General features: G+C 33.4%; 4 protein-coding genes, 1 long non-coding RNA gene and 1 other non-coding gene across 6 annotated transcripts; 2 read left to right on the forward strand and 4 right to left on the reverse strand.

The window, feature by feature from the left end:
- Positions 1-12,160: 12,160 nt before the first annotated feature.
- Positions 12,161-12,234, reverse strand: TRNAN-GUU (transfer RNA asparagine (anticodon GUU)). Its single transcript has one exon. It is a non-coding gene; the product is annotated as a tRNA-Asn (tRNA).
- Positions 12,235-20,582: 8,348 nt separating this feature from the next.
- On the forward strand, positions 20,583-22,944 carry LOC115700254 (uncharacterized). Its single transcript, XM_030627822.2, has 4 exons — positions 20,583-20,612; positions 20,710-20,821; positions 20,917-22,686; positions 22,922-22,944. The coding sequence occupies exons 1-4, from the start codon at positions 20,583-20,585 to the stop codon at positions 22,942-22,944; spliced, it is 1,935 nt and encodes a 644-aa protein (XP_030483682.2).
- Positions 22,945-24,572: 1,628 nt separating this feature from the next.
- On the reverse strand, positions 24,573-26,951 carry LOC115701562 (uncharacterized). The gene is made up of 2 exons (XR_009683971.1): positions 26,363-26,951; positions 24,573-24,804 (listed from the first exon to the last, which is right to left on the reverse strand). It is a non-coding gene; the product is annotated as an uncharacterized LOC115701562 (long non-coding RNA).
- Positions 26,952-43,792: 16,841 nt separating this feature from the next.
- On the reverse strand, positions 43,793-45,199 carry LOC115700578 (large ribosomal subunit protein eL31). Its single transcript, XM_030628165.2, has 3 exons — positions 45,021-45,199; positions 44,742-44,851; positions 43,793-44,210 (listed from the first exon to the last, which is right to left on the reverse strand). The coding sequence occupies exons 2-3, from the start codon at positions 44,822-44,824 to the stop codon at positions 43,931-43,933; spliced, it is 363 nt and encodes a 120-aa protein (XP_030484025.1). The 5' UTR covers positions 44,825-44,851; positions 45,021-45,199; the 3' UTR covers positions 43,793-43,930.
- A 7,367-nt stretch (positions 45,200-52,566) lies between these two features.
- LOC115701575 (uncharacterized) lies at positions 52,567-54,700 on the forward strand. The gene is made up of 7 exons (XM_030629394.2): positions 52,567-53,026; positions 53,133-53,218; positions 53,368-53,446; positions 53,527-53,586; positions 53,763-53,884; positions 53,969-54,040; positions 54,297-54,700. Exons 1-7 carry the CDS (start codon positions 52,673-52,675, stop codon positions 54,397-54,399), a joined length of 876 nt encoding a protein of 291 aa, XP_030485254.1. The 5' UTR covers positions 52,567-52,672; the 3' UTR covers positions 54,400-54,700.
- Positions 54,701-55,304: 604 nt separating this feature from the next.
- On the reverse strand, positions 55,305-58,370 carry LOC115700839 (histone acetyltransferase type B catalytic subunit). The gene is made up of 10 exons (XM_030628504.2): positions 58,098-58,370; positions 57,886-57,927; positions 57,498-57,607; positions 57,350-57,418; positions 57,167-57,205; positions 57,000-57,076; positions 56,787-56,883; positions 56,534-56,615; positions 56,291-56,451; positions 55,305-56,160 (listed from the first exon to the last, which is right to left on the reverse strand). The coding sequence occupies exons 1-10, from the start codon at positions 58,174-58,176 to the stop codon at positions 55,513-55,515; spliced, it is 1,404 nt and encodes a 467-aa protein (XP_030484364.1). The 5' UTR covers positions 58,177-58,370; the 3' UTR covers positions 55,305-55,512.
- Between the last annotated feature and the right edge of the window lie 13,719 nt (positions 58,371-72,089).

The following is a 72,089-nucleotide window of genomic DNA, read 5'->3' on the forward strand; positions in this document are numbered from 1 at the left end:
AAGATTTTTTGTAATGTTCTATTTCCTTTATACTCTATAAATATAAGAGTAAATAAAAATTTTACCCTGACCCATGATTCTTTATAGAATTTGGACCCTTAATATATATATTTATATATATTGTTGACGCTAAAAAATGGTCAACTCCGTGTTGTCTGATAAGTGATAGCGGCAAGCGGAAAAATATTAACTAAAGAACACCTCAATTTATAGTAATTTACTCTCCATATCACAATAGTAATAGAGTTACATCTATTTAGAGATTTTATTATTATTACAAAAAACTAACTGCCTTACAAAAAAAAATCAATATATATATATATAAAAAAAAAATAATAAGTTTAGCTTCACTTCATAAATTCTATATATATAAAAGAGAGATATGAGACGGTAACGTGACATTATAAAATTTGGTCTCTAATTAGTATTATTTATTCTCTCATTTTTTAATTTTTTATTAGCTTCACAAATATTAATTGATATAAAATATATAGCTCTATTTATTTTCTCCTTAATTCTTTCATTTCTTTTATTTTTAGTAAAATATATAAAATATATAAATATTTTATATATATAAATATAATAGAATGATTCATGTATAAAAGTGAATAGTTAACTCATTATTTAATTTATTTTACAAAATATGAGGTTGGACAGTAATGACAACCACAAGTGAAATACCATGGTAATATTGACTATGAATGTTGCGAGAACTATAAAAGAGATATAGTGAGGACAACGATAATAAAATCATATGATTATTTTTTTTTAAGTCTTTATTTTGTGTGAGATTCTTTGACTGCTTATCTTTTATTTACTATAACATTTAAAGATAATTCTTTGGTTGATTTTTTTTTAAATAAAAATTGTATGATGATTTCTTTGTCTAGATTTCTTTAGAGTTATCGGTACATTTATTTAATAAGACTTATAAATTAAATTTAATAAAGTTATAATTTTTTTATGAAAAAAAAAATTATTTACCTTTTATTTAGTCTCTAATTTTCTTTTTAGTTTTTCTCTTTTGTTTTTTCATTAATTTAATTATTATTTTTTGAATAAATTAATTAAATTATAATTAAACAAAATAAAACTATACATAAAAGGCCCGATTTATTTCTTAAATAATAATGAGCAAAATCAATAGAATGATCGTAGGCGTACGTAGCAAACTAAATCAACCCAATCAAAGACTAGAAAAGCCAAAATATATAATATATAAATTATGATAAGTTTTAAGTTATATGGACGTTTTGTCTTTGTTTTTTTTTTTTTTTTTTTGAAGGAGTCTTTATTTTTTAAATCAACATGTTATTAATTGTAGTACTAGAAAGAACATAAGAAAACTTAGATTTGATTTATTTTATAAACTCCTTCTTATTTTCTTTTTTTCTTTTTATATATATATATATATATATTTGTGTTTAGGAGGAGGCAATATATTTGTGTAGGGAATTACTTAATTGGTATATATAGTAGTGCAGGGGAAATAAAGATCGCATGAGTAAAAGAGTACATGCGGCATGCTCCAATTATTTCCCATATTCCACCCTTATTCAAGCCATTTTATCCTCCCTACAAATGTTGTGTGTCATTCTCATGCCATATAATAATAACTCTACATAGTTTAGAAAGTTATTGAGTTTATAATAATGATTATCATATTTTAACTAAATTGAATTAATAGAAAGACAAAGCTGGAATAAAATCATAAAGGTTACTAAGAGACTATTCATAATATACCCTAATTCTACATTTCACCTCACAAATAGGTCATTATAAATTCTATTCTCTTTATACTCTATGGGTTTGTTTGGTACACAGAATTTGATTGGATTGGACTAAAAAGTAGAAAGAATTGAACTGGACTGGACTAGACAAGATTAGATTATGCTGAAAGTAATCCTGTGTTTGGTTTAAGAATGGAGTACTAGACTATTTTATTTATTTTTTTTTTAAAAAAAAACTTAAATTAAAATAAAAATATATAATAATAAATTTAAATAAAAATATTTAATAATGAATAATTCACAGTTAAAAAATTTAAAATATTTGATAAAAATAATTAAATTATAAAATAATATATCCTGTATAATTAAGTATATATCATAAATATATAATAAAATAATTTATCATATTTTTATTTAATAAATAATTAAAATAGTAAAATAAAAATAATTTTTGAAACAGAGTAAAATAAAAATACTTGAATAATATAAAATTGTTTATGTTAAATACTAATTTAATATAAATATTAATTTTTTTATAATATTTATATAAAATTTTTAGTAATTTAAAAGTAATATACAATTTTATTGTCATATTATTTCTCTTAGAATCAATTTAATTAACTATTGTTTAATTAATAATATTTTAAATTTTGAAAGCTTATGTATGATAATTCAAAATTATACCTTTTCACTAATTTTAATGAATAATTTTTTGATAAAAAAAAATATATAAATAAATGTGTGATAATTCTTTCATTTAAATTCTTATTAAATTTAAAAAGTATTAATAAAATAAAAATTAAAAAAAACGATAAAAAAAAAATTCACCTGTATGAGATTATTTATCACACCCTTCTGGATAGGATACATTATCCCAACAGATGAGATTAGTTGGATTAGTTATCCAGACTTCCAATATGCCCAAACATTGAACTGGACAAATTAGCCTATCTAATTCAGTCCAATCTTGCATACCAAACGGGCCCTATAAGTATAAGAGTAAATAGAAATTTTACCCCAAACATGATTCTTTATAGAATTTTTACTTTTAATATATATTGTTGATGCTAAAAAATTGTTCTCTATACCATTTGATAAGTGATCGTGGCAAACGAAAAAATATAAACTAAAGAGAGAACACCTCAAATATTTATAGTAGTTTACTCTCCATACCGCGATGATAATGGAGATATTAAATTGTAGAAGGATCCAAATAATATTTTTGAGGTAAAATAAGATCGATGCTCGGAGCAAAATAACTGGATCGACGGAACCACCAACGGGGTGGTTATGTTTGTTTGTTTTTTGAAAGCTTTTGTATCTTAATTGTGGACGAAAATAAGGCTATAACGCTCTTACTTCTTTGGAATGATGTCCTGGAGTTCCCTAGGTTGAGATACGTGTGCGCCTATAGTGGCCTTGTGGCCTACACTGTGCGCCCAGGTGGGGGTCAACATCTCTGAAATTGGTCTCATTCATGTTCAATCTTCTTTTTTGGTGAAAAGTACTCCATGAATTTTAATTTCGTCAAATTTGCACGGGTGTTGCCCGATGAAACGAAATTGTGCCAAGGCTGGAATGTTAACCTAGGAGCCCATAGTTGTGAATGGACTCCTTCGAGATGTTGTTGATGAAATATCATGTTCTTGCATTATTCCTTGATGTATTTGAGGAATCAGGGTCCAAGTATGTCCCTAAAAACCTAAACCCTAGCCACGGTGCACCCAGATTGACTAGATGTCAACCTACGCGCCCATTAGGGCTTTATGGTGCTTGGGTGTCGTTTCTCGTAGATCTATCTCTAAAGTTTAAAACTTGGCTAAGGCATGCCTCTCATGTATCTTAAGACAATGATTGAACAAATTGCCCATAAGAAGCTGATAGGAACCCAAGCTGATGTGAGAAAGCGCACATGATTTTAACTTGGGTGCCCAACATTGATGTTGATCCCACATTGAGCCCTGGGACTTCCACGTAACATCCTTAGCTTCATGGTTCATGATTTTATGGTCATGGTAACCTATTTTTTGAATGATAACACTCAGAAATGGTTTCGCTGGATCTTGGTGTGTACATGAGTTCTCCTAGTGTGTATGTAACACTGACCTTGTAAGGACCACCTATATTGATATGTTGAATTATCAAGTAATTAGAGTTTATTTATGAGATTTAATTATCGCCTATGATTTATATATATTGTAGAGATTTATTTAATTTTAATAAATATTAATTATGCTATGTGAGTGAATATCTCGTTTTTTTATGTTTGTGCTCGGTAACAGTGGGAAGCGACGTTGGGCCATTAGAGAGTAACGTCTTGTATGGTATAGAATTTTATTAATAGCGGGGCGTCATTGTTAAGTTTTGGAGATTTTTTGGAAGTTTGGTTTGACTACTTTGCCCTTGATGAGCATGGTTGCTTTTGTTTTATGTTAAGGGTATATTAGTCTTTTACCTTGGGGATTTTGTCATTATGTGGGGATATTAGTTGCTATAGGTTATGTTAATATTAATTAAAATAAGAATAAAGGGTTTGAATTTTGAAGAATAACCTAGATACACATTTCCTCACCATTCTCTCTCTCTCTCTCTTTTTCGAAGCATCAAGAAACCAGCCTAGGGTTGGATTTTGTTAGCTCATTTCAGTGATTTCTTGCTGTATTGGAGAGCTTTGATTCAAGGTAGTACTTTCTAACTTCTTTCCTTTTAATTTCTTGAAGCTTAAGATAGAAATGGGTGTATAAATATTTGATTTTGGGTACTGTGGTACCAATTGATGTTTGGGTTAGGATTCTGATGTTTATTCTAGGTTGCTTAAGTTTTCGTCTTGTTTGCTAAATTCTACTGCTTGGATTTGATTCATTATAGTGTATACACGTATTCTGGAGTTTTTGGTTGAATTTGGGGTTGTTTTGAGGTCATGGGGACATTTTTCGGGTTCCCTGCACTTAACTGGCCGACTGGTTCAGGGGAGCCTGTAACAACCGGTCGACCGGTTGGTCCCTAGGAACCAGACTTCCGGTTGGGAACCGGTCTGGCAGTTGGGCTATTTTTTAGAACCCTAGTTTTATCTATTTTTGTGTTATTTGGGATATTACCATCCTATTTATCGATAGGGTTATTCTTAGATTTAATTTTAAGTCCCCGATAAGTGTTTTAGCGTGTCTCTCATCAAGTTTTAAATATTATGGTTTAGGGCCCTATAAAGCGTCGAGCTGCAATTCCACTCAGGCTGAACGGCACACTTGAGCACGGAAACGAGGTAAGATAGCATAAATAAAATATATGTGAATGTATGCTTATTACTAATTTTTTTACACTACTGGCACTAATAGAAATGTGATTTTAAGAGTGTTGGTACAGTGTAGAATTTTAGGGTAGTTACAGTGTTACCTGTTAGGCTATTTTTAGCCTAAGTTTTGGATCACATTTTATAGTTATTTTTCTTCTTTATTATTGTTTTTGGAATAGAATTACGCTTGTTTTATTTGGTTTCAGGTTTCAACACTTGGAATGTATAAATTGGACAAATTTCGGAAAACAGTGATCTATAAAATAGAGAAAATTTTGAAAGAGAATAAAGCTGAAACTTCAAGCCTAAATTCGACTATGTTCTGATCATATTTTGGAAAAAGTCAAAACATAAAAGTTTTAGATCTCTTTCTTATCTTTCCAACGCATCTTGAATCAGCCCATTTGGAGTTCGTATGAGAAAGTTATGCCCATTTTACTAAAAGATGTCGAAGCTGAAAATTCCATCTCGCCGCGGCGAGAATTCCATGGCCGCGGCTAGAAAGTCTGGGCAGAAACGTAGTTTTTTGATGCACTTTTGGCCGCGGCGAGACCACTTTTGGCCGCGGCGAGCGTCCGTACGGTCAGGGGTATTTTTGTCCGACGAACCCTAAAAGTTAGATATAAATAGAAAACTGCGATTGGAAGTCAGGGGAAGCGATTTGGAACCCTAAAACACAGCAGAAAGAGGCAAGAAGAGCAGAGGAAATCAAAGTGAAGATCCAGAGTCAATCCACCAACAGTTTCTTTCTCTATTCCTCTTTAATTTATTTATGTTGAATATTGTCATAGGAATGGTTATGGATTTATTTCTGAACTAAATTTCCCATTTAGGGAGGATGATGATTGTTGTTTAATGTTTTGCCTAGTTAATGTTTAATTGCCATTCCTCCATTCTTGTGTGTGAAATTATCTTAATTTGTTCTTCATTTCATGTTTAAGATTGATCACCTTGTGCATGCTTTATGATCTCAATTCAAAATCTGAAAAGTGAGAATTGAGAATGCTAAAATTGGATAATCGATGTTCTATGTGAAACGAGAGTATTCACATGACTTATGTGACAAGTAGATTATTACCTAATGCTGATTTCATGTTAGTTTAATTAAGGAATTAATTAGATAACATGTGATTTAGAACCTAGAAGATCTGAAAAGAGCTAGGTTACTTTATAATCTGTCATTCACTTCAAGAATAGGATAGCAATTAGGCATTAACGATTTGGATAAACAACAACAGGATTCTCCTCCCTATTATCTCATCTTGCTCAACTTTTAATTGTGTTATTTAAGTTTTCAGAATTACTTTCATTCTTTTTTTAAATCATAAATACTTTTGATTTGCCAAATAGAATTATAAGTATAGTTTAGTAGTAATTAATCCAATTCCCTGTGGTTCGACCTCACTTGCGTGAGTATACTACTTGATTGCGTGCACTTGCGTAGTAATTAATAATTTTCAGCAACAAGTTTTTGGCGCCGTTGCCGGGGAATTGTTTAAAGATTGATATTACATAAAATTATACTAACTTCTACTTTGGTTCTTTTTGCTTATTTCTAATGTTTCTTTTAGATTAAATTTTGTAATATTATTAAAAATTAAATTTTGTTCTAATTTGGTTTTTCTTTTTAGTTTTAGTATTAATTTTGTTATTTCAAATTTTTATCTTTTCAGTACTAATTTAGTTTTATTTTTATTTTTTATTTTACTAATGTTTTATTGATGAGTTTGACCTGCAAGGTAAAGCTAGATGCTATACCTTGAGGATTTTGCCCAACAACACAATGAACCATTCTATTCTGCTTGGAGGAGATTTAAAGAGCTTGGAGAGAGATGTTATCTCACTTTCTCAAGTGGGTGTTTTACGTGGCTCTTTTATAATGGGCTTAATGATGAAACAAGAAGTTGGGTTGATTATGGAGCGAGAGGCAACTGGAGCGCCTCTATTAATGAGAGGTTATGACGTAATAAATCTGTTGAATGATATGGAAGATTTTGATTACGACTGGCATTGGGATCCATCACTTCAGGGTTGGAGTCACCAATACCCACCTTATTGCCCAAATTCATCCCAACAAACTGAAAAAGAGGAGCAACTACTATCACTTCTACAATCACTTCCAGGAGAGATTAACCGCTTAACTGACATGGTGAGATCCTTATGTGATAATTCAATGACTCATGATTCAGAATGTAATAACTCCAATGATGAAAGTTATGAGAGTTGTTGGTACAATGAAGAAGGGTCATTATTTGAATACAAGGAAGATAATGAGCCTACAATTGAAGATCAAGATCCTTGTGAAGAGGAACTCATTGAATATGAAATTACAAGCAAGGGTATGGATAGCCAAGTGGAGAGTGAGCAACAAGAAGAAGTGTTGTTAGATGAAAGTGTAGAAACTGTGACATTGGAGGATGAAGAAGAACATGGCATCATTGATTCGACTTCATCAATGATATTGACTAATAAACCACCAATGAATTCATATATTTCATCAACACCATATTATATCCTCTACAAGCTACAAAAGGCATCTCCCCAAGCTCATCATTCAAAGTCTTATGTTGTTGGTGCTGATTTTGGTTCAAACTCATCACTTGCCAAGCTTGAAGGCAAGTACAACAACAATTTTCAAGTTGTCTTGCATGACGCTTATTACGGGCGTCAACCGCTTATTGATGTGACACTCAGGTAAGTTTCCTTTCCTTTTTCTTTAATGTCACATTGGGGACAATGTGCATCTTTAGTTTGGGGGGAGAGATTTAATTTCTTTTTCAGTTTTTCAGTTTATGTTTTCGTTTTTTTTAGTTTAGTTTTTGTTTTTGTTAGTGTCATGTGTTGATAACTGAGCTGGAATATTGATTGACTTACTGTTATTCACTTGTGCAATGGATTGAAATCTTAACTGTGTGCTTGAGTCATAACTTTTTGAATTGAATTAGATGTGTATTAGAAGGTTGTTCATTTAGACTTAAAACATTTGTTATTCTCGCATATCATTTCTGTTCTATTTGGTTTGTGGAATGATTGATTGTACATGAAATAGAATTTGTTTGACATACTCTCTTGAAGCGAAATCCTTGATTTTTTTTCTGTTTGGAAAGTGATTTAGGCAAATTTTCTTTGGATCGACTGAGCCTTCCAAGCCTACCTAAAAAAATTTTATCCTTAGTATACTCAAAGTTGAGCCTTAGCCTATTCTAAAAAAAATTTCACCACTTAACTAAGCTGAATTCGTTATCTTTAACTACTTTTACCCTCAACATACCTTATTATGCCATAAGCTTTTAAGCAAGTTTGGGGGGGATAAATTATTGTAAGTGGGGGAATAATTTTTGCAGTAAGAGATTAAAAAAAAAAATTAAACAGTTGTTATGTGTTGTGCCTCTATTGAAAAAAGAGAAAGAAGAAAAATAAAAGAAAAATGAAATGTGATAATTTCTTCTTGAGAATCAATTGTGAACAATGAGGTAGGCACATAGGAAAAAATATGCAATCTCTTACTATCTTCTTTGGGATGAAAGAATGGATAAGTGTGGGTACTTGTTTGGTATAATTGTGCTTATGGTATAATGTATAATGTAGCCTAAATGACTTCTCATCTACCCGTTTTACCTAAGCCATGCTATTATTACCGAAAAAAAGACCTTTTGATTCCGAGCAAGAATTGTCAACATTAGTGGAGAGAGGTATGTCATCCAAACTTATTGAACATGGGTTAGCGGAATGTTGGAAAGTGTAGAATGGTTGTGATATGAATGTCAAAAGCGATGTTTTGTGCCTGTATGAATTACTTACTTCTGAATTATGCATCCAAGTTAGTTCGTAGAGTTATTGAGTTGAAATTCTGGTTATTGATTTGCTTGAAGTTGTGCAGGTGGTAGTGGTAGTTCAATCATTGGAATGTTTAGTTATCTATTGCATTGTTTTTTTTTCTTTAGTTTAGTTGAGTTTTAGCTTTACTCGGGGGCGAGTAAAGATTCAGTTTGGGGGAATTTGTTAGGCTATTTTTAGCCTAAGTTTTGGATCACATTTTATAGTTATTTTTCTTCTTTATTATTGTTTTTGGAATAGAATTACGCTTGTTTTCTTTGGTTTCAGGTTTCAACACTTGGAATGTATAAATTGGACAAATTTCGGAAAACAGTGATCTATAAAATAGAGAAAATTTTGAAAGAGAATAAAGCTGAAACTTCAAGCCTAAATTCGACTATGTTCTGATCATATTTTGGAAAAAGTCAAAACATAAAAGTTTTAGATCTCTTTCTTATCTTTCCAACGCATCTTGAATCAGCCCATTTGGAGTTCGTATGAGAAAGTTATGCCCATTTTACTAAAAGATGTCGAAGCTGAAAATTCCATCTCGCCGCGGCGAGAATTCCATGGCCGCGGCTAGAAAGTCTGGGCAGAAACATAGTTTTTTGATGCACTTTTGGCCGCGGCGAGACCACTTTTGGCCGCGGCGAGCGTCCGTACGGTCAGGGGTATTTTTGTCCGACGAACCCTAAAAGTTAGATATAAATAGAAAACTGCGATTGGAAGTCAAGGGAAGCGATTTGGAACCCTAAAACACAGCAGAAAGAGGCAAGAAGAGCAGAGGAAATCAAAGTGAAGATCCAGAGTCAATCCACCAACAGTTTCTTTCTCTATTCCTCTTTAATTTATTTATGTTGAATATTGTCATAGGAATGGTTATGGATTTATTTCTGAACTAAATTTCCCATTTAGGGAGGATGATGATTGTTGTTTAATGTTTTGCCTAGTTAATGTTTAATTGCCATTCCTCCATTCTTGTGTGTGAAATTATCTTAATTTGTTCTTAATTTCATGTTTAAGATTGATCACCTTGTGCATGCTTTATGATCTCAATTCAAAATCTGAAAAGTGAGAATTGAGAATGCTAAAATTGGATAATCGATGTTCTATGTGAAACGAGAGTATTCACATGACTTATGTGACAAGTAGATTATTACCTAATGCTGATTTCATGTTAGTTTAATTAAGGAATTAATTAGATAACATGTGATTTAGAACCTAGAAGATCTGAAAAAGAGCTAGGTTACTTTATAATCTGTCATTCACTTCAAGAATAGGATAGCAATTAGGCATTAACGATTTGGATAAACAACAACAGGATTCTCCTCCCTATTATCTCATCTTGCTCAACTTTTAATTGTGTTATTTAAGTTTTCAGAATTACTTTCATTCTTTTTTTAAATCATAAATACTTTTGATTTGCCAAATAGAATTATAAGTATAGTTTAGTAGTAACTAATCTAATTCCCTGTGGTTCGACCTCACTTGCGTGAGTATACTACTTGATTGCGTGCACTTGCGTAGTAATTAATAATTTTCAGCAACATTACCAACACGAGTACTAGGGGTACGTCGTGCATGTGGTACAACACCTAGTAACTCCCGGGAGTACAATAATGGCTCTACCAACATGAGTACAGGGTTGGTACTTTAGTGCGTTTTGTACAGTGGTCGTACTTCTATTAAGAACATTTTTAACCATTTGGTGAGCTGGGTTGTTGAGCTCAGGTCAGCTTAAGCATAAAGTCTGTATAGCATTGTTTATATATATGTTATGCATATCTTGGTGAGTCTGTTGACTCATCAGTTTGCTACCTTGTGTAGGTAAAGGAAAAGCTAAGCTGGAGGAGCAGTGAGTTGGAGCTTAGCAGTGATTGTACATATCGCGGCAGTGCAGCCTGGAGGGTTTCGGTCTTTCAACATTTTGAGTTGTATTTTACGGTTACCTGTTGTTTAAAAAAAAATTTATATGAAACTTTATGTGTGGTAAATGTTCTTTTCAACTACCTTTTAAAACTCGAGATCCCAACCTATAAGGTTATATAATTATAATAAAATTAATTTTGGTTTAGCAAAGTTTTAAATACGGGCGTTACAGACCTCTCCTAGGATGTTAGGCCCCCGACGTTATTTCTTTCATGTCACGTGTTAAAAATAGTGTCCTCGTCATTAAGCCAACTTTTTGGGTAAAAAATTTCCCCCAAGTCAGTATTTTCTGCTGGTATACTGTTGAATTGCAGACGTTAACATTGCCTACTTGTTATCACGAAGTAACCTGATTGGCATTATTTTTTACACTAGCTGCCTCTAGCTTAGGCTCCTCTGCATCTTAACTCAATTCCATAACCTCAAATCGGGGGTCAAAATCTTCCCCATGTTAGATGTGTTGGGTTTTATGCCCTAAATAAAATTCTATTTCAATGTAATCTTTATCCTTTAAATATCACAAAAGAAACAGAAGTATTTTTCACTTATTTGTGTGTCATTTGGTTCATGTTATCATTTAATTGTTTATTTGATTTATAATGTAATTAGAGTACTTTTATTATCTTCTTTACTATATTTTTAAAATACTTCACAAAATACTACAAAAAAACAATTACATTTAGTGATAACTTTTTAGTTGCAGCATAAATTTTTTGTAACAAAATGTAACATTTAGTCACAACAAAAAGTTACTTGTGACCAAAACATAGTATTTAGATACAAGTTGTCACTAAATTAGTTTTAGTCACAACAAGTATTGTGAGTTAAAATAAATTTAGTCACAACAAATTGTGATTTTTGTGACTAATACTTTTAGCCACAGATCTTTTAGTCACAACATAATAATGATAATTTATAATTAGTCACAAGTTTTTACTTTTAGTTACAAATTTTGTTGTAACTAAAAGTAAGATTTTTTGCAGTGAAAATTTCATTTTTTTTATTTTACATCAAACTTTTACTTTATACCATATATAGCTTTCACCTTATGGTATAAACAGGGCTAAGCATATGCCTAGTATTTATATCAAACCTAGGGGCCAAAAAAAGAATTTTTCTCTTTTAAAATAATACATTTTCCTTACTAATTTTTTTAAACCATCACAATTTTTTTTTTCTAAACAATGGCTAAAAATAAAATTTTTTTGGCCCACTAAATTTCAATACCAACTTTATTTTTTTACTTAAAAAAAATTATTTTAGAACATTTATTGTGAGTGCTGGTAAAAGTGTACATAAATTTGGTGTTAATGATTGGGCTTGCTTTAATGATGATTGGATGTATGTGTCAAAATTCTAAATTAGGTTACTATTAAAAATATAATAAACAATACGCTAGAAGGAGGGGTCGAACCTCCGACCTTATGGTTAACAGCCATACGCTCTAACCAACTGAGCTATTCCAGCTACATATCATCCTGCAACACTAAATAAAATATTATAATTAGACATTCATTTCCACGTCAATGGCAAATTTTAATTTTACTGAAATATATTTTAAAATTTCAAAATAAGCACACATATTCTTGTTTTTTCCATTCAATATATTTCCAAATATATTCTATACATTATTGGGCCATATAATCCCTTTAAATAAATTACTTGTTTTTTTTTTTTTCAATTCATCCGAGTATACATGTACATTTATATTTATATATTTATCTTATTTTATAACATATTGTTAATTTGAAAAATTTTCATAGACATGAAAGTTTGACACCTAGTAAGAAAGATAATATCTCGGAGTTGAGTAGTCCCAACTTAGAAGGGATTCTTAGTCCTACGCCCAAGTTGACTTCCGGAACTCTGAAATGGAAATTCAAATTTCAATAACTCTTTTTCAACTCACTAACTTTTAGCATTATGTACCATGAAAACATGGAGAAATCAAATCCAGGCCCAAGGAGCTAAAATTACATGAACCTGTACCCCAGAATTCAACCTAGGCACCAAGGGCTTCACCCAGCGCCCAAGTTGACATCCTCAACTAAGGTTTCAGTTTACAGGACTGTCTTAACGTAAATGGGTCAAACTTTACATTGGAACACGAACTAGACATACCACATACATATTTGAGGCATCATAATTGGATTCAGAGAAAGTTTATTTTTGAGCACCCGGAGCACTCGGTGCCCTAAGTGCCCAGGTTGATAATTTGTCAATCTGGGCGACTTCCAAGTATTAGACCGATGATTCGAATTTTGCATCTTCTTTGTCTTCATTAAAAATAGGGAAACAACTACTTCCAAGGAAGAAATAGCACTTCTTGGGTGCCAGAAGCAAGGCCAATGCACAGGTTGACATTTTATCAACCTCGGCCAATTCCAAGGATGTTTTCTGAGAACTCTTTAATGATATTGTCCATTTTCAGCAAAGATTAAGATTCAACTATATCTAGGGACCAAACGAAACTTCCAAGGGGCCAAAACTGGGACCTAGCGCCCAAGTTGACACCTAACACTAGGCCCAGTACACAGGTTTACATATTGTCAACATGGGCTGCTTCCAATCAATTTCTCAAAAAAAGTGTTCCGAGAATTTTCTCCGTCATCAGAAATAACAATATTCAAGAAAACTCGGGGAGAAAACCACAAACCTAAGGGCCTCAAAACTGAGCCCAGCACCCAAGTTGACCTGGTGCTGGGCCGAGCACCCAGGTTGACAATCAACCTAGTGTGCTGGTTTCAAACATTCAAATGTCAAATATGATATGATCATCTCTCTAGAATGGCCAAAAATAGGGTAGGAGACCTCGTTCTCAAGTTCTAAGACCTTGAAAGTATCAAAACAACATCTCAGAAGCTCTGAATAAGCACCTAATGCCTAAGTTGACAAATGGCCTGATGCATTGGGTTCTGCTTATCTGATTCAGATTCTGTGTCGACCGTCCATCTCACTTAGGCATCAAAAAATACATTCCCATGACATTCTCCCACTCACCCAGTGTCCAGGTTGACGTCATATGTCAACCTGGGCGTTAAGCCCAGAATAACTTTCAGTACAATGGTCATAACTCACTCAATATTAATCTAATTCACACGATTCAACTTGTGTTTTAAAGCTATTTCAATGCTCTATTAAGCCATGGCTCACACTTCAATCACAATTCTAAAGTTATCAACTCCAAATTTTACCCCAAGGGAGTTATGAAAATAAGCCACAGCTTACCTGGAGCAGGTCCCGCCGTCGCGACCTGGGCTCCAAAAATTGAATATCAACCTCAGAAGTTAATTTTAACCAATAGATCATCATATACGGTCAAAAATAGACAATTATTAGTTTTTTCATATTTTTGGATTATTTTATTCCTATTTTTAAGGACCTCCTTCACCTATAAACGAAGAGCTTCTCTAGCTCATTTTTCACATTCAGAAAAGTAGCCATAAGGTTAGAGCATCTCTCTCTAGACATTCAAGCTTAAATACTTAGCCATTTTTTCGTTATACCATCTCATAAGAATAAAAACCCAAAGTAAATGTAGTTCTATTACTGTCGCGATATAGGGAGTGAAGTACTATAAATTGTCATGTCTCTCTATTTATACTTAACAAATATTTTATTCTCGCCAATCTAGCGAGAGAGTGTGGCTTGGAAATCTTTATCCAGATTTTGAGTCAATATTTTGGTACTTTCATTGAGAGCCACAACTCAAGAAAGTTACTTTCAAAGATGGTTGCAACACACTCTTTATGTGTTGACAAAGGAGCCCCAACATCTGGCCAAACAACTTGAGGCACGCCAGTTGCTAAGGTTGGGACTGGGACTACTTTTACGCCCTAGGTTCCAGGAAGAGGTCTTGGAACTAGCTCCACAACTCGTCCTCCAAGGCCACACACTTTTGGGACTGACACTGACGAATAGATCCACCTGGGGAGTCACGCGTGGACATAAAAGACCCTAAGGAGACTGATCCTCAAGTTTAACAGCCTAGCCAAACTATGATTGATCTACAAGAATTGTTATGATACTCTCTCGACAAGCAACACGAGAATTCGCAACACTGGTTTGTGGAAAGCTAACGAAACATTGAAAGCCAAAAATTTTAGCAATAATAGCAGAGAGCTTACTTGTCCCAATGGATCAGAGAATCTTATCACTCTGGTCGTGGAACTACCCCGACAGGGGTCTTTCTGAGTTGGTGAGAGAGACTCCCTGTCGACCAACTAGTCATGTGGAAGCTAGTGCTCAAGGGGAAACCCATAATGCACAAAATGTTGCTACCACACTTAGTGACCGTGCAAGCACTAAGAAAACACCAGGTAATGAGGCTCCCCGGAGGGAAACTACCTTTGAGTAAGAGTCTAAAAGGACTCAAACTCGTGGGTGCTAACCAATGGACCCTCAACTTGATGTAGAACGACCTCAGAACATTGACAGAGACAACAAGACTCCTCCACCAAGTCATTATCAACACTCTCATGACACAAGGCCCCAAGACACAGGGGAAAGGGACCTGCCACTCAAGACAATGGAGGTAGTTGAAGGCTTTACTTCAAAATTGGAGGCTATGAAATCCAGCGAGTAAAATGAACTGTTTCATACTCAAAATTACTTCTAAGATGAAAAGGGTGAGTTGAGTTGTTACTTTTCCTGTGGCCCCGATGGCCAGCAGTATGAGTACTTCCCTCGAGTGCATTGGGGAGAGTTAAACTTGAGCAACTAATTAAACTCTCTCCGTACTTGTGATCTAGCTAAAGACTATATTTAATACTTTAAAAATATATATTAAAAAGTAATTAAATTTAATTTAGATAATACTTTTGCCAACAGTTATAAACAATCATTTAATGTGATTTTTTCCAACAGTTGTAAACCATCATTTAAATTGATTTTTCCCAACAATTATAAATTATCTTTTAAAGTTCTGTATTTTTATGACACCCACATAGCCAACGGTTTTAGGAATTGATGGAAAAAAGTATAAAAAGACAGTTATAAACTGTTGAGAAAAGCCAATTTTGTAGTAGTGTTGCTTCCATGACAGAATCTTGCTCTGCAGTGACAAGGTTCACATTGAGATCAACTTCTTTTCTTGATTTTTCAATTCTCGATTCAAAAACCAAGAGCATACCTCGGTTTCTTCGATTGTATAATTTTCGATCCGTGTGTTTGAAGAGATGATAAAGGTTGTTGGAATATATTTTACCAGGATCTAGATTTACTAACAAGTATATTTTTAACATTCCTAAACATGAACTTCTAAAACGATATAAAATAAACACATAAAAGGTAGTAGAAACCTTATATTGGTTGTAGCGGAATTAAATGACTCCTTCCGCTCAGATCTCTAACTCTTGTATCCTTTCTGTAGCAGAGTATCACCAAGATTTGAGCCCGAAACTCCTTCTTGTTGTTTGGATTCTTCACAATTTTACACACTATGATTGAGGACTTACTTGATATGTGTGGGCATACACTCAATCACTAAGGCTTGAATTTGGTTTGTGAAGATGGCTATAATATTTCGAAATTAGAAGAAAAAGAAGGAAGAAGTCTCATAAACCTAGAGAGAAAACTAGGTTTTTAGCTTTAGAAGCATTAGTTGGATAATGATACCATAGCTTTCCTTTTATACTAATTTCTACTAGGGTTAGGGTTGATTTATTTGGAATAAAAAATTGATAAAAAATAGAGTAAAATAACCACCTAGTGGCCGGTACACTAGTTTGGTTTTTGCCATTTTTCTCAACTACTTTAGGCTAATTAGTAATTTTCCCCCCGAACTTTGACATGTACTAAATCGTGCCCCCTGAACTTTTTCGGCCGTTAGAAATTCCCCCCGAACTATTGAGATTGTTAAATTTAAGGACTTTTGTCTAATTTCATTCAATTTTACTGTTTCAGTTATTGTTTATGTACTAAACCATGCTCCTCATACTTTGATATCTCAAACTTTGATATGTACTAAATCGTGCCCCTTGAACTTTCATCCATGTTAGAATTTTTTTTACTAAAATTAGACAAAAGTCCTTAAATTTAACAATCTCAATAGTTCGGGGAGAATTTTTAACGGCCAAAAAGTTTCAAGGGGCACGATTTAGTACATGTCAAAGTTCAGGGGGAAAATTACTAATTAGCTTATTTTTCACAAATACCACTTTTGCACTTTCAACCCTATAAATGTCAAAACTATTTATTTAATAATTAAAATAATTATCAAATAAAATTATCATTCATAATATTTATTAATTAGACTCCATAAAGTCTCTTAATTAACAAATTAACCCTAAAATCTTATTTCTTCACAATCAAGCCATATCTTAGTGAAAATTCATAAACTAGACATAGTCTAATTTTAGAATTATACTTGATTAACTAAAATCAATTAACTGAGTCTTACAAGCAGTTTGTCTCAACTAGTATGGGGACCATGGGCCTATATAACCGAGCTTCCAATAGCAGATCTAGAATTTACCAAGTAAATCCTCTAACTTATTAATTCCTCATTAAACCACTATAGAACTTTTAATTGCATTCTTAGTTATATAGAACGCTCTATATGTTCCACGATATAGATATGCTATTAGTTATCCATTGTTATAATCCCAATAATCAATGATCCTCTATAGATGATTTACATTGCATAGGGATTAATTTACCGTTACACCCTTCAATGTATTTTATCCTTAAAACACTTAGCTACTTATAAATGATATTTTAGTGAACTAATATAATCACTAAAATGAGTACTCAACCATTTATCTCTGTTTAGCCAAGCTCGAAGGAAATCATCGTTTCACTTCTATGTCCGGATAGAAGCTATAGATTCCGTATCTATGATTAGTGCTCCCACTCAATTAAACTATCATGTTCCCAAAATGTACGTATTACCAAGAACCAAAAGGTAGGCTTACCTAACAAATCAAAGAACACAAATAACACTCTTGAGATCGAACCTAACCATGTCAGGATTAAGATCATTTAATCTAGGATCAACTAGGTGATATTGAATTGAATAGATATTATGCTAAATTTATCATATCTAATCCAAATTCAATATCGGTCCCTTCCAATGCATAGTCCATGCATCCAACCCAAGCTTTACTTTAACCAATGCCTTGGAAAGGACATAGCACTTATCCAAGGTGCAAGTAAACTACGTTGTAGATTATCATATCAGTTAAACCATGTGTAGTGATAAATCTAGGAATGCATTTAATCACATAATCTTGATTACTTTCTACTGTGCTGACGACAAAATAAATAAGAATATCAATGTGATAAGAATTTGGATGAATTTATGAATCAAATAAATATATAAATGATCACGTGAACTAAATGACATACTAAATAAGTAATGAAAATAAATCTGTTTCTTTATTGATAACTGAATAGAAAAGATTACATTGAAATATAGTTTTATTTAAGGCACAAAACTCAACAAAAGGTGTTGTATTCACTTGGAAGACCCTTAAAGATGGTTGCTACATGATCTCGATCACTGTGAACTTCTCCAACTAAAGCAAATAGATCAACTATTTGTTTCACTTTCAAGAGATAATTATTGAGCATTAGAGAACCTTTCTTTAAGTTCTGTAACTTCGTGCGAAAATTTTTGAGCAGTGTTGCAACTTACTATTCTTGTGAGCAAGCTCTCTATCATGGAAGATAGTAACCACGACAAAAGTAACTGATCTTGGACTTCCCATTCAATGTGAGCTAGGTTGACTCTGTTTTCTGTTCGATCTTCATTGGTCAAGAACTCAGCTGGAGGAGGCTCTTTGATATATTTGAGCAATCAATTTCCCTTGATAGCAACCAACGCCTACGACTTCCACAAATGAAAATTATAATCGTTTAAATGGATTGAAATGTTGTGATTGAAGAAGACAAGGTCTTGGAAGGTTTGATTGGCTCGTGGTCTGTTTGTAGCTTGAAGTCCATGCACAACTGGATCTGCAGTGTTGTTTCCAAGGGTTGTCATGTTTGCCATAAAAGGAGAGAATGCTCTGATACCATGTTGAACCTCCTTACCATGATAACCAATCAAGAAGTAAAACAGAGGAAATTAAACAGATAATGAAAGAGAAAGAGAAAGAGAAAGAAAGACATGAAAAATATAAACTGAAAAAAACAGTAATTGATTCATTACAACAGGAGCAAGAATTTATATATTACGTACAACAAATCAATAACAGAATAGTGAAACTATGCAACTAACTAGCTGTCATCACAATTAACTAAAGCCTAGAGACTAAGAGACTTACCTGTCTCTTCCAAGGTACTCTCTTTTTGTTGTTTCTTTACATGTGTTGTCCTAACTCTTTTTTCACTCTAGTTTTCTTTATTAAACCTCTCACATATATAATAATATATATTATTATTAATAAAGATGATATAATAATAACCAAGGTTGAGACCAAGATAGGTTCAATTAATGAATGGTTAGCAAAGGTTTTGGGAAATGTATATACTCCCATTACTAAATCACCTTTTTTCATACGGTCATATATTTCTTATTAAGAACAGGTTTGTAGGATTTGCCACTAGATTCCCATATCTTTAGTTTTTAATTCTTATATTCACACACAAAAATATGGCTTTAATAAATATATTTTTGTAGAATTTGGATCATTTGGTAAACCATATTAATATATATATAGTCATATATTACTCAATAAATATGAGGGCGGAAACTAGTGGAAGTTCCTGGCTTGATTAATAACATGATGAAATATAATCATGACGTACCTCACCTAGCTTGTCCTTTGAAATCAAGTACTTTTTGCTTTCTTTTTGTCCTTTTCTACATCTAAAAACTTTTTAAAAACGTGGCAGCTGCAACATTGCATAAATTTACTCTTCCCTTATTTTTCATTCAAGTCATTGTGGACCGTGGTTATATATGCAGTTTCCACTAAATTTGTTTTATGTTTTAACTCATGATTTCAACAATATCACTAACTAAAATTCCCAAATTTGATAAATGATAATCATGTAGCATAATATTTAAATTTTAAGATTTATAATTGCCATAATTAGAACTAAGATAATTTTGTCCTATACCAACATTTTCGTGTAATTTTTTCAGATAAGAAAAAAATCTTTTTCGTGTTAATATTTATTAAAAAATCCAATTCAAAAAAATATATAATATTCATTTCATTATAATTTAATAAGAATATTACAATGTAACTACAAATATTAAGAATAATAAAAAAAAAAAAAGTCAACTCACTTCCGAACAAAGAATTACACTGACGTTGGGATCGTTTCGTTGTTCGTCGTTTTGGGATTCCGGTACTATATTATAAATATTCAGCATATTTCTTTGTAATTATTCTGGTAGATTTTTTTGTATAATTTCTTTTTTATTTTTAAATTCGGGATTTGGTTTAATAATCTATTTTTAAAAATCGGACATTATATTTGAAGTATGAGCTGTAATAAAAAAAATAAAAAATCCAAATTAATTAATTTTAAAATAAAAAAATAATAATAAGAAGAAGAAGATAAACACGTTTTTTCTTTCCTTTTTTAATTCCTACTTAAACCTAATAATGGTTCCGCCGAAACCGAGACAAAACATTACTACTCCTTATCATTGAGTTTGAGTCAGGACCAAACACAATGGACTGAAGAGCTTGTACAACCATATGCGATGGTACTGAATCCTACTACTGGTCATCGAACGATTTTGGTGAGTGAATATATAGCGTCCCTGGTGAATTTAGGGTTTCCATAGTCCCGACAGATCTTACTAGTGGAAGTATTACAAGGTGTGTTGGGTTTTCGTTCCTGTTGCATTTGCTGAAATGATGAACGAGAAACTTACTAGGACTAAGGTATGTATACATATATTACGTATATAAACGATTTCATACCCACTAGATAGCTAGACTAATCATTTTGTTGGATCTTGTCCAATTTTTTATATTTCAGTCATGTCCCAGTCTTCTCGATCTACAACAATCGAACAACAGTAAGGGCAAAAGAGTAGTGAAACGCAAAGAACCGATTGTCGTGCCTAAGGAGAAGCCTCCTCGACAAAGAAGTAAGGATTAATTACACACAATTTCGATGGTTTCATTTTTGTTTTTGCTGGTTTAAACATAATGAAAATAAACAAATATTTTTGGTGTTTGGTAGGAAATTATAAAAAAGGGATCTTAGGAGTTGGAAGCAGTAGTAGTGGTACTACTTCTACATACGATGATGATCGGATGAGGATGATGAGTAATTTTCAAAACATGAATAACAATAATAATAATATGGTGGTGGCGATGAAGATGTTATGTAATAATGAAATGATGCTCCCTTTTCCTCCAAGCCAAACGGCGCCGTTTGAATCGAACTTTTCCTCTCCGTCAACTTGTACTGGCTTCTTATTGGATTCAGTAAGAGTTGAGTCAGAATCAAAGTTTCGAAGAAATGATCAAATCATCAATGGCAGTAGCAGTAGTACTAATCGTCATCATCAGTTTAGTACTACTCCTACTACCAATTCTTCAATGTCATCAGCTTCGCCATTTTCTTCAAGGTTCACGGCCAACAATGAAGTTTTCGATAGGCGCAAGAATATGCAGGTCTTCGGTAATAATAATAATATTCCAGTTCCAGATGATCAGCGTCGTCAACAGCTACTTTCGCATACTCATCCGCCCACCCAAACCACTACTACTCTACCTTTTCATCAAATGCCTCCTCCAGTGCTACCTTCTTCCACCCAAACAACACCCTTTTATCAATATTACAGTAAGACACCGTTTCATCAATATTCCAGTGAAACAATGCCTCCTTCAGTTCTCACTTCGACCCAAACCACACCATTTCATCAATCCATGCTTCCTAATAATTCCACCCAAAAAGTACCACCTTTTCATTCCATGCGGGCACCAATACCACCTCCTCCGCCCCAAACGGCCGACCCATCTGAGGAGATGTCATTATTGGACAGGTTACTGGCTGAGGCTGATCTCGAACTTAGAAGATGTAGTACTGATGATCGCAATAGAGATCAATTCGGTACTACTTCCTCACCAGCTGCTTTCTCATTTGCAACACCGCAGTCGACGTTGGTCAATAATGATGAGGCTTTCGATCATTATAAGAGCAACAGCAATATGGGTACTGTGCATAATCAACAACTGGGACTCCCTTCGACCCAAACGATGACCCAGTACTTTCGACCGACAGTACTGCCAACATCATCATCGTCGTCAGAATATAGTGGCCTCATTGATTCCGTAGTTGCTGAGTCCAAAGCTCGAGCGGAAAACAGGTTCATTCATAATAATAATAATAATAATAATAATGATGATGAAGATTTGTTTGCTAATAACAACACTTGTTATTCATTTCCTTCATCTTTTCCGTCTCTGTCTGATAATTCATCAATGTTTGAAAATGACCTGGATATGATCGTAGCTGAGTCCGGTGCCCGGTTTAAAAGAACTGAAAATAATAACAATAATAGTAATAACAATTCTTCACCTACCTTTGCGTCCCAAAACCAATCCTTTACTACTGATTATCACCAGCAGCTTCAGCAGCCAGCCAATCCTGAATACACTACTTTCAATCATAGTACTCGTTCCCAATTCTCATCGGAACCCTCATCCATTTTTAATGATCTGGCCCCCTTATCCGAAATGGAGTTCTGTAATCTTCCTTCCTTTGATACTAATAATAATATCAATAATGGTATTACTGATACCACAATCACTCAACCCAAGTTTGATGATACCTTTGCTTTTCATCATGGATCGAATACCTCATTCGGGACAAAAGTAGAAAATCCTTTTACTGAAAGGATATTGATGCCGGATTCCAATGTTACTGGTGGCTTGGAAGTGAAGAAGAAAAGGAAGCTGCGCTCGGCAAAGGCTTCCTCCAGCACCACCAATGACAAAGGCAAAAGTACGTTACCTTTTTTTAATTTTTATATATATAAATATATTTATATAATAATGTCATAATATGAATCTGTTATTATCTAATCTCTAACTATATGACAAAACCCTGGGACCAAAGTACAGATATTGGTTGGAAAAGATATAGAGTGGTACACCTTTTATTATAACCTCTTAGTTAATTTTTGTACTCGAAAATACATACCATAATTTTTTTTTAGTTTTTTTTTTTTATTTTATAGTTTCGAATAACTTACAATGTTGAAATTATAAAGTTTTTTTTTTAAGGTAAGTTAGAATATTAATTAAGAACTCTGTATTCGGTGAATTACTTAAATTTTTTTAAAAATATATAGAGATGATATTATAATTATAATGAATACCATTAAAAAAGAATTTTAAAAAATATATCCTAACATATAATTCAGGTGTTCATCCAATTAATCTATGTGATTCAATATGAGAAAGAGATATCTCATGAAAAAATATTAGATAATAAAAACTATAATATCATAATTCATAAAAGATGACTTGAGGTTCTTTTTTTGTCCATATAAGAGAACACCTACAACATATTAATATCAAAATATATACTTAATAAATTTATTAGAAAATTATATATTAGAAATATATTTTGTAAGATAATTTTATGAGGTAATAAAACTCAACGGTAAAATCCTGATCATGGTCAAAAAAATGTCACCATTATATATCCAATTTTTTTCATAGCCCAATAAAATACATATATGTATTATAAACACAATAAGATACATGTATAGTAGGATACTTTAGTAGTTTCTTATTAAGAAAATTTGTTAAAATAAATATTTACTAATTCATGATATGTAAAGGTTCATTAGAGAATAATTTTTTTGTGATAAAAGTAATGTAGTAAAATGAACTTGTTAAAGATCAAAGAAATGTGTTGCCATTTGTTGAGTATAGACATAAGAGTAGTCGAAATTAATGAGGAACACGATGACACAAACTGATCATGTAATCTTACAAACCAAAATGATCATGAAAAACTAGACTAAACCATGAATTAAGATTTTCTAATAAAAGATGGTATTCTATAATGTATTAAACTAATATAATTGTGACACATTAATTAATTTAAATATCTTAAAGAAGATAAAAACCGTTTATATGATTAATGGAATCTAAAAAAAATAGTTAGTTGAGTTATCACACTTAAATTAACACCTATTTTTAACATATCATCTTAATTCGACTCACCATACTTGTCTTGCAAATAAAAATAGGTTAAATAACCATACTGTACAAACCAAATTAACCATACTAGCCACACCCACCCAAGACAAACGGAGACCATAAAACGATACTTGAAGTACGTAATGTGTACACAACAATAATTTCTTAATAATCATTATATATTTAAAAAATATTTTATATTAATTTTTTTAAAATAATACTATTGCCATATTGTATTTTTGAACTTGCAATTATGTAATAATTCACTAACATAATGTAAAACTTCTTATTTTTTTGAAATTGAACATAGAAATATATATTAGTAAAACAATAAAATTACTTGACTATATATATACATATAACAAGGAAACAAATTGCATGTGCGACTGTATTTTGTTTAGTTTTAATTAAATCATAAAACTATATCATATTTCCAATTTTTATATTTTTGATGTATCTTTTTTTTTAGTACGAGTAACTATATTTTACTAATTTTTTTTTAATTGATTAGATATTAGAGAATTTTTTTAATTGATAAATCTATATATATATATATAAAAAAAAAAATTAAACACACTTTTGTGTACATTATTTTTTTATCTCCTGATTATTCAAAATCATTCCATCTGTAGTCACGTTGCTACTATCTCACACAGCCAATTAAAAAAGAATCACATATGACATAATTAAAAAATAAGACATATGACAAAACCGAATATAGTTGAAATTATGCTCTTTGGATAATAAACTTATATACATATAATCATATAGCTTCAGTGATCATAATAAGTATATGGCGATTAACTATGTTTGAGTGTTTGATTAACTCTGCTATTTGGAGTCTCTTGATTTTGAGTCAGCTTATAACACACCTCCTTCTCTTCAACAACAATCAGACTGCCTCTTGTAACTGGAAAGAGTGAGACATATATAAAAATAGTACTAATATTTGAGTGCTAATAATTAACACAACTCAAAACTTTTCTCACTTCTTGTAAACAATGAAACCAATTGTTTGATAAATCTAGAATTAAACAATGCTCTGCGTTTTAAAAAAAGAAAAGAAAAGCAGTGCTCACCACTTAATTATAGAGCTACTTAATATATATAATAAATAAATATAGCATTTATTTATTATCTTTTTATATTGATATTTTTTATTGATTAAGTGGTAATATATATAAATATAGCATTATGATGTTTGATTACCTATGAAAAAAAATTACAATTTTGAATTTAGAAATACAATTTGTTATTTTAAAATATGTAGAATAATGTGGTTATTTTTCATAAGTAAAGAAAACAATAAAATTTACATAGATTCTGTAAGTATTTAAAAAAAAAAAAAAAAAAAAAACAGAGAGAGAGAATACATTGAAACACAAAAATATATATGCTAGCACAATACAATATCATTAAAACTTCATAACAATATCATTAACTTCAAAAGTTTTTAAAACCATGAAGTAGAAAAAAGATTAGATCTTTAGCAATGCCTTAGTATATAAAGAAGTAAAGAACAAAGACACCACAAATTAAAAACGAAAAAGTACAATCAAACAAAATAATAAAACTCTAAGGAGATGACTACACATGGTGGATAGAAAGTTTTAGATTGTCCTTGACTCCTTCATGTAAACAGAAACAAAAATTACTTTCACCTCTACTAAATTCTAAAATTGTGATATTTCAAGGAATGCTTCATGATCTAGAACACACTCGCCCCCTATTGACTTAGCACAACTAAAATTTAGTTAAAGAATTAAAAGAAAATAAAGATCTAATTCTTATCACACTCTAGGCCAACACTAATTTACTTTCAAGTTTTTGCTAATATAATTAGCAGGACAATTTAAAAAATAAAAATAAAATAACATTTATACGACCCTTCATAAATCTCATTTTGCATCTCTTTGGCCAACAATTCTTATTGTGGCCAACAACCAATATTTCACTAATATTGTGATCAAGAAGTTGTTGTAGACTATAACACCTAAAAAATTCATTATGTATTTTTATGATTATAAATATATATATTATATATATATATTTTAATAGATTATAGATAAAATATCACAAAGATCTTTAGATGTTCATAAGAGGGATAAATAAGAGTAACGACAATCCAACTCTTTATAGATTGTTAGCATCAATTTTATTTATCAAGTAAAAGTCTCAGGCCTGCAGATATAGATTCCATATATAACCAAATATATATACCCTAAAATGTGTAGTAATTTATGTATATGTATATTACATAATATAGTAAAATATTGTTACATAACATGTTAATTTAAATTTTGTGAGCTAATTCTATCACATTTTAACATAATAATATACTTTCAAGTCTAAGGTACCATAATTAGCCGAACAATTTATTCAAAAAAACCCCTTACCATCATCCTTCATAATTCTCATTCTATGTATAGCATGAAAGAAAGAGATCATACTGTAATATATGCGCCTACCTTTTAGACTAACAACAGTGGCTGCCTCTACAGCTACTTCTTCTCTTCCTCTCTTTGAGAATTTTCCACTCCAAGACCAGTAATATTTTTTTCCCATAACAACTTTAGCAACCACTTCATAGACCACAAAGCTCAATGTTCCTTATTTATTTATAAGAGAGAGTTTAGGCTTGAGAAGGTCAAGAGCTTTGTGTCTCAACACCTAAATATAAAAAAGACAATTAATCAATATGGTTTTTTTCAAAAAAAAAATAAATAAATAATGATCTCTTGACTTGATCACCAAATCCAAAATGCGGCAAAAAAAAATTACAATTGGCCAATTGAAATGCCCACTAGAAAGAAAAAATCCAAAATATATCCACAAAGTTAACCTAAAAATTAAAGAATAGACAAATAAAAAAACAATCCAATAGAACAAACAACTAAATATAAAAATTACACCTCTAGATATCTTGTGCAACCCATCACGTCCACAAACTAATTAACATACGAATAATGTAACAAAAGCCTACAATTCTCAACTCCACACACAATCGTTGCACTCGAAAAATCTTTTAGCAACGAATGATCTCAAATACAAAGAAGGAAGCAATATTGATATGTACTTCACAAATTTTGACTACTTGTTCTTAGGTGGAAGCTTCTCATATGTAGATATTATTTTTTGTAAATTATTTTTTTAAGAGAAATGCTAAAAGAGTACCTACTATATTTATAAGGTGCAATATTGATATTGGTATAATATTGGGTCTTACTTATTTTACTTTAATAAAAATTATAAAAAATTACTAATTAATTATAAGACGTGTTAACACCTCTGCTATTACTTAGTTAGCATGATTAGGTGTTAGTTAAAGATGTTACAGTTAGTTAAATCTTTTCTGTTATAACTGTTTCTTTAACAGTTTGATCTTGTAATAATTGTGTATATAAACTGTGGTTCACATCAATAATATGCAAGTCTTTTAGCTTCATTTTCTTTCTTTCTTCAATTCTGTGCACTGCACCTTTATTGCTTTACATGGTATCAGAAGTCTCTGACTCACGTCCATGTCGTCTTCAACCTCGACTCCTAGCCATGCCACAGCTCCAATGGCTTTTGCCATTGCTCCAATGGCTACTGCTGTCAACACCGCTACTCCTCAACCTTCTTAGAACCCTTTCTCTCATTCTCTTACATCATGTCTTACTATCAAATTAGATCAACAAAATTTCCTTTCTTAGAAATCTCAAGTTGTGCCTACTATCATTGGCGATGATCTCGATGAGATCCTTTCACTGGTATTCCACCTCCAGAGCGATTAGTCACAGGTGCTCTCAACCCAAAATTTCAGCAATGGAGAAAGAAAGATCAACTCCTTCTTTCATGGATTCGTTCATCCATGTTTGAGAGTGTTCTTGCTTCTGTGGCTAACTATCCTACCTCGTCTGCTATGTGGCGTGCTCTTGAACAAAAATATGCATCTCAGATGAAAGCTCGACGACTACAGCTAAAAGGACAATTCTCAAATGTTCAAAAAAGGAGTCTCACTATCTCTGAATACATTGATAAAAGTTCTTTCCATTTTTGATTCTCTTGCTGTTACAGGATCTCCTCTCAATGATCAAGATCTTATGTTTCAACTTCTAAATGGCCTTGGCCCTGAGTTTGACCCTATTATCTCAAGAATCACATTAAGAAGTGATGCTCTCTCAATTGAGGAAGTTCAAGCTCTGCTTCTCTCTCATGAAATAAGCAGAATCGAACATCACAGCACCATGGCTAATCTTGCTGTAAAGATGCAAGCCAATCTTGCTCTTGGGTCAGGCCGTGGAAATGGTTCTCGACCATTTTTCAATCAAAGAACTGGTTCAACTGAGTATCCAAATCAACCCTTTGGCCATGGCAGGGGTCTTCCTTGTTTCAATCCAACAAAGATCATATGCCAAGTATGCATGAAAATTGGTCACACAGCTACAGTGTGTCACTATCGATTTGACAAAAATTAGGTTCCTCCAAAGTTAAACTAGACCCAGAATCGTGCCTTTCTCACTGAGGTTCAGTTTGATTATGATCCACAGGCCTATACCTCCACTATGGTGCAGGACTTTAGAGATGATCATTCTTGGTTTGCTGATATAGGTGCTATTGCACATGTCACCTCTGCCAATACCAATCTTGATGTCTTTCAACTCTACAATGGATCTGACACACTAGCTGTTGGGGATGGTAAGAAGCTTCTTATTTCCCATATAGGCTCTTCTACTTTACCTTCCTCAAATAATCTACATTCTTTACATCTCAAATCTATTTTACATGTTCCAGCTATTACTAAAAATCTTGTGTGTCTAAGCTAACAAAGGACAATGATGTCTTCCTTGAGTTTCACAAGCATTGTTGTTTTGTCAAGGACAAGGAGACAGGTGATGTGCTACTCAAAAGGAAAGTTAGAGATAGACTTTATCTTTTTGGTGATTCATCCAGTCGAACAAGGTCTGCCTTGCAGTGTCATCTTGCTACTGTTTCCAATTTATATCTTAATTCTTGTACCCCCTAATTGTATTCCTAATACTGAGAATGCCTTATCTCAGATCAATTGTAACAATCTTGCAATTAATAAAAGTAATTTCTCTAGTTAACATGAGTCCTCTGTTTTCCACACTACTATAGCTCCTGATGTTAACTTATGGCACTATAAATTGGGTCATCCAGCCCATTCCACACTTGTTAAACTCCTTCCACAGTTACCACACACTGGCTCCATAAGCACACTTCAATTTTGTAATGCCTAACAACAAGGTAAAAGTCACAAATTTCCCTTCCCCCTATCATCTAGTCATGCTAGGCAGCCACTTTAACTGGTGCATACTGAGCTATGGGGCCCTTCAAAGATGGATACAAAAACTACATCCATTTTCTTGATGACTACAGCAGGTTCACCTAGATTTACCCCCTTACTTTAAAATCTCAGGCAATTGAAATGTTCATTAAATTCAAAGGTATGGCAAAATAATAATTTGGCTTGCCAATAAAATTCATTCAGGCAGATGGTGGAGGTGAATACAAACTATTTGCCAAATTCTTAACAGATCAAGGCATCCTATTCTCTCATCCTTGTCCCCACACCCATGAACAAAATGGAAGGGCAGAAACAAAGCACAAACATATAGCTGAAATGGGATTAACATTGCCAAGTTTGTCTCACATACTGGTGGCATGCTTTTCAAAGTGCTACCTTTACAATAAACAGATTACCCACCCATGTCCTAAACAATCTTACTCCCAATGAGTGTCTATTTGGTAAAAAGCCTGACTACACCATCTTATGATCATTTGGTTGCTCATGCTTTCCACACCTTAGACCTTACAACTCACATAAAATGGAGTTCAAATCACAGCAATGTATATTTCTTGGTTATTCACCTTTTCACAAGGGGTACATATGTGAAAATGACAAAGGGAGAATTTTCATAGCAAGAAATGTCATATTCAATGAAAATGACTATCCTGGCCACAAACAAACAGGCACTACAAAGGTACAAACTCAACATAATCCTATGTGTGTTCCTACTATAACTTTTTTTACTAATACTAATATTCATTCTCATGTTTCAACCATTACTGATGTTGTTGAGACTAACCATCAACCAAACACTACTCTCCCAACTGTCCATACCCAACATATCTCACTTGATTCCAATATACCAAATAGAATCCCCTCACCTGAACCCAATACAACTACTATTGCCCCTATATTACCCGTTGCACCTGAACCAACTATACCTTCCTCACCTATTACTATACCTCAACACCAAAATGTTGCACCTCATCCTCCCTCTCCCATTCTAGATCAATCTCCCCCCCCCCCTCCTCCCCCACCACATATCCACCTCCCCCACAAAAAACTACCAACACTTCCTCTCTATCCATACATGCTCTTGTCTCAAGCAGCATCCCTCAGGAAAATACAGTAAGAACACATCACATGCAAACACGATCCAGGAGTGGGATTGTCAAAACAAAGGCATATCTTGCCACCAAACACCCCTTACACGAGTCTCTTCTTCCATCTGAACCTACTTCACTTAAAAAGGCACTGCAACATCCCAAATGGCTACAATTAATGGATGAAGAGATAATAGCTCTTAAGACTGCAAAAACTTGGAGTCTAGTCCCATATAAACTTGGAATGCATATAATCAGCAACAAATGGGTTCACAGATTGAAATTAAATGTTGATGGCTCCCTCATCAAGTTTAAGTCAAGACTAGTTGCAAAAGGATTTCTACAACAGCCTGGGATTGACTATGAAGAGAAATTTTCACCTATTGTAAAACTAGTAATAGTTCAAACTGTTCTCAGTCTTGATGTCTCCTTTGACTGGTCAGTCAAGCAACTAGATGTTAGCAAAGCTTTCTTAAAGGGCATGCTAACAGAGACTGTCTATATGCAACAGGCCCCAGGCTTTGTAGATCAGTCAAAACCAAACCATGTCTGCCTCTTGCATAAGGCTATCTATGGACTAAAACAAGCTCCTCGTGCTTGTATGACACACTGAAGGACTGCCTACTTCAGTGGGGTTTTCATGTCTCTAAATCTGATACATCATTGTCTGTGTATGGAAGTGGACCAACACTGATAATTTTACTTGTATATGTCGATGACATATTAGTAACTGGTCCAAACAAAGCTCTAATCTCTCAGCTAATCAAAGATTTAAACAAATCCTTCTCATTGAAGGATCTTGGAGAAGTGCATTATTTTTTGGGAGTAGAGGTTAATAGAGACTCCACGTGTATGTATTTAACTCAAACTAAATACATCACGGATCTATTGGTAAAATTACACATGGAAAGGGCCAAGTCATGTTCCAATCCAATCAATGCTTCCACAAAACTTTCCCTTCATGAAGGAGAGTTGTTTGAGGATCCTACACTCTATAGAAGCACAATTGGTGCTCGGCAATACTTACAACTCACTCGACCTAAGATTGCCTTTGTTATAAACAAGTTAAGTCAATTTCTCAAAGCTCCTATTGTGCTTCATTGGGAGGCTTGCAAACAACTTCTTTGATATCTCAAAGGCACCATTGGAGAAGGACTAGTACTCAAACCTGTTGCTGAATTCACCTAAAACAGTTATTCTGATGCAGATTGGGCATCATGTGTTGATGACAGACGATCCACGAGTGGCTATGTCATATTCCTTGGCAGCAATCTTATCTCATGGTCTGTAAAAAAAATAATAGGTGGTTGCTTGCTCAAGTACTGAAAGTGAGTTTCGCTCACTTGCAAACAGTATTGTAGAACTTAGAAGGATCACTTTCCTTCTCACTGAGCTACACATCACATTGAACCACTGTCCAATTATCTGGGTTGATAACCAGAGTGCTGCTGCACTTGCTGCCAACTCAGTGTTTCATGCACGCTCGAAACACATCGAAATAGACTTGCACTTTGTGAGAGCTCAAATCCGTGCCAAGCAATTATCAGTCAGATATGTGCCTGCTCATAATCAAGTAGTTGATCTTCTCACAAAATCATTGCCTACAGATCGGTTTAACTATCTTAAAGCCAAACTTCAAATGCTTGCTCCTCTTTTCGTTTGAGGAAGGATGTTGCTATTACTTAGTTAATTGATTAGGTGTTAGTTAAAGGTGTTACAGTTAGTTAAATCTTTTCTATTATAACTATTTCTTTAACAGTTTGATCTTGTAATAATTGTGTATATAAATTGTGGTTCACATCAATAATATGCAAGTCTTTTAGCTTCATGTTCTTTCTTTCTTCAATTCTGTGCTCTGCGCCTTTATTGCTTTACAAGACGACACTTCATAATAATGTTAGATACTTTAGTGCCCCATAACAATATTCTTTTCTTAAACATTAAGTTTTAGAGATTATTTTTATTACTATATAATGATTAAGTTTCTTTATTTTTTATTAATAATATTGTTATTAGTTCAATATGAGATCATGTTTGTATTCACATAGATAGATTAAAGACATGAGATATATTTAGGATATAAAGAATAATTAATTTAAGCAGTTGTGTAAGTATAGTATATTTGAATAAATAAAAAAATAGAGACAATAAAACTGTCGAAGTCGAAATGCTTCAAAGAGTAGTTGAAAGTAAGAGAATAATATTAATATATAAAAAAAAATTATTTCTAAATTTGATTTATTTTACCATTCATGTGTGTAGTATGTATCTATTCAAAATATATATAACTATATATAATAAAATAGAAGTTACTTTATGTAAAGTATTTTTTATGTATAAGATTTACTATATATTATTTAACTCACAACACTCTATAACTATATAGTTAGTTTAGTTAGATCATATATATTATTTGAGTAAGTAGTTGAAAAGATAGGGAATAAGTGAAGTGAGAATAGTTTTAATTTTAATCAGTCATGCAACTTGTACACACATTTCATACATATTATGTGGCAAGCAATTTCAACATACTATTATTATTATTTAAGGGGTACTTATCAAAAGTGATTTGCCTATGTGTGTTAGGACAATTAGTTTGTTAGGCAGTTATGAGTTTGTTAGAACGGAGGCGTTTGGTTGGGAGGAATGAAAATATAGGAATAGGAATAGGAATGCGAATATGAATAGGAATGGAATGGAATAAAATTTAAAATGCATAAAAAAAATTGATAAAAAAATAATTAATTTTTTTTTCTTGTTACATTGGAATGGTCATTCCTTTCTCTTTAAAATGGAATAGCCATTCCACCAAAATGGTGGAAAGAGCATTCCATTGGAATGCCATTCCAATATTTTAAAATGCAACCAAACAAAGGAATGGAATGAAAATTGTTTCCTTTCCATTCCATTCTATTTCATTACCTCCAACCAAACGCCACCTAACTGTTTACTTAGTTATTTGCCCTAAGCTTAGCTGTGTTAGTTAAGCTCAGTTGATTCTATTATTAATTAATGTGTATATAATTATAAATCTTTCAAGATGAATAATAAGAATCCATCTTCTTCATTCTCTCTCTCTCTCTCTCTCTCTCTCTCTCTCTCTCTCTCTCTCTCTCTCTCTCTCTCTCTCTCTCTCTCTCTCTCTCTCTCTCTCTCTCTCTCTCTCTCTCATAATGTTCAACAAAACTAACATGGTATCAAATTGAGATTTCCCACCATTAATAGCAAATGTAGTCATCGAAATTCAAAGAAATAATAACAAAGAAAATGTAGAATCGTCAATCGTTGATTTTAGCCACAATCTCTCCATCAAGCTCAACGATCATAAATACTTGTTGTGGAAACTACAAGTGTTAGTTGTAATCAGAAAAAATCGATAAATAGATTTTATCTTAGGAGCTGCACAACCACCATAGTACCTCAATGATCTAGATCAAGCTTTGAAAAAGTTAATCCTGCCTTCATCAATTGGGATGTTTAAGACCAGCTTGTTGTGTCATGGCTTCTCTCATCAATGTCAAAAAATTTGCTCACTTGGATGGTCGGATTTGAAACCTCAGAAAAGATCTAGCATACTCTTGAGCAGTACTTCGCTTTGCAAGTGTCCGTAAAGATCTTAGAATTCAGAACTAAGCTTCAAAATCTCAAGAAAGAAAATTTGTCACTTCATGATTGTTTGCTTAAGTTGAAACAACATGTGTATCTTCTTGCTTCAGTTGGAGAAGTTCTCAACACTCGAGATCATGTTGCAGAAATGTTTAAAGGCCTATTACCTAGTGTATATGAACTTTTTTGCATATCCACAAACACACTAACTGAAGGATATATAATTGCAAAAAAAATTGAAGCTCTTCTTCTGGCCTGTGAATCTCGAATTGAAAAGTTAGACAATGAACTTGATCTCAGTGCTCACATTGCCTTCAATGCAGTAGATCAGCAACTTGAAGCAAACAACACCAACTTAAATAAATTTCCTCAACAACCTTCTTATGGATCCAACTATAGAAATCTTGGAAGATCTCAACAACCTCGAGGAAACTTTCAAGGTGTTCATTGTTCTTTCCAGAATGGAAATGGCAGAGGTAATTTCCCTAATTTTTCTCCCTCCTCATTTAACTACAGCTCACTCAATTTTGGTCAAGGTTTTAATACTAGCAAAGGAGGAGGAGGAGGAAGGTTCATCTTAAACAACAACAGACCTCAATGTCAGATCTATTTCAAGATTTCCCATATTTCTCATGACTACTTTTATCGTTTTGATAAAAGATTCACAACTGAATCTACATCAACTTCCAATTCTTCTAGCCAATCGCCTATTGTCTAAGCAAATCTTCTCTCCTCAGACCATAGAGCTGACAACAATTGGTATCTAAACTCTGGAGCAACATATCATTATACTCTAGAAGCTTAGAATGTGCTCAATAGCTATGAGTACAATGGCCCTAAGAGAATGTATGTTGGTGATGGAACTAGTCTGGCAATCAAAAAATCATTGGTAATTCATTCATTACCTCTCATCACTCACAAACTCAGCCTTTAATTCTCAAGAATTTATTGCACATTCTTGAAATAAAAAAAAAATCTTAGTGTATCTAAGTTTACTTTAGAATACAATGTGTATTTTGAATTTCATATTAACCACTGTTTGGTTAAGGACCATATGAGTAAAGCTATTTTGCTAGTGGGGAAGCACAGGAATGTTCTGTATTCTTTTGACTCCAAAGAAATTTAGATGGTTAACGGTGTCTCTAATGATCTCCTCTCTGTCAACCTAGTATCTTGTCTGAAAAACTACTATCAGTCCCCATATTGCACTACTCAATCTAAAGATGACTCTATCACTAATAAGAGTTTTGTTGCTCATTTTTGTAATAATTATAACAATAATTTTCTTACTGAAGTTGATATCAGCCACAACAAATTAGCACATCCCTTAGAAAGAAATGTTAACACAGTTCTTAACTCTTAAAATGTTTCAATCAATTAAACATCTCACAATGTTTGTTCTGTCTACTATCTTGGTAAAATTTACATGCTACCTTTTACATCAGATTTATGGGGCCCCTCACATACTGTATCTTCAAATGGTTATAAATATTATATCAACTTTTTTTATGCATATTCAAGATTCGCATGGTTCTATTTACTTAAAAAAATTGATGCTTTCGAGGTGTTCATACAGTTAAGACAGAATTAGAACTACAATTGGGTACCAAGCTCATGGCTCTACAAACTGACTGGGAAGAAGAGTATCATTTATTGATCCTTTGAGCAAGATTGGAGTTCATCACAGGCACCAGTGTCCAACTACTTCTTAACAAAATGAATAGGTAGAAAGGAAACACATGCATGTTGTTAAAAATGTTCTAACACTTCTTGCTCAAGCTAGTCTCCCTCTCAAGTTCTGAGATGAAGCATTTAGAACTGCAGTTTATCTTCACAATAGAATGGTTACACTAGTAATGGGTAATAAATATCCAATTGAGGTAATCTTTAACATTCAACCTGATTACTCTCAATTCAAAACTTTTAGATGCTCCTGTTATTCCAATATTAGACTCTATAATAGACACAAGCTTCAATTCAGATCCTATCCTTGTATCTTTTTTGGATACAGTCACAACCATAAAGGCTACAAATGCCTTAACTCGAATGGCAGGTTATATATAAATATATATATATAAAAAGTGATGTAAATTTAATGAAAGAATCTTTCCCTATGCCAAAATACTTCTCGTAAGTAGCCTATATCACAAAATTTGTACACTAAGTTTGCAGCAACCAATATACCTATTGCAAATACTCAATATTACCCAACAGTTGCTCTACATGATGAATGCACTTTCTTCACAGTACCTTAACATCATGGCCCCTCAACTTCCACTGCTCTTCCAACTTCTACAACTGTTAGACTTGGTCAACACATTGCTGATGCATTGCCTATCTCTTCTTTGCCTACTAAAGTTGTCTTCTGCTTAACAAGCTGCTCATATTCCTCTTGTAGCTATTGTCATTGAAAGTCTAACTCAATTTGCAAAAGTTGTTGCATCAGATGCTCAAACTGCTCCAGTATCAGATGCTCCTACACTAGTTGCTCCTGCTACTACAACTTTCTAAGATGAAAACAGGCACCATATGAAAACAAGATTAAAATTTGGTATTTGAAAACAAAAGACATTTATGGTTTTTAAAATTCTAGAGACAATACAATAAGCTCTTCTATCAGGATAGTAGAATTTTGCTATGTTTGATGAAATTTCGGCACTTGAGAGAAATGGAATATGGATCTTAGTTCCTTTACCTGAAGGAAAGAATGCTATTGGATGCAAATGGGTTCATAGAATAAAGGAAAAACCAAATGGCAACATAAATAAGTATAAGGCAAGGTTAGTTGCTAAAGGCTTCCACCAATAGCCTGGATTTGACTTCACAGAGACATTTAGTCTTGTGGTCAAACCTGTTACAATCAAAGTAGTTTTGACTGTTGCTCTATCAAAGGGGTGGAAGGTCAGGCAACTTGATGTGAACAATGTATTCCTGAATTGAACACTCCAATAAGAGGTTCACATGACACAACCTTCAGGCTTCTCTAGTCCAAAAACTAGTTACCTTTAAACAAGGTACTTTATGGTTTGAAGCAAGCACCCAGGGCATGGTTTAACAAGCTTCATCAGTGTCTTAGTAAGCTTGCTTTTCAATCATTTCAAGTTGATCAATCACTGTTTATCCAGTTTACCCCTACCTCAACAACAATCATCCTAGTTTATGGGGATGATATTCTAGTTAATGGGAGTGATTTCAAACCTAATTTCTACTCTCATAAATTGTCTACACAAGGAATTTTCTCTAAAAGACTTGGGAGAATTGAGTTATTTTCTGGGATAGAGGTTCACCATACCACAGGAGGAATGGTTTTAAATCAAGCCAAGTATGCAAAGGACTTGCTTTGCAAAGAAAAAATGCAGGAAGCAAAATCCAACTCAAAACCTATGACAAGTGGCCTAAGGTCGTCTGCTTTTGGTAGTGATCTTATTGAGAATGTGCAATTGTATAGGTCAGTGGTTGAAGCTTTTTATTATCTCAACATAACAAAACCTGAAATCAGCTTCACTGTTAACAAAGTTTATCAGTTTATGTAGGATCCACTTTAAAATCATTGGCTACTAGTTAAAATAATTTTAAGGTACATGATTGTTAAATTGAACTATGGATTGCACTTGAAGAAATCTGATTGTTCGAACTTAACTACATTCTGTGATGCAAACTGGGCTACAGACCCAGATGGCAGAACATCAACTTTTGGCTTTGCTGTCTTCTTTGGATCAAACTTGGTAAACTAGAAAAGTAAGAAGCAACATACTGTCTCTAGATCAAGCATAAAGGCTGAGTACAGGAGCCTAACCAATGTAGTAGTTGAGATTTCATGGCTTCATCCCCTTCGCAATGAGCTAAAGATCTCCCCGCCAATGGCTCCAGTGGTTTGGTGTGATAATTTGAGCACCATACTATTGACTCAAAATCCTATTCTTCATGCTCGTACAAAGAATATCGAATTAGACCTTAATTTTGTGAGGGAAAGGTTCCGCAAGGCCTAGTCAAAGTGAAACATGTTCCAACACATGATCATCTTGCTAATGGCTTAACAAAAGACATCTCGAGCTTTTTAAGGTTCAACCAATTTCATTCCAAACTCACAATTGAAGAAACTTCAATTATGAGCTTGAGGGAGGGTGCATGTTAGGACAATTAGCTTGTTGGGAAGTTAGGAGTTTGTTAGAACTAACTATTTAGTTAGTTATTTATCCTAAGCTTAGTTGTGTTAGTTAAGCTCGACTGATTCTATTATAGATTACTGTGTATATGATGTTGTAATTCTTTCAAGATCAATAATGAGAATTCATCTTCTTCATTCACACTTTCTTTCTCTTTTCTTGCCTTTCTCTTGCCTTTCCTTTGGTCTTTTCTCTATTTTTCTCAACTCTATCATAGTGTTCAACAAAACTAACAATGTGTATTATTTTAGTGTACATATAATATTACTCATTATTAAATTAATGTATAAGGCGTTTCTTATAGAATTTGGGCTTGGAGGGGGTAGGATATTAGAAGGTTTTTAGATTAATTATAAGAATACAAAAGTCAAAGTGTTAGTGGGTGGAATATAAGATTACATTACAAAAAAATAGTTACTTTTAGTGATAATTTTTTAGTCACAATAATTTTTTTGTAATTAAATGTGACTTTTAGTCACAACAAAAAGTTACTTGTGATTAAAACATAGTATTTAGATACAAGTTGTCACTAATTTAGTTTTAGTCACAACCAATAATGTGACTAAAAATACATTTAGTCACAACAAATTGTAATTTTTGTGACTAATACTTTTTGTCACGGACCTTTTACTCAAACATAGAAATGATGATTTATAATTAGTCACAACTTTTTTACTTTTAGTCACAAGTTTTATTGTGACTAAAAATAAGATTTTTTGTAGTGTTAGATAAAGGTAAATAATAGGGGTAACTTAGAAACACAAACTTGCAAAAACGGAATGAAAGTAACAATCTCATTCTCACCAAATCTAACCATCTTACCAAACACCCCTATATAATTTGTTTGAAGTAATATATAATATGTATTCATGTTGTGTTTGTTCTCTTTTGATCTGTTATAACAGAGATTGTTTGTTTATTGATTTTTATTTTGGTAAGGTGTTGGACAGAGCAACTATGCTTCATTAACGGGAGAAGAAGATTTAGATCATCTAGTTGATAGCTTTTGGAACTCGTTGAAAGGGTCAATGGGGCGATCTTAAACATGGCGATAAAAACATGATCTTAATTGGAGCTATATATATGCAGATCAACTATTTTAATGGATATTGTTCTCCAAGGGCACAGGTTAAGGAATTGCGTGGATGATGATGATTAATTATCTATTGAAAAACTAATCTTTATTTTAAGAACTCTAGTTTTTAGTTGGATCTAAAGGGAGTAGACCAATTACTCATATGGTAATTGAAAAACTAATCTTTATTTTAAGAACTCTAGTTTTTTTATTTGGATTTAAAGGGAGTAGACAATTACTCATATGGTACTTAATTTGTTGTTTCCATTTTTATTTCTAAAGATTTGGTTTGGATTTATATATTATGCATTTTGGTACTACTAACTAGCTAGTTTAATTAGATATTTCAAGAGGATGTTTTGGGATTTGATCACGATAATGATGAAACCCTCACAAAACCCCTCTTGGGATCAACATGTGATGCTCAAAGGTTTGGAGGTGAGCTCCCTTCTTTTGATTCTGTTTTAATATTTTTCATCGTGAGTTCTCACCTATAATATATATCGATATATAATGGGTGAGAAAGAAAGTTGCATGGTTTGGCTGCTTTCTTTGTTTATTTATTGAGAATATCACATCTCATACAATACACACTCTGTCTAAGATGATCAATTATAAAGATTTTTCAATTTTACAGTATCTTTACTACTTCCTTTTAGAAAAAAAAAATAAAAAATACAAATGTATTAAAATTTTCATTTTCCCATGAACTTCAAACAGAGTGATAGACATAATTGTTTTTTTAACAACACTTATATTTGATAATCTAATGTTTCTCACAATATGAAAATAATTTTTTCATTAAATGACGTGTCACTTAAATATTAGATTAGAAACATTTCCACCGATAGAATTTTTTCCAGAAGTCTTATAAAAAATTGTCCTACATATAATATAATTGGGAAAATTGAACAAAAAAAAAAAAAAAATACTTCTCCCCAATGATTTTAAGTCTAAACTATAAATGTATAAGATTATTAAAAAAATTAAATTAATTTATTTTTTAAATACTAAAATAAATAAGGATGTACCTTTTTTAAAAGGTGAATTATGGAATTTTCCTAAACTATATATGAATTTTCTAAAATCAATGTGTTCTGAATTTTAATAAAGTATTAACATATGTCTAGCACTTCCTAAAACTACATACAAAAATATATACGCCCCTTTTTATTTTTTATTACTTCTTTATGAATATACACCCCTTTCAATTTTCAAAATTGGGTTTCATTTTGAAAATATACTAGCTATTATGAAATCGTACTTTACGGTTATTACTGTAAGTGCCTGCTGTGATAAATATGCAATAATATGTTGAATAGATATTTGAGTAGAATTATGCGGGTAAGGTATAACTAGGTTAAACTCGGTAACTATAACTGAGATAAACCCTAGTAAGGCCCTATATGTAAAAGAGACGTGTGAGTGTAATACGTAAGTCTATGTTATGTAGACATTAAATATAATGGCATTATAATATATGGAATAATGTAATATGTAGTGCGATAGCACAGTTTATATATGCAGAGGCGTACTGTATGAAATGTAATTATTATAATTGTTCATATTGTATTATTATTATTTTTTTTTGTCTTGTTGGACCTTGACTCACGGGTGCTCTATTGTACAGGCAAGGGTAAAGCAGTGTCGGGTCAACCTTTAGTTCGAGGGCTTCGAGGATGACTTGTACATGTTTCGGCCAAGCTAGACCACGAGGGTTGAGTCGAACAGAAAATTGTATAGAAATTTCACTTTGTCGCTTAGGTCAGCATGTACGTAATAACTTGTTATATTTTGAAAAAAAAAAAAAAAACTGTGGGATCCTAAATATGTAACTTTAAATATTTTGGTTTGAAGTAAAATGTGTATCTTAATTGCAAGTTATTTATTTAATTAAGTTTATTATTTATTTTAAATCACTTGGCTTATAGATCCCGATTAACGGGATTAGTAGTTTGTAATCACAACACGTAGCGTTCCTCTGAGTACGATGTTACAAGAATGCTCTATAATATATAATAGAGGTCATGGGTTCAAATCCTAACAAAAGCATAAAAGTCAACCTCTACCAATAAGAGTTTTATTTAGTACATTAATCATTGAAGATAGTACTCTCAGAAGACACTTCATTTGTTATTGTCAGGAAGCAAAAAGATAAGAAAGTTAAGAAGAGAGAAAGTTTGACTCTCGAACTCTTTCTAATCACTTATTCACTTGGTTGTTTATTAATGATTTTTAATTGGTTCCCGATATTCTGGTGAGATATAATTTGGCTCCCATTTGGAACTCTTGGGTTTGTCCTATTCAGATATTCACGACTAAGAATTTCTTTTGGATAGGCCTTAAAAAGAGAAGGAAAGTTAGAATACCAACATGCGTCTATTATTGAATTCACCCGACCGATAGTACCTATTTTGGGAACGTCCAGTACTAAAGTTACTAAATGGGTAAATCGTCAAGGGAAATTTCATTTTTTGCCCTTAATAAAACCCTCAATATCAAAATTTAGACCCTCCACTAATTTGTACAAATTAATTCCATTGATTACATGAACTTCCCATTTTACCCTTTTATTAAAAAAACTTGTTAAAAACTACAAAAACTTCCCTCTCTCTCTTCCCTCTCTCTTCCTCTCTCTCTTGCCTCTCGTGCACCTCTCTCTCTCTCTAGAAAAAATTGAAAAAACTTCCCTCTCTCTCTTCCCTGTCGAATGTTTGTTTCTCGGTGGGCAGTGGTAGAAAACCGGAGCACACCCCAATCACTCAAGAATCTTACACCATTATAATGGATAAATTGTGTTTTAAGCATTTTGTTAGATTTTATGTAGTTTGCTTTCGCTATATGTGTCGTATTTATTGGAACTGGTATTTTTTGGTCTGAAATGGTAGAGATCTTTTAGATCTAGTTTTCTGTCAAAATCTGGGTTTTCCAGATGTTATCGACAGTTTATCGATAGAATATCGATGCTATGTCGATATCCTGCTAAGAAAGGTCAGGGATGACCATTATCGACATGTTGTCGACAGTTTGTCGATATCATGTCAATTAAAAAGCAAATTAACCCTAAAATTGAAAGTAGTTTGACCAATAAAATTATCTGTGTTGTTAATGTATATCGATAGGATGTCGTAGGTGTATCGGTATGTCGATATTTTGTCGACAATGTGATTTTAATTGCTTTCTGTGTGATAATATCGACCTCATGTCGACATTGTGTCGAGAATTTTGTTTGCTAAATAGGCGTGATCATACTTGGAATATCGACAGCATGTCGACAGTATGTCGATATGTTGGCGACAATGTGATGTAATTACTTTCTGTGATTGCTAAGTGTGATATCGATTGAATGTCGACATCATGTCGATAGTGTGTCAACAATTTTGTATCGACAAATTCTCAAATAACTTTATGTATGTTAATTTGCTTTTTAATCGACATGATATCGACAAACTGTCGACAACATGTCGATAATGGTCATCCCTGACCTTTCTTAGCAGGATATCGACATAGCATCGATATTCTATCGATAAACTGTCGATAACATCTGAAAAACCCAAATTTTGACAGAAAACTAGATCTGCAAGATCTCTACCATTTCAAACCAAAAAATACCAGTTTCAACAAATACGACACATATAACGAACGCAAACTACATAAAGTCTAACAAAATGCTCAAAACACAACTTATCCATTATAATGGTGTAAGATTCTTGAGTGATTGGGGTGTGCTCCGGTTTTCCATCACCGCCCACCGAGAAATAAACATTCGACAGGGAAGAGAGAGAGGGAAGCTTTTTCAGTTTTTTCTAGAGAGAGAGAGAGGTGCACGAGAGGGAAGAGAGAGGGAAGTTTTTTAGTTTTTAACAATTTTTTTTTTTAAAAAAAAAGGGTAAAATGGGAAGTTCATGTAATCAATGGAATTAATTTGTACAAATTAATGGAGGGTCTAAATTTTGATATTGGAGGTTTTATTAAGGACAAAAAGTGAAATTTCCCATCGTCAATCTCTAAAAGAGACTATATAATGTAATTTATTTGTTGGGTTGGGTACTTTACCAGAGGTTTTATTTTCCTCTATAAGATCGCTAAGTGATTTTTTGTACAAATATTTTCTAATACGTACACATTTGACTTGCATTGGAGCTGGACTCTCTGAATCACGTCCTTAATGAATTTGCGGAAGAAGTGAGAAAACTTAGTTGGGTTCATTTCATTTCTTTGTGGAAATTAGAAGCCCTTTTGGGGAAAGGAAAGTATGAAATGAACGTAATCTACAAAGAAAGTGGCCCGAAAGTTTTTGTAGCAACGAGTCTTGTGACTAATCTTCAAAAACTCGTTTCTTTTACGAGACTTGTACGAATTGATTTAACAGAAAAATTACCCTCTTTTCAAAGAACAAAAAAATCTATGATTCTAACTTACAAGCACAAACAGAACAAAGTTTTGTCAACTGAGACGTTTATTAATTGGTAACTGAACTTAATTCGAGAAAAAATAGTAATTAAACTTGTAAAACAAATCAAGCTTGAGATTGTGTACATAACGCAAAATAAGAATCAAAGCTAGTACTCAGTGATCGCTAAGGGTCATATCGAAATAAAAGGTAAGAAAAACAATGATAAGATTGAAAATTGGTGGAAGGTGTCGCACAAAAATTCTCAGAAAAAACAGTAACACTGAGTAAATTACCAAACAAAATTATAGTTAAGTGCACAATAAACCAAAACACATAAATGAGCCACAAAATCTTTTACTGCCTAAGAGAATATGTTTACTTAAAAAAGACAAATAATCTAATCATCTTCTTCAATGACCTTGGTGCCCAATCCCTTCAATCCTTCAGCTGGGATCTCAGCAACAGTAACTAGTGAGTAAAGCTCTTCCTTGGCATCTTCATCATCATTCCTCTTGCGGGCAATGCGAACCCTAATCCTTCTTGGGACACTCCTGATACCTCTGCTCCAAATCTGCTTGTTCAGCTTAACGTCAACCCTTACATCATTGGTTCCCATAGCCTTCTGTGCAAACTTCCTAATCTCCTTAATGGCATTGGGAGCCTTCTTCTTGAAGGTGCTATAGTTTCATTTAAGCAAAAATGAAAGTTAGTGCCACTATTTTGACAAGGATTCAAAGTATGAAAATCTTGGTCTCATCTATCAGTCTTTCACAACAACAAACATAGTTTTCAAAAGTTATACTGACCCACCTAATGATATTATTCCAAATCAAGTCTCAAATGTTAAAATAAAGAAATGGGGTACTATTAAACCCGCCCAACCTTCAAATGACATTTACAAGCAGAAACATTAACACCCCAGATTCATATTTGCAGACAAGGTAAAAAAACTCCATATTTCAACATTTAATATTTATACAGAATGAAAATCTGGGCACAACTTAAAGCCCTTCTAAGAAATTTAAGAGCAATTCCATGACAAGAGAAATCTTCCAGAAATCCACGAACACCAAAACAAACAACAAAATTAGATGCCCTTTTTCAAAAAATCACCCTAAATAACATTCAAGTAAAAAAGAAAAGAAAAAAGCAACAAATACAGCGAAGTAATCAGTAATACAAAAAACAGATGTACCAACAGAACTTACCATCCATGCAGCCGTTTGTGGAGGTTGATGGTGTACTCCCGTGAAACCACCTCCTCCTTCCTGCCCTTGGTCTTCTCAACCATTTTCGTGCTCCTTGTCTTTCAAACTACCTGCAATCAGTCACAGAATCGTTAAAAAATAATACCCACAACCTAGATCCAAAATTGTCAGCTCAATTCCTGAGACACTTTCAGTATTCTAGTTATCGAAGAAAAGAGTAACCCAATTTGGATGCAAACGGAGGATCAACAAGAGAAAGAGAGAGAGCAAGAAACAAACCTTAGCGGGTATGGAGGCTGAAGAAAGAAAGCAGCCCTGGAAGTTTCAACTTAAAAAGAAACAAAACCCTAGTTTCTACACGGTAAGCAATGCTATATAATTTCTTTTATTATTATTATTATTATTATTTTACCAGAATGCTATAAAAAATAAATAAATAAATAAATGAAATAATTAATTAATTCTTTTTCAAAAAAAAAATAATTAATTAATCACTCATTTCCCATTACTAAAAAAAAACTCAAAATATTTATTAAAAAAAATTGCGTCATAACCTCCTTAAGTAGCCAAGTATTTGCAATTAACCCTCAATTCTAAAATTTTGGTGGTGAAACCTCATAAACTCGTGTTTTATTAGCAATTTAACATTTTCATCCATTTTTAGCTATTAACTGCTAAGGTGGAATGTCTACGTGGACACAGTGTACACGTGACACAATTTTATTGGTCCACGTAAATAAATATTTAAAAAAATAAAAAAAATTAATTATTTTAAAAATAAAAAATAAAAAAATTATTTTTCTTTAAAAATTAAAAAAAATAATAAAAAAAAAAAACCCTAATTCTTTTATTCCCTAATTCCCTCACGACCTTTTTATGTCTCCAGTTATTGGTTTCGCCAGTTATTGGTCTCTCCAGTTAAAGTTATTCAAATGCGAGACCGAATCAGTAGTTCTGTCATATGACGAGACATGCGGGTTCTTGAATCCTGAAGAAAAAGGGGTATTCATTATGTCTAGATGATACGGCTCAAGCTCCTCGTCAAAGTCATATCCAGATAGTTTTCCTAATTCCCCCACTTGATATCTATTGAACTTGTCATCCAGCTCGTTTATCTGCAATTGGATTGGATCCTCTTGCTTTGGACCAAGTTGTTGGCGAAGATCAAGTTTCTTCTGATTCAAGTGCTCTCGCAGATCGGCTGGGAGTAATTGTTGGCAGACCTCATTTACTAAATGATCGCGTCCTACTCATAGACTTTGTCTTTGAGTGGCTTGCAGATTTACTGGTTCCCATACTTTCTCGATCATTAGCTCGTTGAGTACTTTCTCCTCTTCGAGTTGATCGACTGTGGGTTCTTGACCGCCTCGAAGTCACACTTGCTTCTTCACACTCTGTTCTTTCCCCCCGAGAGCAGTTTGTCGTATTTCCCTCATCAGGATCTGTACGAGTCCTCGCTCTATGGGTTTGGGAAAAACGTTGGTGATTTCTAGCAAGTGACCTCCGTTCACCCGGTTGAGTCCCAAGATCCTCCTCATTCTCATGAGGAATTTCTCGTTCATCAGTTTCCGGATGCCTCCCATCTGGCTGTTCGTTCTGATTTTCAGGGGGTGTCTCATTTTCCCTGGGTTGTTCTTCCCGGGCCTTTTCCTATCTCCTGGTTCGTGAGCCACGAGGTCTGCCTCGTGGTCTTCTCACTCTAGGTTCAGGTCGATTTTGAGCATTCGTCCCCTATGTCGCCCTAGCCGAGGCTGCATCACGCTCTAACTCAGTGTTTCAACGCTGCGCCTCTTCCAGACGGCATCTCAGACGGCGGTTTTTCATTTCATAAGTTCCTTCTCTCACAAATTGGGCACCTCCACGGTTGAGCTCTTCATCCCTCGTCCCGGGGTTCTGACCATTCCCACGTTGAGCTCTCCTCGAGCGTGTTGTCCGCGTACTAGGACTAACGTCGGGTCAAGTTTTTCGGGAACGTGTGGTTCGTGCACTAGGGCCATCCTCAAGTTGAGCCCTCCTGGAACGGGTGGTCCTTCTGGACTGCGGGTTGATAGATCTTTTGGAGCCCATGGGCTCTTTCCCAAAACGATGATTGGTTTCCTCATGTGGGGTGTTAATATTTTCTAGATTTTCAGCCATGAAGGAGGTGGTTTTTCTTCAAAAAGAGGGAGGGTTTTTTCTGAGCTTTTTCACAGAGGCTCTCAATGAAAGCACCAAACTATTAACGTAGATTTTCGTTAACTAAATGTGAGCCTCACAGTAGTAATTTCACACAGAAAAATAAAAGCTATAGAAATAAAAATATGAACATAGGGTTTTTTTACGTGGTTTTGCAGTTAAAATTCTGCATAGTCCACGAGTTAATCTTGTTCAGATTTCTGATTTTTTTAGGAACTCTCTCGTATGAATTTTTTAGTCCTTTTTTTATCTTGTTTGTCACTATTTATAATTACATAGTGGACAGTTAATTACATAGTTGACCGGAATAGGTTTACAACAATCATCCCTAAAATCGTGGGATTTGATTACATATCACGTAGTGTAAATGCAATTTATGATTTGAAAATCATATAGCTGTGATTTTTTGCTTTTACTGGGTCAAAATAATCGTGTATTAAACATGTCTTTAGTTGTTGTATCTGGAGATGTCTCGACTGAAACTTGGTTCCAGTGATCTCAATAGCGAGCTGGGACCATTCTTCCTTTCGAGGTCAACGATATATGTCTGGTGTCGATCGCGGTTCTTATCCTCAAAGAATTCTTGGAGGCTCACTTGAATGCTATCTTCTGACGAGCCAGGATTGTAAGCCTCGATGACGCTAAGGGGATGAAGTTATATGAAGTCTTCCCATAACAAGACAGTCACCTCACTTACTTGTTCTTGAGCCGATCCGACTTTTACACTTAGTTTGTTCATTGTACGCTAAGGACTTTCACGATTGATACGTGTCGCTTTCTATGGTACCTCGCTATTCACATTTAGCGACATATGGTTTCTCGCTAATATACTAAGTGTCATTTTGTACATTGATCCCTCACCTAAGACCTTACAGTCAGCGGGTTATAAATATACTTTGATACTTAGGTAATTAATGAGTTATTCCATAAGAAGCAATTGCACTGATTCACATTCCCTTTATCTTGACACGTGTCCTCCAATCGAATTTTGGGTATAACAAGAGCCGCCAAGTTATTTACCGAAGACCGTCAAAACATGTATAATCATCGTCAGAGACAAACTTGACTCACGGTTTAGTAAGCCTTTACTTGTTTAGTAAGTTATTTGATTTGAAAATAATGATAGAAAGCATGTTAGTAATATGTTATTTATTTACGTTGCCTAAAATCCATGAATGCAGTATTTAAAATTTTATGTGATCGCTGTCTGACCTACCTGACTTATGGATTCACAAGCTAAGTCCTATAATATGGACGTCCAACGCAACACAAGAAGTCAAGGTAATATGGTCAAGACCAGAGACAGTCGAGAAGGTTAAAATCCTCCAAACCCCCATGGACGTGGCAGAGGCCGTGAAAGGTTTCAAAGGGGTGATCAGGAAAATCCACCACAAGCTCCTTAAGATTGGGAGCAAAGGGTTGCAGAAATGTAAGCTTGAATTAACCAGCAAGATGAGGAGATTAAGAGATTCAGACAACAGGGTCCTCTTGTAGTGCCTCCATAACAAGTGTCAGTTGCTTTGGTTTCAGTGGTGCCAACAAAACAACTTATTGCTGGTGACCGTATGGAGCCTTTATATGAAAGATTCTACAAACAGGCATCTCCATCCTTTTTGGGAGGTCCTGATGTTGTGAAGGTAGAACAATGGCTAATAGTAATCAAAACCATCGTGAGCTTTATGGGTGTCAACGGGAATCGGGTGACCTATGCCACGTTTCAATTCTAGGAAGATGCTCTCGTGTGGTGAAAGTTGGTATCCCTCACCCGAGACATCACTATAATGACCTGGGAAGAGTTTTGGGATCTGTTTAATGCTAAATATTACAATAAGGCGGTCTGCCGTGCTAAGAAGAAAGAATTTACTAATTTGGTTCAGAGAGAGAATATGTCAGTAATGGAATATACTACAAAGTTTGATCGACTAGCCAATTTGGCTTCATGTATAGTGCTTGCGAACTTCAGTAAGAAGAAAAAATACTTGGCAGGTTTGAATGCAAAGATTAGGCATGATCTGGTTATCACCACAAATGACACAACAACTTATGCTGAGATGGTTGAGAAGGCCCTTCGAGCCAAAGGTGCGATTGAGTTTCTACAAGAGTCTCGAGTGACTCCCACTATTGGTGGGACCACTACTCTTCCTACTTCTGGTTATGGTAGAGATGGTGGTGATTTTAATGTTGATCAAAAGAGAAAGACCTTCCCGACATCAGTTGGCTCGGGTCAGAATAAAAGGTTTCGTGGGAACCAAGGTAGAGGTTGTCGTCAGGGTTATTCCTATCTTGAGTGTCCCCGTTGTAAGAAACATCATCCTGGGAAATGTAATTAGAAAATCTGTTTTCAATGTGGCTTGGTCAGACATTTTAAAAAGGATTATCCTTAGATGAAGAAGGAAGAATCAAAACAAGATACGAAACTCGCTCCCACTCGGATATTTGCTATTATACAAGCAAATGATGCAGTCATTCTTTCTGTGGTAACAGGTCAGCTTCTTGTCAACGACTCCTATTTTATTGAATTGTTTGACTCTGGAGCTACACATTCATATGTGGCATCAAGAGTAATTAATAAATTGGGTAGGCCTAGTGATGTCATTGAGATAGGGTTTGGAGCCCTACTACCTAATGGAGAATTGGTTATCACCAAGAGGTGGGCTAGGTCTAGGCCAATTAGAATTGAGAATAGGGAGTTAAGCGTTGATTTAGTGGAGTTGGAATTAACTTAATTCGATATTATACTTGGGATGAACTTCTTGTCCAAGTATTCGGCCAATATTGATTGCAAGCGAAAAATGGTAACTTTTCATCTAGAGGGTGAGGAACTATTTGTTTATGTCGAGACTATGTTCTCGGGTTTTGATTATTTTAATTTTAAAGGCAAAGGATTTACTGCATAGTGGATGTATAGAATTTTTAGCAGTTGTGATTGACTCCAGCAGACTCGAAACATTTGGGTGTGAGTATGTCAGGGTTGTAAAAGAATTCCCGGATGTATTTCTTGAGGAGTTACCAGGATTACCACCACAACAAGAAATAGATTTCATCATCGACTTGGCACCTTGAGCAGAGCCTGTTTCAAAGGCACCGTATCGAATGGCTCCAGGAAAACTTAAGGAGCTAAAAATACAACTTCAGGGGATGCTGCATGTAGGGTTTATCCGACCTAGTGTGTCGTCGTGGGAACCTCCGGTTTTATTTGTGAAAAAGAAGGATGGATCCCTTTGAATATGTATTGATTACCAAGAATTGAATAAGCTGACAATTAAAAACAAGTATTCATTGCCCAGAATTGACGACTTGTTCGATCAGCTTCAAGGCAAGGCTGTTTTCTCCAAGATTAATTTGCGTTCGAGTTATCATCATTTGAGAATCTGAGAAGAAGACATTCCGAAGATATCATTTCGAACAATATATGGTCACTATGAGTTCTTAGTGATGTTGTTTGGGTTGACAAATACTCCAGCAACCCTTATGGATTTTATGAAAAGAGTATTCAAGGATTTCCTCGATAACTGTATTATAGTGTTTATCGATTATATCCTTGTATACTCCCAATCAGAAGCAGAGCATGAACAACATCTTCAAATAGTTTTATAGCGGCTTAGGGATTATAAATTGTTTGACCAAAAAAATGTGTGATGAACAACCCTAAGATAGTGCATCACCTTAAAAGGAGACGATAATATTGTACTATGTTTTTCAATAAAGAAAATAGTAATTTGCAGTATAAATATCTAAGTTTAACTCCCGGTTATAAATAAATACTTAAGTTTAATTTTTTTTATAGTAATAACACCTAAGTTATATTTCTGGAACTCTGTAGGTACCTGGCTGTTAAGTATCAAGTTATTATACATATATTATTTTCTTATTAGGACATTTAAATTAATTTTTTAAAAAATAAAAATTTAATGACCTGGACCAATCAGGGTTTGCCATGTGAAAATTTACTTAACACTTAACAGTCATGTACCTACCTACTGAAGTTCTAGAATTATAACTTAGATATTATTACCGTTAAAAATTAAATTTAATTATTTATTTGCAATTGATAATTAAACTTAAGTATTTATACTGTAAATTATTCTAAAAAAATCTAATACTATTGAAATATTATTAGAAAAAAATTACCAAATAAATAAAATATTTTTCTTTTTATGGATTATGTGACATTTTAGGCACTCGACTCTAGCTAGAATTTGGAGATGCTCTAAAGTAGGGTTATTCATCAAACCCCTCAAATCGTTCGCATTGCAAAAAAAAATATGTGGTTTTAAATTCTTTACAGTGCGGTCACGGTTTGAATTTTCTTAAACCGTGCAGTGCGGTGTGGTTTGCAGTTTTGAATTGTTAATATGCGCTTCAAATCGTACTGCACCGCACATTATAAAAATACTAATTTTTATATTTATTTAGGTTCAATATGTGAAGGTCCAACCCAAAGACCACTAATTATTGTATTGTTGAAACTTAAAAAAAATTCAAGCCTTTTATGGTATTTTTAAAGTATTGCTCAACCTTGTTGTATTTGTGATAGTTTAATTATTTGATGATAGTCTAAGTAAAAAATCGCAAAATTCACACCGCAGCGCACCATTTTTTGCGGTGCGGTTTTTACAATTTTTCAATTTTACAGTGCAAGTACGATGTGAAAAATTAGAAAAACTATATGTGCGAGTTAGTTTAAAAAAATGTGCACCACCCACGTAGCGAACACACTTACTCTAAACATTTTAGGGGGCGTTTGGTACGAGGTGTTCAAAATAATTTGATTATAGGGAATATTATGAAGGAGAATATGATTATAGGGAAATGTGTAAACTGTGTTTGGTTGTGTAGGGTAATATGTAATCATATTCCTGTTAATCAAATTAAAGTGTTTGGTTGAGTACAGGAATCTTATATATTATTTTAAAAAATTAAAATAAAAATATTTTTTATATATATTTATTTAATGTTAATTACATATAAAAATAAAATAATAATTTATTAAAGAAATTTATTTATTAATTAGTAAATATTAAATTGGAGAATTATCTCATATACTGTTTTTTTAATTTTTTTTTTTTCAAATTTATGGTTTGGGTTTCTAGAGTGGTTGCAGCGCTAGTTGCAATATGGGTTTTATACGATTTTTTATTGCAATTTAGGTTGCAGCGTTAGTTGCAATAGAAGTTTCTATGTAGAATTTCGTAAAAATGCAAAAATGCAAAAATGCAAAAAAAAAACTGTTTTGAAATGTAAAAATGAAAAAGCCCCTATTAAATTTTATTGTATTTTTTATTAATTAAAATGAATATTTTAATATATTTTATCACTATATTATTTATTTTTGTTTGCTATGTCATTTATGTGTACACTATCCGCATAAAATTTATGTATAATGAATATACATATATTATTGCTAATAATATAAAAATAACTCAGTTAAAAAAACCGATCTCACAAACTTAATATATACTGTAATATTTTATTTATAATAAATGATAATATTATTGGTATTTAAATTTATTAATTAATTCAAAAATTCTATTCAAATTAATATAATAAAAGGTAATGATTCAATCCTACCCTTTTTTAAAGTATCAACATTACCCTCCTCAATGGTAGTTATAATACTAAGGGAATAACATTCCAAGGCTAAAGACTCAAAACAAACAAGGTAATATTTCACATTACCTTTCCCTTGTTAGCATTAAACCCAAAGAGGAGGAAAAACCCTGCAACCGCTTTCAAACTGGTACTACAAAGAAACCATGCTTATCCTACACGCATGCGCACCCTTTGTTCAAGCATCCGGGCTTCCCTTCCTCCTAAACTCCCGCCACTCCCACTGCTTTGCCTCATTCCCTACCATTAAACTCCGACTCCGTACCTATGCTCAGTTCAAGGCTTCTCCGTTCGCCCCCAAAGTGAGCCACAACTTGCAGGGAGTGATTGCCGGAGATGAAGGCCCATACAACGATGCAGATGATGTCGAAGACGAAGACGGATTCTCGACTCGTCGTGGGTTCCGAGGGAGAGGGGAAGAGAGGGATTACGATAGAGACCCTGAATTCGCTGAAATATTGGGGAGTTGTCTCGATAATCCAGAAAAGGCTCAGTCTAAAGTAAACTTTGAGCTTTCTTAATTTCATTATAACCCATATTTTATGAAGTTTTGCTTTATTCGCAAAGTTTTACATCATTACCTGTTGTTGTTAACTGAATTTGTAGATGGAAGAGAGGTTGAGAAGGAAAAGGAATAAGATTTTGCATACAAAGACTGGTTCAGCCACACCCATGAAAGTAACATTTAACAAGTAAGTGTTTTTATATTATGGTTCAGCAAATTATTCGTGATGTTTTAAGATTTTTGTAAAAAATCATTTTGACTTGGATTTGATTGGATTGGAATTGCAGTATTAATGTTGATCACTGTTCTGTTTTTGTATTCTTATGAAAACTACAGGTTTAATTTCTCGAACTCATATATATGGTTCGAATTTTACAATGCTCCCTTGGAGAAAGATGTATCGTTACTTTGTGATGTAAGTTAGTTACTCTTAAACGTAGCTTTACATCTCTTGAAAGTATTGTTAAGTAACCAAATTATTTTGATGGGTTATAGTCCATTAGAGCTTGGCACATCGTTGGACGCCTGGGCGGATGCAATTCCATGAATATGCAAGTAATGTTTCTCTTTAATCATTTTTGCGGCTTGTGCAAAACATCTCATTCTCATAACAACAGGCCATAATAAGTAAATACTATATGTGTTACTCTATAAGAGTTCTTGTTGTTTGACAGCTCCAATGAAAATTTCTGTATCATATTGATTCAGAAAATTGAACACCACTCTTGCAGTTGTCTCAATCTCCTTTGGAGAAAAGACCAAGTTATGATGCTATTCAGGGTGCAAATGTGACACCAACTACATTTTATAACATTGGCGATCTTGAGATTCAACAGAACCTGGCACGTATCTGGTACGAAGCATGGACTTTACTAAATATTACAATTATTAAGTCCTTTTTATAGCATATTCCTTAGTTCTTTGAAATTTTCGACAGGGTGGATATTGGTACCGGCGAGTCCCTGATTCTGGATTTGTTGATAAATGCATTGACTCAGATAAGCTCGGAGTAAGCATCTCTATCTCTAACTTTGGCAACCTTTTCTTGCAGTATCTGACATCAGTTCACTATGTTTGTACACAAAGATAATGTGTTTCTACAATAGACATGACCACAGTCTAGTGCTCATCTTTTAGGGTTCAATCTATTTTGCAATAAAATCAGCATTTTATGATTTATTTGATATTTCATTCTGTGTTGACCGTAACTTAAACCAAAGTTAAAAATGTCCTTATTCATCCCATTATTTCTTTCTCATGCACAGCTTTGTTGGAATCAAGCAAGTTGTATTTGGCGGATCTGAATTCGAGAATTGGAAGGAAAATATGACATCAGAGGATGCAGGGTTCTCTGTCCACAAAATTTAGCCAAACTAGCTGAGGATTGTGGTCTCTTAGTCTCTAACAGGGCAATTCTATTTTCCCTGTGTTCGATGTGGATTAAGCCTTGTGAAAACAATTGAAGCTTAAAAAGTCCATTTTTGGTGCAGAGAATAGTTTGTGGATGATGCTTGAATAATCTGCGAGAAAGCTACTTCTCTAATTATTTATTCATAAATTTTTAATAGGGACTAGATGCACTCGTTTAGATGATGGGAGAAGAGTAAAGGTTGTAACTATAATGTTTGATCGGTTAAATAGCAAGGTAAAGGACTTTTAGTGTTACAAATGAGAACCTATTCTGCAGTTCTGTGATCAAATGCGTACTTAGCATACACTACATTGAATAATTTTTTCACTCATTTTTAGTCAATCATTATGTACGTACATTTTCACAATTTTTAACACTCATCAGCCAATCATTATGTACTTACATTTTCAATCAGAGTTGTCATAGTATTTGCTTAACCAAAGAACAATGTGTGAATGAGGTTCAGTTCAATTTGAGTCATGTCCAATGGATGAGCTAAAAGATACTAAATCTGTGTGTAGTCTTAGCAAAATAAATAAACTGACTCTCTTCTGTATGTTGTCCATTGCAAGATACAAAGGATTAATAAAAAAAATTCTTTTTCTGAAGGCAAATCTGATGTAGTATGAAATTCAATACATCGAAAAATAGTTGCATGATGCAAATTGATTGAATGCAACAAGACTAATGAAGCAAGGAAAGGCTAGATTAAAACAACAAAACAAAACAAATTTTCTTAAAATTATTATTATATATATTTCACTACTGAAAGATCTAAAAACCATCAATTGCGTTCTGAATCCCAAATTAATTATACTGCTAAACAAATTAATGAATTGAAAACATATATAAGTGAGAAAGATTGAGCACATGAAATGAAATGGCATATCAAGAGCTACAGATACTCAAATTGATCAAGACCTTTTAGTCCTTACATATAAATATTACCAACCTAAGAAAAAATAAACTCAATGATTTACAAAGTCGCCTATGGAATACCAATTCCCAAAGATGCATTTCAAACACAGGGCCTACCATTGCGGCTTTGACACATTGTCAGTAAGTAGTACTCATACACAATGGGAAGACACTTTCTCCGCTACTAACTTGATCTCTTTCATTCTCTCATCAACTAATTTCTGGAGCTGCTCTTCCTGATTTGCTTGACTTTCATCTGTAAGTTGAACTGTGCAAGCTGCCTCACCAGGTTGTGACCTAATCATGGTAAATGACATCTCTTGATCATAATCACTCTCCACCGAAATCACTTGTTTCCCAGTTGTGCCAGAATCTTTTCCAAGTATATCCTCCCTTACACGATTCGAAATTATCGCCACAAAATCATCCATGTACTTGTCAACAGGACTAAGGCCAAGATAGATCAAAACCTCCCAACATTGCAAAAACTGTTTCTTATTAATTTTTAAACTTTTCTGAACATCCTCAATGGCAGATCGGGGTGGCATGAGGCGCGGGATCTGGGTTTTCTTTGATAGTTTTCCTTGCTTTAGATGGGAAGCAGCTTCATTAACTGCTTGCTGAATTGGTTCAAAAGTAAGCAGGCGTTGTACATCAATACATGTCCGCACATGTTGCAAGTAATCCAAAGGTTCTTCAATCGTCAGATCAAAGACGTCTTCAGAGACTGCCACACCATACAGCACCTCAAGTAGGTATCGGCCATAGCCTTTGTGCTGATAAGGCGGCAATACCATAATCTGCCATTTATGCAAGCCTCATTAAAAAAAAAATACCGAAAGATGTAGAAACATCTATACTTGCGCATTTTAAAATGCTTTAGTTAAGGCATCATAGCTTAAATAGTGTAATGACATGAAATACACAAACCTGACTAATCCGCAAACGAGAACTACCAGGATAGTGGTAAAAACGATATGCAGCCGCAAAACCAAGCAACAAACTATGTTCTTCACCCTGATGATCAACTTTCTTTTCAATCAGGAGGTACAACTCCCAACATGGATCAGTAACGTCAATTGGACTGCTACCTAGTCAAATATAGTATTGGTTAAAAACATTGCGTTAATTATTTTTGCAAAGATCAAGAACATTGTTGAGACTAAAGTATACCATCCACTAGTAGGAAAACAAGAGGAATCAATTGACCATAGAGAGGTCCAGCTTCTGTATCACCAATGACCATTCGGACAACCTGAATGGGAGGAGAGTGCATGAGATGCAATACACACTTAATTACAGCTATGAACAGAAAATCAGTTAACGATTAACTTACAAAACATTCTTAGAAGTTCTATTACATATATGTACCATGTACGTACATAACTATGAATACTATAAAATCATAAATAAGTGTTCAAAGCACCTCAACATTAGAGGCGGCAACTGAATTACTGTCAGAACTGGCAACATGCCCGTTAGAAGTCTTTTGCTGCAATACCTGCCCACCAGACACAATGGATCTGCAAGAAGATCACAAAAACAAATACCAAGGTTCAGTGAGAAAAGAGTTAGAGGTCATGAGGTTCAGAGAAAGCTTTCGGTTTAAATTTGATGTGTAACTACAATGATGAGATACCCAATAAAATTTCTTTGAGTAGAAAAGGTTTGAAGGAACTCCTCTTTACTCTCAACAAGAGTGGCAGCAAAAATATTCTGTTGAACATAGATAACAAATAATAAGATCCATGGACATAAGAAACTGATGTTATGGTTTAAAACAAAGATCAAATACATATTACATACCTGAAGATCTGTTTTCAAGTCAGTGATACCTTTACCTCCCTAAGAAAAATTAACAACAGCAATCAATTAGAGAATATTGTAACTGAAAAAAAAAGGGGCGGGGGGCACTGAACTGGTGCACATACAGAAGATACAGCGAGAGGAGTAGGCAGTAGTATATACAAGATTGATGTCTGAACTTACATCAGATTTGCTTTCAAATGTAATATCGGCATATGCATGAAAAGATATACTGCTAACCCAAATGTTGATCTGAAAACCAAACAATAAACAAGAAAATTAAGAATAAGAAAGTCAGCATCGAACTAAAATTCAAAAAACTATCTATTACCTTTAAACCTTCGTAACCATATATCTTCCCATCTTCTCCAAAAAAGCTATCTAAGTCGACTGGATCAATACAAAAGCTACTTGAAGCATCCACTTCCTCTTTGCTAGAGACTATCAAGTATTGCCACCAAAAATAAGACACGAGACCAAATAAATCTCACAAATTACAACCAAAGTAAATTAAAAATAAACTAGGTGATAAATGCATATAATAACTGTGAATGTTGAGCAGCTTCTTCAAAATTGCAGAACACACAAATTGTAAGAACAGCTAATAAATAACTAAAAAAGTGGAAAGAAAAAAATATCCTGCAAGAGAGTTACTAATTAGATAAATTAAGCACACTCATCCAAAAATACGAATGAGAAGACCAACAAAAGCTTCGTACCCAAGTATATTTTGATGCAGTCTTTTGCTTCAATTCCAGCATCTACAACAAAGCCCACAAAAAAAAATGAACTTGGAAATTGGAACTGAAACCAGTGACCACAGAAATGGGAGAAGAAATAATAACGACTCCTCAAATTTCCACAAGAAAGTAATTTGAATATTGAAGAAAATGAAATAAATAAGCCGGAGCTGGCCCTGGGTCTTACTTACCAATAGCGAAGAAGCCAACACGACGTCGTTTCTTAGGATCACTGAGTGCAGCGGCGGCCGGTTGCTTCTTCTGGCCCATGTTTCTGCTCAGTGTTTAGGGTTTTCGTAGCGGGAAATGGAAGTGAGATAGGCGGGAAATTGTTGACTGTACGAAGTTGAAGGAAATTAGGGCTATATATAACGCTCTACTGATATAGCACCTGCGTTTCATGTGCTTCTATTAAGGGTTTTACTTTTCTTTTTTTTTTTGTAAGGCTCTATAGATCATGTTTCCGAGTATTGAAGTCATATTGAAGAGTGGTAATTATAATGAAAAATTAATTATAAGTTTTATTTAATTTTTATGTTTGACATGTTACAATATTTTTTTAAACAATTTTTTTACAGTAATATTTGTCAGAGTTATAATATCACACTACTGAAAATAGAAATTATGTTATTTCAACTTACCACGCGTGTTCAAAAAATTACAAACATATTATTGACCTTATAACTATTCGAATTTTTTTAAAAAAAATTTTACAAAAATGATGTTATAATTATAACAAACACCGCTATGAAAATAAAATTAAAAAAAAATATTCCTGTATGTATTTTCGGGCACAGAGGTGGTTGTAACAAGATGTTGACGGTAGCACACCTCTGAAGTATATTGTAAAATTTTGATAAATTTTAAATAATTTATAATGCAAAAATTAAATTTCAGATAGTCTATTTTATACTTATAAATAAAAGAGATGTGGCTCCAATAAATTTTTTGAACCTTATTTTTAAAATATTAGAGCACTCTTAATAATTTTTTTACTCTATTCTTTAAAATAATCACCAAAATACTATTTTTTTTTTTGTTTTACACACCATTTATTATTTTTCTTTATTTTTTCTTTATATCATCTTCATACTATTTAATAATATATTTTTTTAATATATATAATCAAATTAAAAATAATAGAATAAAATAAAATTGAAATATTATTAAATTATGTTTAAATGATAGTGTTTCTCTACATGTAGAGAAATATTTAAATAAAATAAAAAATGAGTTTACATCATTTGTTACAAGATGTTTTTGCTTCATTCTTTTTAAAAATTTTAATGAATCTTTAGTGTAAATGAGCTACTGAGAGTATTTAGGGTTGGTCCTAGACATAGGCGGGTTAGGCCCGCGCTTAGAACTCACTCATTTTAGGGGCCCAAATAAAAAAATATCTTTTTTAATAATTTTTAAAAATACTATTTACTTTTATAATAAAGGCCTAAAATTTTTTTTTGCCTATGACCCATTTTAATTCAGAGCCAACGAGTGCTCTTAAATTATTTTAAACTTTTTAAAATTTTACATGAATAATAAAAAATTAATTATAACCCGCTAAAAATTAATGATAAAGCTTACTATTCAAATAACATATAATAATGGAAAATTCTACAATGCTCCCCATTTAAATGGATGTATTGATGTACCACTATCTGTTTTAGCATCTGAAATAATTTTTTAGTCAAATTTTTTCTCATAGTCATGTATGTTATAACTAATTAAGACATCTTGCAAAATTTTAAGAAATTTGAAAAAATTTAACAGTCCAAAAATAGGATGCAAAAAGCGTGTTGTACGCGTGATTATTTTATTTTATACGCGTGTGAAATAGATTGTTTGAACACTACTTTTTATATTGTAAATTATTTCGAATTTCTCAATGTTTTGTAAGATATATTTTTAATAATATATTTTCTAGATGTCGAAAGAAGTAAGAGTGCATCAATACACTCATTTTAAATAGGTGCACTGTAGAATCACCCTATAATAATTATCATACACCCTATAAAAATTAGTGCTAAAGCTTTCTTTTTTTAAAAAAAAAAAATACTAAAAAGTGCTAAAGCTTTCAATAATTAACTTTTTTAGTCTAATTTTTCTCATGGTTGTTGTAGATTTTTTTTTTTCGGTAAAGATGGTTGTTGTAATTATTGAGAACATCCTGTAAAATTTTGAGAAATTTAAAAAAATTTAAAACACCAAAAAATAAGATCTAAACAGTCTATTACACATGAGTATAAAATAAAAGAGTCTTACTTGCAATAGATTGTTTGAACCCTATTTTCGGACGTGTTAAATTTTTCGAGATTCTTGAAAATTTCATAGAATATTTTAAATAACTACAACATACATAATCATGAAAAACAAAATAGATTAAAAAATTCCCTCAAATATTAAAATAGATAAGGTTATAGGGTTGCATTTTAGAAGTATACTTAATTTAATTTTCTAAGAAACTTGATCACACATTCAAACATGGTTTTTCTTGATAGAGATTGCAATCACACACTTTATTCACTTTACTCAAGCCGATAAGGAGTGGCTATTCTATACTAAGCCTAATTCACTATCCGGCCTAGTTCCCACAAGGTTAGCCTAGATTTCTTTATTACAAATCTGTACAATTTATTTCCATTGTTTGCAAGTTAACCACAATATTTCCATAATAATAACCACGAGAAAACATGGCAGAAGTCTTATAAAAAAGGTGCTCCAAATCAGGTTACCAAGCAGGTCCTTCTGCAGGGGAGATACAAGAATGGCCTTTATACTTTTGAAGGCCTTAACATAGTCACATCCTCAACACCCAGTACCACTAAAGATTGGCATAATAACCTCCCTGCTGGTGTCTCCTTTCCAACTGTAAACTTTGCTTCTTTAGCTTCCAGTACTCACTGCAATAATAGACAGTTTTCTGAATTTGATGTATGGCATAACAAGCTTGGACACCCGTCCAAAAGTGTTGTTAATTCTGTGCTAAAAACCTGTAATCTTAGTGTTGATAATAAAAATTCCCAACTTATTTGTCCTGCTTGCTGTTTGGGTAAAATACACAAACTACCATTTCCTAAAGTGTCTAACACTGTGTATACAGCTCCTTTACAGTTGATTGTTTCTGATCTATGGGGTCCATCCCACACTGTTTCTCACAGTGGTTACAAGTACTACATCCATTTTATGGATGTTTACTCGAGGTTCATTTGGATTTACATGCTTAAAGACAAGTCTGAAACCTTAAAAGTCTTCCAAATGTTCAAAGCAGAGGCTGAGTTGCAGTTGGGAACTCAGATCAAAATGGTTCAAACAGACTGGGGTGGTGAGTATAGAACATTCCCTAAGTTTCTCCAACAGTTTGGAATTACACATAGACACCCGTGTCCAACCACCCATGAACAAAATGGATTGGCTGAAAGGAAGCATAGGCATATAGTAGAAAATGGCTTAACCTTACTAGCTCAGTCCTCAATGCCTCTCAAATTTTGGGATGAAGCATTTAGGACAGCTGTCTTTATACACAATTACACCTGTCCTTAATCACAAAACACCCTTAGAAGTCTTGTTTCACAAACAACCAGATTACAACTGGTTCAAAACGTTTGGGTGTCAATGTTTCCCAAACATCAGACCATACAATAAGCACAAAATGCAATTCAGGTCTGAACCTTGTACTTTCCTAGGGTATAGCCTTAACCATAAAGGCTACAAATGTCTTGCTTCCAATGGTAGAATGTACATTTCTCGTGATGTCATCTTTGATGAACATCAGTTTTCCTATTCAAAGATCAATCCCAAACCAGATGCTATAATTCCCCAAGACTGGTATGTGTCTGCCCAAATTCCTTGTGTCAAACTCAACACCCCACAACACAATGCAACATCAAGTGTGAGTGAGTCTACTATCCCTCCTGATCCAGCAGTTCCCACCATCTGTACTCCACCTTCTGTGCAAAGTCAGCAGTCCTCAACACCCCTGGTTCCACCTGGTTTTGAACATGTTGTCCCTAATCGTGTCACCACATTACATACTGATAACTCTACCCCTGTTCATCACGAGACACCTTCCTTTTCATGCAATTCATCTCCCCTACACACTAGTTCTACTGTCCCTGTACCTAAAGTCCAAAATAATCACCAAATGACAACCCGAGCCAAGTCTGGTGTCCATAAACCAAAAGTTTACAGTGTGTCCACTATCCCAACCTCTGTTGCTCAGGCCCTACAGATGCCACAATGGAAAGGAGCTATGGATGATGAGATTCTGGCTCTCATCAGGAACAAGACCTACACACTTGTTCCCTTGCCACCTGGGAGGCAAGCCATAGGGTGTAAATGGGTGTACAAAGAGAAAGAAGACACTGAAGGGAATGTCACAAGGCACAAGGCTCGACTTGTTGCCAAGGGGTTTCACCAACAACCTGGTTTCGATTTCACTGAAACCTTTAGCCCAGTTGTAAAGCCAGTGACTATTCGAGTTGTTCTAACTCTTGCATTATCAGAGGGATGACAAATTAGACAGCTTGATGTAAATAATGCATTCCTAAATGGTGTGCTTCAAGAGGAGGTCTATATGACTCAACCACCAGGGTTTGAAGTTACATCTGAACCTAATCTGGTTTGCAAGCTTCACAAAGCCTTGTATGGACTTAAACAAGCACCTAGAGCTTGGTTTGAGAGACTTCATCAGTCTCTTTGCAAGTTTGGTTTTGTGTCTTCCAAATCAGATCACTCTCTGTTTATACAACATTCTCCTCAAGGCACAATATTTGTTTTGGTGTATGTTGACGATATCATGGTAACAGGTAGTGATCCCACAATGGTAAATCAACTTATATCCAATCTGAACACTAAATTTTCTCTTAAAGATCTTGGTGGTCTGAGTTATTTTCTAAGGATAGAGGTCAAATATACCACTGATGGTCTGCATCTGTCCCAAAGCAAGTATATTAGAGATTTACTTGTCAAGACACAAATGCAAGAGGCCAAATCATCATCTGCTCCAATGACCAGTGGACTTCGACTGTCTGCCTATGGTAGTGATCCTGTCGAGGATGTTCAATTGTACAGGTCAACTGTAGGAGCTCTTCAATACCTAACTATAACCAGACCTGAGATCTCTTTCAGCATTAGCAAAGTATGCCAATTTATGCACAATCCTTTGCATGCTCACTGGGTAGCCGTGAAGAGAATACTAAGGTATCTCAGTGGAACAATGAACCATGGTTTGCATCTGAAGAAACCCCCACACCTTGATGTCACTGCCTTCTGTGATGCTGACTGGGCAGCAGATGTTGATGACAGACAATCAACTTCAGGGTATGTCATTTATTTTGGGACAAATTTGGTTGCTTGGTCTTCAAAGAAGCAACACACTGTTTCACGGTCCAGTATTGAAGCAGAGTTTCGAGCCCTTGCCAATGTTGTTGCAGAAATTACATGGCTCAAGTCACTACTGTCTGAACTTCGTATCACTTCAACAAGGACTCCTGTGGTTTGGTGTGATAATCTCAGTACTGTGCTTTTGACAGCAAATCCTGTGCTACATGCCCGAACAAAGCACATTGAACTCGACTTATACTTTGTGAGAGAGAAGATCTTGCAGCATGTTGTTGATGTCAGACATGTCCCAGCCATTGATCAAATTGCAGATGGCCTAACCAAGTCAATTTCCAGTAGCAGATTCAGTTCTTTCAGAGCCAAACTCAGAATTGAAGATGCTTCAATTCTTAGTTTGAGGGGGAGTGTTAAGGGTGTAAAGGTTGTTAAAACCGTTAGTGATGTTGGTTAGGACTGTCTGTTAGTTAGTTAGTCTCTCTAACTAATTTCTGTTGTATTGTTAGTGAGCTGTCATAGCTCTTCTTCTCATCAGTAATCTGTATATATACAGATCTTGTATTCTCTCTCTGTAATGGAAATCATTCATTCTTTCTTCTATTCTTTCTCTCTGTTTCATTTATCTTTGTTTCTCTTTTCTCTCTTTCATTCATTCAATGTCTAAGAAAGTTAATACACAAGGTTAGCCTAGATTTCTTTATTACAAATCTGTACAATTTATTTCCATTGTTTGCAAATTAACGACAATATTTCCATAATAATAACCACGAGAAAACATGGCAGAAGTCTTATAAAAAAGGTGCTCCAAATCAACTTAAAAGATGTAGCATAGATAAAGTATGCAGTAAAATGGAAAATAAGATTTAGTAGATTTTTATACTCTGCAAAAAAATATTTTTTTAAAATATAAAGTTATTTTATCGGAAAAATTAAAAAAAAAATTAAAAAATATGGTAAAAATAGTATAAGGTAACTAGTTGCTATTCCCATATTTTTTATTTGTTTCCATTAAATATGTTTTTCAAAAAATATCATATTTTTGTAAATATTTCTCAAAAAACGATAAAATGAAAATTCACTTAATGAATAGATAAGCCCGTTAGTCAAGCGTAATAAAGTAAAGATAGTCAACTACCCATCGTGTAAGACACATATTATTATATTGTGTATTTTGACCTTAATTAAATATTAAATCCCGAAAAAGCACCGCCTTTAATAGTCCTTCTCCAACTCTAATTCTAATATCTTATTTCTCAATTTCACGCTATAAAAACCATCTCCTCTCCTCACAAGCCGCCATTCTTGCACAAACCAAAATCAAAGTAAAGCAAAGGGTCCTATTCTCTCTGCCTCTCACATCAAACTCAAAGCTAGGTACTACTCTCTCTCTCTCTCTCTCTCTCCCATCTTTCTCTGCTTGTTTCACGTGCCTCTTTCTCTTTCATATTTGGCCCGGTGGGTCTTCCCTTTCTCATTTTTTATCATCAATTTTATTTTCTATATTTTCTTTTTCATTTTTAATGAAGTTTCTTCCCTTCTATAAATTGGGTTATCTCAAGAAATCAATCAATTTTTGTAATCGTATGAATTTGAGCGAAATTACTTTACCTCTTATCCTTTTCCCTCTACTTTGACCGTGTATATTAGGTTTAGAGTTCAAAGGGGGTGAAATATGATTTTTCCTTCTATCCAAGTTTTTCTTTTCTTTAATTTAAATACAATAACTCTTTCACTATTTTCTAATTTGGGTTGTCACGGTATTGCTTGAAGAAATTCGCATGAAATAATTTTTCTTTTTCTTTTTTTGGTATATGAATTTCAGAAATCTGACAAATCTAAATCTTAGAACAAACAATCTTACCATCTGTTTCCTTTTAATAAATAGAATTGTTTATGAGATTGACTTTTAGTACCATCATGTATTTTACTAATTAATCTGAAACTTAGAAACATTGTACATGAAACTTTGTTATAAGGTAATGTATTTTCTGCTTTTAAAATTTGTAGAGCTAAGAAACACCATGGGAAGCAAAGGACCAAGTTGGGATGAACAATGGAGTGGAGGGAATTACAGTTTTGAAGGGGAGAATGGTGAGAAGGGAGGGTCGAAGAAAGGCAGTGGGAAGAAGATGACAGAGGTGAAAGCAGTGGCCTCGGCTGGACTTGGGAAGGCTAAGGTTGCGGCCACCGTGGGTGCTGAAAAGGCGAAGGTTGCAGCAGTGTTTGGTGCCCAAAAAGTGAAGAGTGGAACCTCTTTCGGTATCAAATGGGTTAAAAATCAGTACCAGAAAAGAACCTCTAATAAGTGATTAATTTCTTGGAAAGAACAAGTAAAGAATGTCTGTAGATTTTTTAGCCATCAATTTAGTTGTTTTTTTTTCTAAAAAAATAAAATTCTTTTCTTTCTTTAGTGTCCTTCGGATTTTGTGATATTACATCTTTTTATTTAAATAATTCAAATTAATATTCTGTAAATCGATTATGTGACCAATGCTATAAACAAAAATTTATTTAATTCTCTCCAAGTTTCTTTTTTAGCAATCTTAATCTTGATGATTCTGCACTCCAACGAACCTTAAATGCTATTCCATCCACAGTCACCGCTGACATGCTCAGCCCAACTAGGGTTTTGTAGCTAAGTCTCCTCCCTAACTCTATAAATACATAGTCTCATCACAATTGTATACCTTTTGATAATCAGATAAATAAACTGTTTCTGATTTAGAGAGTTGATAGTATTGTACTATCAAAGTGGAGTAACTGCTGTGGATCAAACAGAGATAATTGCTATGGATCAATCAGGTACACATACCTAATTATTATATCTTATTATTGTGTTCTATGTTATATACAAATTGATCTTGGGGTTTATATTAATTTATCTAACATGTGGTATTAGATTGCCAATTGTATATGATTTAGAACCTATAATTTGTATAACCGTATATGTTAATTTTCTTCAATTACATATTAATTTCGTTATTATTTTATGTTGAATTTTTTGTTTTCAATCTTAAAAGTTTAGGGGTTTTATTCCTCATTAAATTCTCTTTCTATTAATATATTATTTGCATAAAATTATTGAGTAAATTAAGAGAATTTTAAGATTAAACTTTTAGGGTTTATATATTTTCTTTATGAAATTAATTTTGTGTTTTTCAATTTTATTGATTATAATTTGAAATTGATTATGCATATCTCATCAATAATTGATTTAAAATGTTTGTACACCTTTAATTTCCGAATTGGAACACGTATTTGGGTTACTTTCTTCTTTAGTTTTCGGATTTATTTTAGATTAGATCTACCTAAGTTTATGTGTTTTCACATGAAATTAATATCGTAGATCTATTAGAAATTGTAAACCAATCAAAATCCCTCTTTTTCCCGTCCGTTTCGTCACTTTTTTGGCCGGAATTTCGTCCCGACCCGCTCGGGTCTGAACCGGGTCGCACAAAATCCATTTTTTTCAGCCATGGAGGTTGCTGGAGGTTGAAGACAACCTGCTGGGACGAAGCCCACTCGCGGCTGCCGGAGAGTGAGAGAGAGTGAGGTAGTTTCGTGACTTCGTTTTCGACGATTCTTTTTTCCAGCATTATTAGAATTTGATTTCTGATTTTTTGGTGATTTTTAATTAATTTTTTGACGCCGTTTAATAATTATTATTATTTTAATGATAATTATGCAGTTAAAAAATTATTAAAAATAATTTTTGATGATTTTTCAAAATCTGTAAATCATAGAAAATTTTTTGGGTTTCTTCTCGTTCCATATGACATAGTCACTCTCTTATTTAATTTATTTTGACTATGTAGTCTCCACCAATTTTCTTATATTCACATCTTTTGATTATTTGTTGTTCTAAAGTTATAAAACTTGGTTGTTTGATACAAAAATAATGTGTTATGGTGGACACTTTATTTTTTGATTATCAATATAATAAGGGTAAATACCATTTTGGACCCTGTGTTTTACAAAAGTTACAGATTGGACCCTGTGTTTTGTTAAATGACAAAATGGACCCTGTATTTTCTAAAATAGTAAAAATAGGACACTGAGCTTAATTTTTAACAAATTTTTTTTTAATACAACCAACTTGAAGACAATGCTTAATACGAACAGATACAAAAAATGTAAACAGTTTTGTCATAACACTTTTAGATCGGATTATAATTAAACTTTATTTTGACAAAAAATCAATTCAGGGTCCTATTTGTACTATTTTAGAAAAGACAGGGTCTATTTTGTCATTTAACAAAACACAGGGTCCAATTGGTAACTTTTGTAAAACAAAGGGTCTAAAATGGTATTTACCCATATAATAAAAGCAATTATATATCTCTTTTGGAAATTTGGTTGAAAATTATTAATTTTCAATGATTGTTTTATCACCAAATTTCACATGTTGAAGAAAATATTATATCTTTTGGTTGACTATATGTGTAATTACTTGCCCAAAGGTAGTATTTACATATATTAGTTCACATTCCATGAAGTGAGTTAATATTAAATGTATATATTTTAATTATTTGCCCAAAGGTAATAATTTAAATATATAAATTTATTATTAGTTTTTTGCTTGAATTAATACATATTTTTAAGAATTTTATTTGCCCAAAGGTAATAAAATTCTTAAATGATATGGATTTTTTCTTTGTTGTTAACTTCATGAAGGTAGATCATGTGTGTGTTATATTCTCACCCCAAAGGGGAGTTTATAATGACCAGTTGACTCTACAATATTTTCTAATGCATTGCTCATATTGCTTATTCAAGTTTTAATTTTTGGATTTTTCGATCTCCTTTCTGCGAACAACAATAACGTTTTCATCTGAATTCTGAATGCTTCCAACTTTAAGACATGGAAACGAGATGTGAAAATTACTTTAGGCATAATAGATTTGGACTTATGCCTTCGAGAAGAAAAATCACCGATCTTATTCTAATATCAGAATTGTTGCCCAAAAATTCTTCATGCACATTGGAAAAATTCAAATCATCTTAGTCTCATTGCTATGAACCGTTTAATTCCTGAACATCTTTTGATGGTTTGCCAAACACCTCAAATACTAATGAGTTTTTCAAAGTAGTAGAAAAACTATTTCACACTAGTGAAATCGCTAAAGCTGGACATCTTATGGATGAAATGGCAACCATTAAGTTTGAAAAATCAAAGGAGTGCGAGGTTTTATTCTGAAAATTATTCATGTTCAGTCCGAGTTGAAAGAACATAATATTCCTCTTCCCGGCTTTTACACCATTCTTTAAGTTCTTCATGAACTCCCTACCTCTTTTAGCTTTATCAAGACTGCCTAAACACTTATAATAAAGCATGGAGTGTTAGTGACCTTATTTCTCAGTGTGTAGCTGAAACAAGCAAGATAACAAATTGAAAAGAATGAGTCTTCTCACTTTGTTTCTCACCTCAAGCCTAACAAAGGATAAAGAAAATATGAAAAGAAACAACCACAACCAGAGGCTAAGGGATCTCAAGCAAATAAGTGAGAGGGAGTCAAAGCTTAAAGTGGCACTTATGTTGGAGTTGATGCTATCTATGTTGGCACACTTATTCTTGAATTACAGTTTAGTGTTCAGATTATTTTGAACAGTAATTTCTTGATTCTTACTTTTAAAGTAATTCAGTTTCGCTTCCGCGTTTAGTTAAACAATGATTTTCTTTTCGTTTTACCAATTATAGTGTTAACATTATGTTTGACTCCGAATAATTGGAAACTGTTTTTACTCTGATATTCTTTTCAAATTATCATTGACTTCCTTAGCTTCCTTTTTCAATGCTGTGAATATTGTGGGTAAGAAATCTTATATTAAGATAACATCCTTATTATTATGGCACGATATATCGGGTCATATTTCTAAACAATAAATGATCGATTCCTTCTAGCTAAAATTCTTCCTCCTGCTGATGTTTCTGGTTGGAATACTTGTGCTGATTGTACTTGTGAAAAATTGACTAAAATAAGAAAGCAGATATCTATAGTCACTCTTTATAAGAGATTATCCACACTGACATTAGTGGACCTTATTCCACCACGTTGTGCAGAAACAAGTATTTATCACTTTTATCAATGATTTTTCTCGTTATGGATTCACCTATTTAATTAAAGAAAAATCTGACGCCCTTGATAAATTCAAAATTTTTCGAAATGAGGTTGAGAAACAATTAGGAAGAGTCATCAAAGTTGTTCATTCTGATCGTGGAGGAGAATATTATGGTCGTTATACAGAATCTGGACAACACATGGGGCTTTTTTGCAAAGTACTTACAAGAAAATGGTATAGTTGCTCAATACACTATGCCTGGTTCACCTGAGCAAAATGGCGTTGCTGAAAGGAGAAATCGCACTCTCATGGATATGGTGAGAAGCATGATGAGTAGAACAAATCTTCCAGAGTTTTTATGGGGTGAAGCACTTATGACTGCAACTTATATTTTAAATCATGTTCCCAGTAAATTTGTTCATAAGACCCCTTTTGAGTTGTGGACTGGGCGGAAGCCTAGTCTGAATCATCTTCGTGTATGGGGTTGTCCAGCTGAAGTACAGATTTATGATCCTAATTTGAAAAAGTTAGATCCGAGAAGAAATCGCTGTTATTTCATTGGTTATCCAATGCGCTCAAAACGCTATCGCTTTTGCTATCCTACTCGTGGTACGCGAATTGTTGAATCTCAGACTGCTAAATTTTTAGAATTTGATGTTGCTGAAAATATTCCTTCAACATCTCTTGAAACGGGGAGTCGTCTAAAGGAATTTTTATTCCTATGTCTTTTTTAAGAGATGATAATAATGGTAGTCTTATTCTTACTCTAGTTGATAACACTCCCATTACTGATGAATATATTGCTCCTAATATCTAAGATGACGAGGGTCCTATTATTGATGAGGAACCTATTATTGAAGAAGGTTTTGTTGTTGATGAGGGTCATGTTATCAGAGAAATCTAATTGTGGAATATGTCATTCAAAATGATGGTCAATAAATCGAGGTTATTCCAGAAGTACCTCCTATATGGAGATCTCAGAGACAAAAGAAGTCAACAAAGTGTCATGATAATTTTGTTTATCTTGGAGAAGGAGAATATGATATTGATCATTTTGTGGATCCTGTCACTTACAGTGAATCACCTAATTGTCCACATTCTTCAAAATGGATAGAAGCTATGGATGATGAGATTAAGTTCATGGACAAAAATAATGTATGTGTGGAAGTTAGTTCTAATACTTGATGGTTTCAAACCAATAGGTTGCAAATGGATTTTTTAAGAACTAAAAGGGATAAAAAGGGACAGATTGAAAGGTTTAAAGCGTGTTTAGTGGCTAAAGACTTTACTCAAAGAGAAGGTATTGATTACACTCAAAATTTTCTCACCTGTTTCCACTAAAGATTCATTCATAATTATTATGGATTTAGTTGTGCAATCTGATTCAGAGTTGCATCAAATGATTGTTAAAACTGTTGTTCTAAATGGAGAATTGAGTGAGCAAGTCTATATGTCTCAACCTGAAGGCTTCGAGGAAAATGGAAATGACAACTTGGTTTGCAAGTTAAAACGATCCATTTATGGTCTCAAACAGGCATCTCGCCAGTGGTACTTGAAGTTTGACAAGGTTGTGACATCGTTTGGTTTCGTAGAGAACAAGTTTGATCAGTGTATTTATATGAAGATCAGTGTGGAGTCGTTATATTTTTCTTGTTCTTTATGTAGACGACATTTTACTTGCCAGCAGTGATTTGTCATTACTAAATGAGACCAAAAATTTTCTGTCTTCCAATTTTGATATGAAAGATCTTGGAGAGGCATCCTATGTTTTGGGGATTGAGATCCATCGTGACAGGAATCGAAAAGCTCTTGGCTTATCTCAAGAAGCTTACATTAATCGTGTGCTCAAAAGGTTCAACATGGATTTGTGTAAAGCTGGTTCTGTTCCTATTCTGAAAGGGGACAAGTTCACTAAGCAACAATGTCCTAAGAACGACTTAAAAAAGAGAAGCAATGAAGAATATTCCATATCCAAGTGCAGTAGGGAGTTTGATGTATGCTTAGGTTTGCACTAGACCTGATATTGCTTTCATAGTCGATGTTCTTAGGAGATATTTATCTGATCCTGGCCATGATCATTGGGTTGCAGCCAATAAAGTTTTGAGATATTTGCATAGAACGAAGAGTTTTATGCTTGTGTATAAGCATGTCAACAATCTTTAAGTTGTTAGTTATTCAGATTCAGATTTTGGTGGTTATGTAGATGATTTAAAGTCAACTTCTGGCTATATTTTCACTTTTGTTGGTGCTGCTATTTCTTGAAAAAGTGTTAAATAGACTTTAATCGTATCATCTACTATGTATGTTAAATTTGTTGCATGTTATGGGGCATCTTTGTAAGCTTTATGGTTAAAGAATTTGATTTTAGAGATACGACTAGTTGATCCTATTTCCTCTCCTATACTAATCTATTGTGATAATAGTATTGTTGTTTTCTTTTCAAAGAATAATGAGATTATTAGTGCTTCCAAAATTAAGGAAATAAAGTATCTCACTATTAAAGACTTGGTTAAGAAAGGAGACATTGTGATAGAATATTGAAAGACCAAGTTGATGTTTGCAGATCCTCTAACCAAAGGATTAAGTGCCATATTGTTTGATAAACATGTTTTTGATATAGGCATTTTATAATCTTTTGCTCCTTTGGGTTAGTGGGAGTTTCTTGTTTTATCTTTTGAGATTACATTTATATGTAGTTTACTTGTTGATGTTATGAACTACTTTGTGGGCCAATAATTTTTATTATTGGATGTTTATGCTTTCAGTTAGGCTTTGTTATATTCTCG

The sequence above is a fragment of the Cannabis sativa genome, chromosome 8, assembly GCF_029168945.1.
Source record: "Cannabis sativa cultivar Pink pepper isolate KNU-18-1 chromosome 8, ASM2916894v1, whole genome shotgun sequence".
NCBI lineage: Eukaryota > Viridiplantae > Streptophyta > Magnoliopsida > Rosales > Cannabaceae > Cannabis > Cannabis sativa.

What these genes read in the sequence shown, in the direction of transcription:
- LOC115701575 (XM_030629394.2), top strand. Translation starts at nt 52,673, where the DNA reads ATGCTTATCCTACACGCATGCGCACCCTTTGTTCAAGCATCCGGGCTT. An exon ending in ATGTATCGTTACTTTGTGAT is followed by an intron (nt 53,447 to 53,526) that starts GTAAGTTAGTTA and finishes GATGGGTTATAG; the next exon opens with TCCATTAGAGCTTGGCACAT. An exon ending in GCAATTCCATGAATATGCAA is followed by an intron (nt 53,587 to 53,762) that starts GTAATGTTTCTC and finishes CCACTCTTGCAG; the next exon opens with TTGTCTCAATCTCCTTTGGA.
- LOC115700254 (XM_030627822.2), top strand. Translation starts at nt 20,583, where the DNA reads ATGATGAACGAGAAACTTACTAGGACTAAG. An exon ending in GAAGCCTCCTCGACAAAGAA is followed by an intron (nt 20,822 to 20,916) that starts GTAAGGATTAAT and finishes GGTGTTTGGTAG; the next exon opens with GAAATTATAAAAAAGGGATC. An exon ending in CACCAATGACAAAGGCAAAA is followed by an intron (nt 22,687 to 22,921) that starts GTACGTTACCTT and finishes TTTATTTTATAG; the next exon opens with TTTCGAATAACTTACAATGT.
- LOC115700578 (XM_030628165.2), bottom strand. Translation starts at nt 44,824, where the DNA reads ATGGTTGAGAAGACCAAGGGCAGGAAGGAGGAGGTGGTTTCACGGGAG. An exon ending in CACAAACGGCTGCATGGATG is followed by an intron (nt 44,211 to 44,741) that starts GTAAGTTCTGTT and finishes ATGAAACTATAG; the next exon opens with CACCTTCAAGAAGAAGGCTC.
- LOC115700839 (XM_030628504.2), bottom strand. Translation starts at nt 58,176, where the DNA reads ATGGGCCAGAAGAAGCAACCGGCCGCCGCTGCACTCAGTGATCCTAAG. An exon ending in TGTTGGCTTCTTCGCTATTG is followed by an intron (nt 57,928 to 58,097) that starts GTAAGTAAGACC and finishes GCTTTGTTGTAG; the next exon opens with ATGCTGGAATTGAAGCAAAA. An exon ending in CATTTGAAAGCAAATCTGAT is followed by an intron (nt 57,206 to 57,349) that starts GTAAGTTCAGAC and finishes AATTTTTCTTAG; the next exon opens with GGAGGTAAAGGTATCACTGA.